Source organism: Podarcis cretensis (genome assembly GCF_951804945.1).
Source record: "Podarcis cretensis genome assembly, chromosome: 8".
In the NCBI taxonomy this organism is placed as follows: Eukaryota; Metazoa; Chordata; class Lepidosauria; order Squamata; family Lacertidae; genus Podarcis; species Podarcis cretensis.
Genome location: NC_137177.1, coordinates 7,390,518 through 7,451,321, shown reverse-complemented (window position 1 = coordinate 7,451,321; position 60,804 = coordinate 7,390,518). Strand labels below are relative to the sequence as shown.

Genomic DNA, 60,804 nt, shown 5'->3' with positions numbered 1-60,804 from the left:
GATAAGAAGTTATGTTAAATGACTGTTGGAAATGATGTTAAAAAATTAATAAAAATGTGTGTGTGTGTGTGTGTGTGTGTGTGTGTACTTGAGGCAGGTTTTGAAACCATTCCCAGATTCGAAACTTGTTGTTTAGTCGTTTAGTCATGTCCGACTCTTCATGACCTCGTGGACCAGAGCACGCCAGGCACTCCTGTCTTCCACGGCCTCCCGCAGTTTGGTCAAACTCATGTTCGTAGCTTCGAGAACACTGTCCCACCATCTCATCCTCTGTCGTCCCCTTCTCCTTGTGCCCTCCATCTTTCCCAACATCAGGGTCTTGTCCAGGGAGTCTTCTCTTCTCGTGAGGTGGCCAAAGTATTGGAGCCTCAGCTTTAGGATCTGTCCTTCCAGTGAGCACTCAGGGCTGATTTCCTACAGAATGGAGAGGTTGGATCTTCCTGCAGTCCATGGGACTCTCAAGAGTCTCCTCCAGCACCATAATTCAAAAGAATTCGAAACTTAGTGTGTCGCTAAAATATATTTTGAAATATATATGAACCTGAGTGAATACCAGCATTGTCGCAATTGCGGGGGGAGAAATTGAGAAGGCTTTTAACCAGAATTTCTCAAGACGGGCATCTCAAGATTTACTGGTGAGGTCACCTCACCTCGAGGAAAAGGATGTCGTAGAGCTGGAAAAGGTACAAAAAAGGGCAACCAAAATGGTCAATACTTTTTTGAGGCTCTCCTGTGAGGAAAGATCACAGCATTTGGGACTTTTTCACTGAGAGAAAAGGTGCATAAGAGGTGATACGGTAATAAATTTGTGAGATTGTGCCAGGCATGGGAAAATTGAACAGAGAAAACGTTTTCTCCCTCTTTCGTAAGACCAGAACTCGTGAGCAACCCAGCGAAGCTGAATGTCGGAAGATTCGGGGCAGATAAAAGAAAGCACATCTTCCTGTAGTTAAACTGCGGAATTCCCTCCCACAGGAAACTGTGGTCGCTACCAACTTCGACAAAGAATCAGACTGATCCATGGAGGATGGATGTCAACAATGGAGGAAAAGCCCATCCATATCAATGTTCCCCTGGCACTTGAAAGGTTTCCTCGCCTCTGGTCTGGCAGGCAAGTGCCAAAATATTTAGTCGTGCACTTGGGGCACAGCTGGGGAGGGCGGGATAATTATTATTATTATTATTATTATTATTATTTTTATTTTTATTATTATTTTATTAAGAAGCACAGATGAAGGAATGGGTTTCTGTGCAGTCAGTTTGAAACTGACTCAAAAAACCCCTTTCTTCTTTCTCCAAGAGAGCATTTCTAAAATGCATTAACTTGAGCTGTTGATGTTTAGTCGTTTAGTCATGTCCGACTCTTCATGACAAAGCTTCATTAAACAAAGCTCTCTCCTTTATCAGTCACGGCAGTGGATGGCCTTGGCTGTTCCAGGGGAGTAGGGATGACACGTCTAGGTCTTATCTTACATCCTGACCACACTCTGACGCACAGACCTAGTCCGGGAACAGCACCAGAGTGTGTTCTTGGAGTTGGTGACCTCTTGCTCCAAGATAAGAGTATAGGAAGGAAAACCCTTTTATAGTCAGGAGTACAGGACGGAAAACCCTTTTATGGTTAAGAGTGCCGGAGCAGGAACATATGTGATGTCAACCTGCGTGTATAAGCTGACGTGGCTGGATTCCTGGGGGAGGGGGGAGAGGGTGCCTGGAGAATATATATACTGCATGAAATCCCTCATTTCTTTTGACTTGCTGTGGACACACCACGCAAGTGCCTTTCTGCTGCTCCGGAAAGCAGAAATATGTTACGATATGGATGCAATGCAGCTGCAAAGTGCTAGCTTGAAAAGTAAACATGATGGGAATGTTGGGACTGCCCGTGGGAAACAGAGGGGCAGTCTATTCACAGTGCAAAGCACTGGAATTAGCTCAGAGTGTAATATGAGCACTTCCGTTTGTTCCTGTCCAGGAAGTGTTTGTTGCTAGACTGCTGGAGTTTGAAGAGAGCAGTCATGTTTTTTGTAATGCTGCAAAGACAGAAATAAAGGCATGTAGATACGTTTCTGTCTATCTCTTTCCCCTGCCAGGGGGCAGGAAAGAGGGGTGTGTTCTTCTCACGCTGAGAAGGATCGCCTATTGCGACCTAGCCTGGATCTTGCTGGGGAATGCAGCCAGGGAGGTCAACAGGGAATCATGCCGGGTGCCTGGGAGAGTTGCCAGTTTCTCCTGATAAAGGCTTGATTTCCGACAAAATACAGAACTCTTTCTCTGAATCAACCCTCAGTGTCACTTGACTTCCTTCCTCCCGTCCGGGAGCAACGCAGACCCCACCAATCAGTAAAGTCTAATAAGGCTACGCAGAGACCATCAGTCCTTCTCCTCCCCTGCCTCTGAAGGTACCCAAAAGGCAGGTCCCTGTAGGATGTTATATTTATTTGTCAAAAATAAACCCTCAGGTCTCCTATGACATCACGGGCATCGTCACAAGGCAAGATGGAGGGGCATTGGGTGCTGAGGGCAACAGGCACCAGCTTAGTGAGGAACTGCCAAGACCAGCCCAGATTGCGGCTGCAGGTTGAGAGGAGAAAAACTGGGTCGTCTGATGGGACCGTGGTATCCTTTGCCCTTTGCTCACGGTGCTTTCTGCATGTAGCTGCCCACCATGGCGGAGCGAGGAAGAAGGCTTCTCTTACTGGAACAGAGGAATCAGAACCTGGTGAGCATCCTTCGGAGTCGGAATAATAATAATAATAATAATAATAATAATAATAATAATAATAATGTATTATTTGTACCCCGCTCATTTGGCTGGGTTTCTCCAGCCACTCTGGGAGGCTCCCAACAAAGTATTAAAATACAGTGGTCTGTTAAACATTAAAAGCTTCCCTAAACAGGGCTGCTTTCAGATGTCTTATAAAAGTCTGGCAGCTGTTCTTCTCTTTGACATCTGGTGGGAGGGCGTTCCACAGGGCGGGTGCCACCACCGAGAAGGCCCTCTGCCTGGTTCCCTGTTTGCTTCTCGTAGTGAGGGAACTGCCAGAAGGCCCTCGGCGCTGCACCTCAGCGTCCGGGCAGAACGATGGGGGTGGAGACGCTCCTTCAGGCTTCTAAGGCCTCATTGGATGTCATTTTTAATGTGCAATTGGGGTGATTTGTGATGACCACAAGAACATAACATTGCACACCACCCCAGTCTCTGAGTGGTGAGATATCTCCAGGGGTTTCAACGCTCGCCCAGAGTCCAGTTTCCTTGGAAGGAAGGTCAGCGGAAACTGTGGCGTCCTGAGGCTACAAGTTTTTAGTTATTTACATTTTATTTTTATTCCTTTATATACAACCTAAGCATGAGAGGAAATATGATAGCCATCTTCTATTATTATTATTATTATTATTATTATTATTATTATTAGTTTGTTTGTTGTTTTTGTTGCCCTATACCCACAGGCCTCAGGGCAGTTCACAGGATAAAATCACAATATAAGAACACAAAATACATAACCAAAATAAAAACAAGAACAACCGAATAGCAACGCGCCCCCCTCAATTTTATGGAAGCAAAGACTGCTGCATATATGTTATTCAGCATCATCCATCAAATCCAGGCAAATGCCACGTGTCAAGGGATGCCAATAGCCACATACTGTCATATATAAAATGACACTAAATATAGACATCAGGCTTCAGCAAAAGCTTGAGCATTCAAGGAATAATTGAGGGTATTCAACGTCACCCCTTCATGGATCACTGCCTTGTCGTGGCGAAGGGGCTTGAAGAACTCAGAGAAGCTATGAACTATGCCGTGCAGGGTCACCCAAGATGGACAGGTCATAGTGGAGAGTTTTGACCAAACGTGATCCACCTGGAGGAGGAACCGGCAAGCCACTCCAGTATCCCTGCCAAGAAAACTCCATGGACAAAGACAACAGGCATATAAAAGTTATGACGCTGGAAGATGAGCCCCTCAGGTCAGAAGGCGTCCAACATGCTACTGGGGAAGAGCGGAGGGCAAGTACAAGTAGATCCAGAGCTGATGAAGCGGCTGGGCCAAAGCCGAAAGGAAGCTCAGTTGCGGATATGCCTGGAAGCGGAAGCGAAAGGAAAGTCCAATGCTGTAAAGAAAAATATTGCATAGGAACCTGGAATGTAAGAACCATGAACATGGGTAAGTTGGAGGTGGTCAAAAATGAGATGGCAAGAATAAATATTGACATCCTGGGTATCAGTGAACTAAAATGGACGGGAATGGGTGAATTCAGTTCGGATGACCATCATATCTACTACTGTGGGCAAGAAACCCGTAAAAGAAATGGAGTGGCCCTCATAGTCAACAAAAGAGTGGCAAAAGCTGTACTGGGATGCAATCTCAAAAATGATAGAATGATCTTGATACGAATCCAAGGCAGACCTTTTAACATCACAGTAATCCAAGTTTATGCACCAACTACTGGTGCTGAAGAAACTGAAATTGACCAATTCTATGAAGACTTGCAACACCTTATAGAAGTGACACCAAAGAAGGATGTTCTTCTCATTATAGGGGATTGGAATGCTAAAGTAGGGAGTCAAGAGATAAAAGGAACAACTGGCAAGTTTGGCCTTGGAGATCAAAATGAAGCAGGGCAAAGGCTAATAGAGTTCTGTCAAGAGAACAAGCTGGTCATCACAAACACGCTTTTCCAACAACACAAGAGATGACTCTACACATGGACATCACCAGATGGGCAGGATTGAAATCAGATTGATTATATTCTCTGCAGCCAAAGATGGAGAAGCTCTATACAGTCAGCAAAAACAAGACCTGGAGCTGACTGTGGCTCAGATCATCAGCTTCTTATAGCAAAATTCAAGCTTAAACTGAAGAAAGTAGGAAAAACCACTGGGCCGGTAAGATACAATCTAAGTCAAATCCCTTATGAATACACAGTGGAAGTGAGGAACAGGTTTAAGGATTTAGATTTGGTGGACAGAGTGCCTGAAGAACTATGGATGGAGGCTCGTAACATTATACAGGAGGCAGCAACGAAAACCATCCCAATGAAAAGGAAATGCAAGAAAGCAAAGTGGCTGTCCAGCGAGGCCTTACAAATAGCGGGGGAGAGAAGGCAAGCAAAATGCAAGGGAGATCGTGAAAGATACAGGAAATTGAATGCAGATTTCCAAAGAATAGCAAGGAGAGACAAGAAGACCTTCTTAAACAAGCAATGCAAAGAAATAGAGGAAAGCAATAGAATGGGAAGAACCAGAGATCTGTTCAAGAAAATTGGAGATATGAAAGGAACATTTCGTACAAAGATTTCCATAATAAAGGACAAAAGTGGAAAGGACCTAACAGAAGCAGAAGACATCAAGAAGAGGTGGCAAGAATACACAGAGGAATTATACCAGAAAGAAACGGATGTCTCATATACCCCAGGTAGTGTGGTTGCTGACCTTGAGCCAGACATCCTGGAGAGTGAAGTCAAATGGGCCTTAGAAAGCACTGCAAATAACAAGGCCAGTGGAAGTGATGGTATTCCAGCTGAACTATTTAAAATTTTAAAAGATGATGCTGTTAAGGTGCTACACTCAATATGCCAGCAAGTTTGGAAAACTCAGCAGTGGCCAGAAGATTGGAGAAGATCAGTCTACATCCCAATCCCAAAGAAGGGCAGTGCCAAAGAATGCTCCAACTATCGCACAATTGCACTAATTTCTCATGCTAGCAAGGTTATGCTTAAAATTCTACAAGGAAGGCTCAAGCAGTATGTGGACCGAGAACTCCCAGAAGTGCAAGCTGGATTTAGAAGAGGCAGAGGAACCAGAGACCAAATTGCAAACATGCGCTGGATTATGGAGAAAGCTAGAGAGTTCCAGAAAGACATTTACTTCTGCTTCATTGACTATGCAAAAGCCTTTGACTGTGTCGACCATGGCAAACTATGGCAAGTTCTTAAAGAAATGGGAGTGCCTGATCACCTCATCTGTCTCCTGAGAAATCTCTATGTGGGACAAGAAGCTACAGTTAGAACTGGATATGGAACAACTGACTGGTTCAAAATTGGGAAAGGAGTACGACAAGGCTGCATTTTGTCTCCCTGCTTATTTAACTTATATGCAGAATTCATCATGCGAAAGGCTGGGCTGGATGAATCCCTAGCGGGAATTAAGATTGCCGGAAGAAATATCAACAACCTCAGATATGCAGATGACACAACCTTGATGGCAGAAAGTGAGGAGGAATTAAAGAACCTTTTATTGAGGGTGAAAGAGGAGAGTGCAAAATATGGTCTGAAGCTCAACATCAAAAAAACGAAGATCATGGCTACTGGTCCCATCACCTCCTGGCAAATAGAAGGGGAAGAAATGGAGGCAGTGAGAGATTTTACTTTCTTGGGCTCCATGATCACTGCAGATGGTGACAGCAGCCACGAAATTAAAAGACGCCTGCTTCTTGGGAGAAGGGCAATGACAGGCCTAGACAGCATCTTGAGAAGTAGAGACATCACCTTGCCAACAAAGGTCCGTATAGTTAAAGCTATGGTTTTCCCAGTAGTGATGTATGGAAGTGAGAGCTGGACCATAAAGAAGGCTGATCGCCGAAGAATTGATGCTTTTGAATTATGGTGCTGGAGGAGACTCTTGAGAGTCCCATGGACTGCAAGAAGATCAAACCTCTCCATTCTGAAGGAAATCAGCCCTGAGTGCTCACTGGAAGGACAGATTGTGAAGCTGAGGCTCCAGTACTTTGGCCACCTCATGAGAAGAGAAGACTCCCTGGAGAAGACCCTGATGTTGGGAAAGATGGAGGGCACAAGGAGAAGGGGGCGACAGAGGACGAGATGGTTGGATAGTGTTTTCGAGGTTACCAGCATGAGTCTGACCAAGCTGCGGGGGGCAGTGGAAGACAGGAGTGCCTGGCGTTCTCTGGTCCATGGGGTCACGAAGAGTCGGACACGACTAAACGACTAAACAACAACAAATTCAATGTCAGCTTTAGCAGCTGAACGTTTTGAAGGGAAATCTGGAAACAAATTTATTATATCAAAGAATCTATATATTTTTGAGAAGGGTGTTACGGGATCTCATGTTTCCTCTCCTGTTTATTGTAATTTTTTTCTTCAATTTTCCTACAGATGGAAAAGATCAGATCCCTTCAGAAGGCCAACGCAAACTTGCGGCAAATGGTGAGCACCGTAAAACAGCTCAGAGGGACAAGGGGAGAGATAAGGGGCCTTTAGGGACGCAGATGGCGCTGTGGGTTAAACCACAGAACCTAGGACTTGCCGATCATAAGGTCGGCGGTTCGAATCCCCGCAACGGGGTGAGCTCCTGTTGCTCGGTCCCTGCTCCTGCCAACCTAGCAGTTCGAAAGCATGTTAAAGTGCAAGTAGATAAATAGGTACCACTCTGGCGAGAAGGTAAACGGCATTTCCATGCGCTGCTCTGGTTCGCTAGAAGCAGCTTAGTCATGCTGGCCACATGAGCCGGAAGCTGTACGCCGGCTCCCTTGGCCGATAAAGCGAGATGAGCGCCGCCACCCCAGAGTTGGTCACGACTGGACCTAATGGTCAGGGGTCCCTTTACCTTTACCTTTAAGGGGCCTCTTGGCATACCATGAGTGACAGGTCTATAGCTCAGCGGTGGAACATTTGCTTTGCAAGCAGATGGTCACAGGTCTCATCCTGGCAGCATCTCTAGGCAAAGCTGGGAGACAAGCCAGACTGTAACCCCAGAGATCTGTAGAGACAATACTTAGCCAGGTGGAGCAACAGTCAGACTTGGTACAAGTCAGCTTATGGCAGACATTGCTTCCTGTCACTTTCTGTCACTGGGGCACATAGGAGCCATGTCCAAGGGGCCATAGGGACTTAAACCCCCACAATAAAATACCGTATTTTTCACTCTATGAGACGCACTTTTCCCTCCTAAAAAGTAAGGGGAAATGTGTGTGCGTCTTATGAAGCGAATGCAGACTGTGCAACTATCACAGAAGCCAGAACAGCAAGAGGGATCGCTGCTTTCGCTGCACAGCGATCCCTCTTGCTATTCTGACCACTTCGCTGTAAAGGAGCTGTGCAGAGAGGGAGAGAATTTTTTTTTCTTGTTCTCCTCCTCTAAAATTAGGTGCATCTTATGGCCGGGTGCGTCTTATAAAGTGAAAAATATGGTATTTGAGGGGCCCAGGGGCCTGCAAAGTGGATGGGCAGCCCCATTAAAATGGTGTGTGTGCACTGTATCATGTGACCGATTACGCGTTGCGGAGCTTACCTGGGCCCCCACAATATTTCATTCAAGTTGGCCGCCCTGCTGGGGCAGCACCTCTTTGGTTGTTCCTGGTAGGAGCGGCCAGCAAGACCACATAACGCCATCCTGAAAGACCTACATTGGCTCCCAGTACGTTTTCGAGCACAATTCAAAGTGTTGGTGCTGAGCTTTAAAGCCTTAAATGGCCTTGGCCCAGTATACCTGAAGGAGCATCTCCACCCCCATCGTTCTGCCCGGACACTGAGGTCCGAGGGCTTTCTGGTGGTTCCCTCCCTGCGAGAAGTGAGGTTACAGGGAATCAGGCAGAAGGCCTTCTCGGTGATGGCGCCTGTCCTTTGGAACGCCCTCCCATCAGATGTCAAGGAAATAAACTATCTGACTTTTAGAAGACACCTGAAGACAGCAGTGTTTAAGGAAGTTTTTAATGTTTGATGTTTTATCACATTATTATTATTATTATTATAATTATTATTATTATTATTATTATTATTATTATTATTATGAGGAGACTCTTGAGAGTCCCATGGACTGCAAGAAGATCAAACCTCTCCATTCTGAAGGAAATCAGCCCTGAGTGCTCACTGGAAGGACAGATTGTGAAGCTGAGGCTCCAGTACTTTGGCCACCTCATGAGAAGAGAAGACTCCCTGGAGAAGACCCTGATGTTGGGAAAGATGGAGGGTACAAGGAGAAGGGGGCGACAGAGGACGAGATGGTTGGATAGTGTTTTCGAGGTTACCAGCATGAGTCTGACCAAGCTGCGGGGGGCAGTGGAGGACAGGAGTGCCTGGCGTTCTCTGGTCCATGGGGTCACGAAGAGTCGGACACGACTAAACGACTAAACAACAACAACAACAACTCATTTGGGAGCCACCCAGAGAGGCTGAGATGGACAGAGTATAAATGATAAATTATTATTATTATTATTATTATTATTATTATTATTATTATTATTATTATTCCTGGGTCACTGTGTCCAGGGGAGGCTGGTCCATCGCGATGAAGAGGAAACTCCAACCAACATGCTTTCTTGCTTACACCTCCATTCACTCGGGGTGGTTTTGTCCATCATTGGCTCTCTGGCTCCACCTAGTGTTGACCTCCCTGCCTTCCACCCTATCTGCCCCAGGGGGTGCCAGCTACCACTGCTAGCACCCCTCAGCTCAAAGCCCAGTGACTGTAGCATCAGCCATTATAAACTGGACAGCTGGTTCAAGTTATTTGGCTGCCTGAAGCAAAAGACAAGATGGCAGCCGCTGCCCATGCCACCAGCCAGATGGGCCATTGAATCCGGGTTGGACTTTGGCTGCAGGTTGGCATCTTTTACTGCATCTGAGGTGGGAAGGGTCTCCATCGCCACCACGGGCTCCACGTCAATACCTGCTGCCAGAGGCAGACTCCTCACACTTTCTTACAACAGGGCTGGCCCTCATCAGCAGAGGATTTATCTGCGGGAATGTTGTTGTTTAGTCGTTTCCGGCTCTTCGTGACTCTCTGGACCAGAGCACGCCAGGCCCTCCTGTCTTCCACTGCCTCCCGCAGTTTGGTCAAACTCATGCTGGTAGCTTCGAGAACACTGTCCAACCATCTTGTCCTCTGTCGTCCCCTTCTCCTTATGCCCTCCATCTTTCCCAGCAGCAGGGTCTTTTCCAGGGAGTTTTCTCTTCTCATGAGGTGGCCAAAGTCCTGGAGCCTCAGCTTCAGGATCTGTCCTTCCAGTGAGCACTCAGGGCTGATTTCCTTCAGAATGGAGAGGTTTGATCTTCTTGCAGTCCACGGGACTCTCAAGAGTCTCCTCCAGCACCATAATTCAAAAGCATCAATTCTTTGGCAATCAGCCTTCTTTATGGTCCAGCTCTCACTTCCACACATCACTACTGGGAAAACCATAGCTTTGTTGTAGCAAAGCAGATTCCCCTCGATATAGCTGGGGGCTAGTTTGCAGATTTGTTTGAATCTCTTAAAGGTAAAGGGACCCCTGACCATTAGGTCCAGTCGTGGCCGACTCTGGGGTTGCGACGCTCATCTCGCTTTACTGGCCGAGGGAGCCGGCGAACAGCTTCCGGGTCATGTGGCCAGCATGACTAAGCCGCTTCTGGCGAACCAGAGCAGTGCACGGAAACGCACAGAATCTCTTAGTTAAGATTAATTTCCCTTTTGAACCCGCTTAAAAGAATAAAGACCCCAGAGTCTTTCTGTGTAAAGAAACAACAAGTTCACTCACATTTCAGTTCACGATATGATCCCTGAAAGGCAGGCTTTTCTTAGTACAGTGGTACCTCGGGTTACATACGCTTCAGGTTACAGACTCCGCTAACCCAGAAATAGTACCTCAAGTTAAGAACTCTGCTTCAGGATGAGAACAGAAATCGTGCTCCGGCGGTACGGCAGCAGCGGGAGGCCCCATTAGCTAAAGTGGTGCTTCAGGTTAAGAACATTTTCAGGTTATGAACGGGCCTCCGGAACGAATTAAGTACTTAACCTGAGGTACCACTGTAGTTACATAAACAAAGTGAGTTCATCTCATGTGGAGACTGAACTCACATGCTGATGGCTGAGAGCCAGCAGACAGCAAAATTATATTTTTGTGCTATCAGTGTGCTAGCAGTGGTAGCTGGCACCCTGTGGGGCAGATAGGGTGGAAGGCAGGGAGGTCAACACTAGGTGGAGCCAGAGAGCCAATGATGGGCAAAACCACCTTGAGGTGTAAATAAGAAAGCAGTAAGTAAGAGCGGCATGGACGCAGGTGGCGCTGTGGGTTAAAGCCTCAGCACCTAGGACTTGCCGATCGAGAGGTCGGCGGTTCGAATCCCTGCGGCGGGGTGCGCTCCCGCTGCTCGGTCCCAGCGCCTGCCAACCTAGCAGTTCGAAAGCACCTCCGGGTGCAAGTAGATAAATAGGGACCGCTTACCAGCGGGAAGGTAAACGGCGTTTCCGTGTGCGGCTCTGGCTCGCCAGAGCAGCGATGTCACGCTGGCCACGTGACCCGGAAGTGTCTCCGGACAGCGCTGGCCCCTGGCCTCTTAAGTGAGATGGGCGCACAACCCCAGAGTCTGTCAAGACTGGCCCGTATGGGCAGGGGTACCTTTACCTTTAAGTAAGAGCGGCATGGCAGCAAGAGAGAGAACAAGACAACAGGAAGTCAAAACTAGATCGCAAGTGAGGAAATGGCTGCATGGCTCCATTCTTTTATGGAGTCAGCCAGAGCCACGCTCATCTCCCAGATGACACGCAGGGCGAGGAAGCTCCAGACCAGTGGAACAGAAAGTTACACTGACTGGATGTTCTCCTGCTTCTTCCCACACTAGGGAAATAAGGAATGTTGCAGTTGACTGTAGCAATGGATTACATCCCACATTATCACTGTCTACGTTTCCGCAGGGCCTGCAAGACAGAGCTGTTCCGCCTGGCCTTTGGTTTGGACTCAGTCTGACCCTTATGTTTCCCTCCCCTTATGGTTTTGATCTATGGGCTACCGTATTTTTTGCTCTATAATACTCACTTTTTCCCTCCTAAAAAGTAAGGGGAAATGTGTGTGCGTCTTACGGAGCGAATGCAGGCTGCGCAGCTATCCCGGAAGCCAGAACAGCAAGAGGGATCGCTGCTTTCACTACGCAGCGATCCCTCTTGCTGTTCTGGCTTCTGAGATTCAGAATATATTTTTTCTTGTTTTCCTCCTCCAAAAACTAGGTGCGTCTTATGGTCTGGTGCATCTTATAGAGTGAAAAATACGGTACTTTTAAAATGAGGCTGCATTTTAAATTGCATTTTAACCTGTATTTTAAATTGGTTTCCCCACCCCCACCCCCATTACTGTATGTCTTTACTGTAATTTTACTGTTGTTAGCCACCCTGACCTGGCTCTGGCCGGAGAGGGCGGGGTATAAATAAATTATTATTATTATTATTATTATTATTATTATTATTATTATTATTATTAACCAAGTTCCTCTTCACCTGAACTTTGCAGAATTCAAGGCTAAGGGAGGAAAATGAAGGTGAGACGTTTTGCTTCCCTGCAGGGCTGCGGTGGGAACAGAACAGGATTGGTAGGGAAGGGACCGACATGTTTTGAGGACCAGGCATGCGAAGACGTATTGGTCCTGCAGTGGCTTCTTTCCCACATGGAGAGGTTGCCAAGCAGGAAACACCATCAGAGCACTCCTGACATATGGTTGTCAAGCCTCTGCTTAAAGACCTCCAAAGAAGGAGACTCCACCACACTCCTTGGCAGCAAATTCCACTGTCAAACAGCTCTTACTGTCAGGAAGTTCTTCCTAATGTTTAGGTGGAATCTTCTTTCTTGTAGTTTGGAACCATTGCTCCGTGTCCGCTTCTCTGGAGCAGCAGAAAACAACCTTTCTCCCTCCTCTATCTGACATCCTTTTATATATTTGAACATGGCCATCATATCACCCCTTAACCTCCTCTTCTCCAGGCTAAACATGCCCAGCTCCCTTAGCCGTTCCTCATAAGGCATCGTTTCCAGGCCTTTGACCATTTTGGTTGCCCTCCTCTGGACACGTTCCAGTTTGTCAGTGTCCTTCTTGAACTGTGGTGCCCATAACTGGACACAGTACTCCAGGTGAGGTCTGACCAGAGCAGAATACAGTGGCACTATTACTTCCCTTGATCTAGATGCAATACTCCTATTGATGCAGCCCAGAATTGCATTGGCTTTTTTAGCTGCCGCGTCACACTGTTGGCTCATGTCAAGTTTGTGGTCAACCAAGACTCCTAGATCCTTTTCACATGTACCAGCTGAGCGTCCTGGCCAGGTCCTCCCCCTTCTCAACAGGTCATCCAGGGCTGGACTTAACTTGAAGCTATTTGCTAGGATTCTCCCAACTCAGTTAATTCCAAGCTAGCTCTGGGTTTAGTGGGAAATGAGAGCATCCCACCCGCTGATGCTGTTGGACTCCAACTCCCATCAGCCCCTGGTCAGTGGTCAAGGGAATGATGGGAGCTGTAGTCCAGCAATATCTGAATTGCCGCTTGCTCCAGACAGATTCTTAGTTAATAGTCACCAATCTTGTCTTAGGAGAATTTGCCTTTTTTACTATCTTTCCTTTCTCTCCTTCAGTTTTCAAGTCAACAGAAGAAATCTTACTTAGGTATTTCTGATTTATGTACTTGCTTGTTTATTGATGTGGGGCATTGTTATGTACTGAGTTGAATAGGATCCAAAATGCAGCAGTCTGATTGGTCCTAGAACAATAGGATTCAGAATGCAGCAGTCTCATTGGTCCTAGAACAATAGGACCCAGAATGCAGCAGTCTGATTGGTCCTAGAACAATAGGACCCAGAATGCAGCAGTCTGATTGGTCCTAGAACAATAGGATTCAGAATGCAGCAGTCTGATTGGTCCTAGAACAATAGGATTCAGAATACAGCAGTCTGATTGGTCCTAGAACAATAGGACCCAGAATGCAGCAGTCTGATTGGTCCTAGAACAACAGGACCCAGAATGCAGCAGTCTGATTGGTCCACAGGAGCCACCCAGTCCAGCTCCAGGTGGAAGTGAATCTGCAACCTGACTGGCCTACAGGAGAATCCCGGAATTAGCCAATCACGTGGGGCCTATTGTGTAAATAATGTATATAAAGCAGACATTCTGGGGGAACTTCCATTCCTCCTCACCGCTATGAGCTGAATAAAGAGCATGAAATCCACTCTCGACTCCCGAGTATATTTCATGCATCAACATAAAAGCCACAATATATATAATCAAAATAAAAACAACAGCCCAATAAAATATGCATATATTTAAAAATTCAAACATATATGCTCTACAAATGCACTTTAAGGGTGGGGAACCATACATATGTTTATTGAAAATATTAATGGGATGAACTTTCAGGCGACAGTGTTAATCCTAAATGTGGCTGTCTGCTGCTCTCTTGCTGTCTGTAAGCAGGTCAAGGAAAACAGCATCCACCTATTAAAAGCCTTGGATAATTTTTTTAAAAGAAGGGGGGTGGAGGAAAGAAGAGGAGAAATTGTGCTTCAGTGGTAGAGCATCTGCTCTTATTCTGAAGGTAAAGGTAAAGGGGACCCCTGACCATTAGGCCCAGTCGTATCCGACTCTGGGGTTGCGGCACTCATCTCGCTTTATTGGCTGAGGGAGCCGGCGTACAGCTACCGGGTCATGTGGCCAGCATGACTAAGCCACTTCTGGCGAACCAGAGCAGCGCACGGAAACGCCGTTTACCTTCCCGCCGGAGTGGTACCTATTTATCTACTTGCACTGGTGTGCTTTCGAACTGCTAGGTTGGCAGGAGCAGGGACCGAGCAACGGGAGCTCACCCCATCACGGGGATTCGAACCGCCAACCTTCTGATTGGCAAGTCCTAGGCTCTGTGGTTTAACCCACAGCCCCACCCGCATCCCTTTATCCTGAAGAGTCCTGCCTAAATCCTTGGAGAGTCGCTGCCAGCCAGTGCAGGCAGTATCAAGCTTGATGGATCAATGATCTGAACTCACACCTCTTTATCCCTGCTGCCAGCCAGTGTAAACAGTGTCTTGCATTTATCCTGATTGGCTTGTGGGATATTTGCATATCTTCCTGTAAATGTGCTTATCAGACTTTTCAGTGCATTGCCCATCAATTTCCAGACCACAAAAAGTCTATTATTAGTATTATTATTATTATTAGTTTGCTGTTTAATAGGCACTTCCAAGCTATCATTTATTTGCAGGAGTAATTCAGTCACACACTAGTTTGCTTAGATTAAGTTAAAGTGCTCTGTTGGCCTAGCACAAGAAATCCACTTCTTTTTTCAATGACGTAAAGAAAGAAAGAAAAAAAGAAAGAAGTCAAGGTAGATGTGGAGCAAATGTTCCTTGCCGTGTAACCGCCCCGTCAACAAATCGTAACAAATGCTCAATAAAAACCAGATAGAATGTACTGTATTTTATATTACCTTGGATTGAGAAATTTGCTTCAGGATGAGAACAGAAATCGTGCAGTGGTGGTGCGGCGGCAGCGGGAGGCCCCATTAGCTAAAGTGGTCTTCAGGTTAAGAACAGTTTCAGGTTAAGAACGGACCTCCGGAACAAATTACCATATTTTTTGCTCTATAAGGCTCACTTTTTCCCTCCTGAAAAGTAAGGGGAAATGTGTGTGCGTCTTATGGAGCGAAGGCAGGCTGAGCAGCTATCCCAGAAGCCAGAACAGCAAGAGGGATTGCTGCTTTCACTGCGCAGCGATCCCTCTTGCTGTTCTGGCTTCTGGCATTCGGAATATTTTTTTTTCTTGTTTTCCTCCTCCAAAAACTAGGTGCGTCTTGTGGTCTGGTGCGTCTTATAGAGCGAAAAATACGGTAACTTCCATGTGAACTTGGTGCAAGCAGACCAGGATGAATGTCTGGCGTAGGAGGTGTCCAGGTCCTTCAGATCTATATGAAAGGTGGAAACCTAAAGTTCTCGTATGACCAGGGAAAATGCTGCCTTTTGCCCATCCACTCATCCGAAACCCCCACCCTTCCTTGACTTTCAGAGACAACGACAAGATCAAGAAGAAAGTTCAACAGCTGAAGGAGCTTCAGGAATCTCTGGTGAGTCGCCCTTGGCACTGCCAGGTTGCAAACACCTCGGGTTACAAACATTTCGGGTTACAGTCTGAGAACAGAAGTCGTGCGCCCGCAGCGGTGGGAGGCCCCATTAGCTAAAGTGGTACCTCAGGTTAAGAACAGTTTCAGATTAAGAATGGACCTCTGGAACGAATCAAGTTCATAACCCGAGGTACCAGTGTAGTTGTATTCTGTCTCACCATGGAATATTTTTTGAGGTCTAAAATCATAAACGCTGGCCCGAAAATCTTGGGTGCGGACCTGCCTCAATACAAACCCTTAAATATTTTACTCCCTAGAGTGACTTGATTTTATACACTTAGCGGCCATTTTTATGATCAACTCTTTCTCTCCTTCTTTCCAGCAAGACGATATTTATGTTCTCGAAGAGCAGCTGTGTACGTAAGTCAATCGAGAGTCCTTGACTTGCTGCGTTTTCAACCCCCTCGTCCCCCTTTCCTTTTAAGCAGCCTGCTCTGAAATGGCTCTTTTACACTTTTTTTCACATATGCTGTGAACTTGGGGCTAGGATGTGGGGAGAGCAGGATTCACTGAGCGACGTTGAGCCAGTTGCTCTCTGTTAACCTAATCTACCTCGCAAAGTTGACATCAGGACAAAATGGGGAGGGGGGACCCGTGTACACCTTGCTGAGCCTTTTGGTGGAAAGGCGGGGTAGAAATTTAATAAATTAATTTAATATAAACAAACATATGCAATAATGAATAAGATAATTTGGGGTTTCATTCGAAATGTTTGCTCAAGCCTTTTGGGTGGGCTGGGTTTTAAATTGCAAACGGTTTATTAAATACAGAGGTACCTCGGGTTACATACGCTTCAGGTTACAGACTCCGCTAACCCAGAAATAGTGCTTCAGGTTAAGATGTTTGCTTCAGGATGAGAACAGAGATCGTGCTCTGGTGGCATGGCAGCAGCAGGAGGCCCCATTAGCTAAAGTGGTGCTTCAGGTTAAGAACAGTTTCAGGTTAAGAATGGACCTCCGGAATGAATTAAGTACTTAACCCAAGTTAGCACTGTAAAGGACTCAAAGCAAAATCTGTGTGATAGGCCACGATCCATGCCTGAAGCGCATGCACATCATCGTTCCCCTTCATTTTGGCGGGTGAGCATTTGTGTGTTTGCACGGGAGAATGTTCCGGAACTGGAAGCACGCAAAGGAAATGTTTCATTTTCTTTTCTTCTTTTTTTACCTGCAACATTTCGAAAATCGTTTTGGCACCCCAGACCTTCAAATCCCCCGTCTGTGTGTGTGTGTGTGTGTGTGTGCGCGCGCGCGCACGTACACAACACACACATACACACACACATGGGACAGGGGGAAACAGACTTGATTTTGAGATCTAATGCAACCTGGCATCTTCTCCTCAAATACAACTCGCATTTCCAAGGAGAAGGAAGCGAAGAGGCGCCCACGGTTCAGTGATCTTCCTTATGCACTCCTTGGGTTAGCAGATGCTGAGTGGAAGGAGAAAGAGAGAGAGAAAAAGAAAGAAAATGTCCCTGGAGTGAGAGGCAGTTGCCTAGTGACTATCAAAACAAAATGGAACTTATTTATAGCTTAGGTTCCAGGGATGGAGAGGGCGTTTCTGCATCAGGAGTAGATTTAGTTTTCCATTTAAAATAAGGCTACCATATGTCTGGAAAAAGGGACGCGGGTGGCGCTGTGGGTTAAACCACAGGGCTTGCCGATCAGAAGGTCGGCGGTTCGAATCCCCGCGACGGGGTGCGCTCCCGTTCCTCGGTCCCTGCTCCTGCCAACCTAGCAGTTCAAAAGCACGTCAAAGTGCAAGTAGATAAACAGGTACCGCTCCAGCGGGAAGGTAAATGGCGTTTCCGTGCGTTGCTCTGGTTCGCCAGAAGCGGCTTAGTCATGCTGGCCACATGACCCGGAAGCTGTACGCCGGCTCCCTCGGCCAGTAAAGCGAGATGAGCGCTGCAACCCCAGAGTCGGTCATGACTGGACCTAATGGTCAGGGGTCCCTTTACCCTTTACTATGTCTGGAATATCCCGGACATTCGCCCGTCGAAAATGATGTCCAGGAAAACCCACGAACATGGCAGCCCATATCGGAAGTGTTGGGTTTTTGGGTGGTTTTTTTTTTTGCAATTTCCTTTAAAAATAGCTCAAAAACTTCATTTTTTGCGGTGGGAGGGGAGGGGGTAAAGATTTTGCAAAAGAAAGCTCCACAACTTTTTCACTTTTTGAAATATGGCAGCCCTGTTCAAAACATTTGTTATCCACTCTCCACCATATAAGGGCCCAGGACAGGTTATAACAATATAACGTTTCAAAACAGATAAAACTGTTGCAATTATTATTATTATTTTTAAGAAAAGGAAATCCGTTCCTGCCAGAACAGAACAGTATACATTTAGTGAAAGCAGCAAAGTGTGTGTGCTTTTGTGTGTCCCACACCCCACCCCGCAGAAAACAAAATACCTTACCTGACAAAGACCGGGATCAAGAAGTGTACATTCACAGAAGCAGCAGAGCCGCACAGGGTGCTGCTGAAATTTTAAAAGCCCAAAGTCTGTCGCTGCAGACAGCAAAAGCTGCGTGACAAAGCTATTAGACTCACCTCTGTGGGGAAGGATTTTCATAATTTGGGATCCAACACTCAGACCGACAAGAAAAGATGCGCACGAGATGCTGTTGAAGGACCCATTTAAAGTGTTACCATACACAGAAGCCAAACTTAGATTCATAAAATATTTAGGGGTTATGTGTACGCCTGCGTCCCCCCAGAAAAAAAGCACCAGTGTAATGCAATCAATTATGTGGGCCGTGGCTTATCTTTTGTTGTTGTTTAGTCGTTTAGTCGTGTCCTTCCCCCCCCCCCCCAGGTTCCTGTACTTGCCAAGGGGAAAGCAAAAGGTAAGGCTGTTTCATGTCTTCTGGTGTGACTTTATCGATTACACAAATAACAAGGCATATGGTGAAACAGCACCCACAGTCTGGAGTGCGTGAAGCACATTTTATTTTTCCTTTCCCCTTTCCTATAAATTCTAATCACTGCTGATCCAAAATACCAGCCACCAGTCTAAGGAACACACAGTAATAGACATCATTTCATATCAGTAGCACCCGTAATAATTTTGGTATACGCACCTTGACGCAATGTTGTTAACACATTCAGAAACGTTTATTGTTTAATTTCTGTTCTGTTTCTGTTGAATTTCTATTTTTATTTCTAATTGTTGTTTAATTTCTGTTTTCATGTAAACTGTCGTTATGTTGTACGCTCCAGTGCAAAGATATATCTCAGTGCCACCGCGCTTAAAGTTGAAAACAGTTTAAAGATGAAAATAAATAAAACCTACATTACCAAAAAAAAAAAGAGAGAAAAAAGTAAGGCACTTCCTGTTGTAACTGGACTTCCCCTATTCTCAACTCTCTTCTTCCTGTCCCAAACCAGAGTTTTTCCCTTTCCTGGATCAGCCTGCACATTATCCTAGCACATTTGTGGCAACGCATTCCTTGGTGACTGTAACAGTGTGAAGGCTAAATTACAGTGCCCAGAATTCTCTGAGGGAAATAATGTGCTCCGAATGTGCTTTAAATTCAAATTTAGCACAATTCAAAGTGTTGGTGTTGACCTTTAAAGCCCTAAACGGCCTCGGTCCAGTATACCTGAAGGAGCGTCTCCACCCCCATCATTCAGCCCGGACACTGAGGTCCAGCGCCGAGGGCCTTCTGGTGGTTCCCTCCCTGCAAGAAGCCAAGTTACAGGGAACCAGGCAGAGGACCTTCTTGGTGGTGGCGCCCGCCCTGTGGAACGCCCTCCCACCAGATGTCAAAGAGAAAAACAACTACCTGACATTCAGAAGACATCTTAAGGCAGCCCGGTTCAGGGAAGTTTTTAATGTGTGACATTTTAGTGTATTTTTTGTCTCTGTGGAAGCTGCCCAGAGTGGCTGGGGAAACCCAGCCAGATGGGTGGGGTACAAATAAATTATTATTATTATTATTATTATTATTATTATTATTATTATTATTAGTCTGACTTTGAGAACAGCTTTGCCTGGGACACAGATTCTGCTTCCCAAAAGAGTTCCCTTGCTTGCAGGGTGGTGTAGTGGTTAAGAGCGGTGGACTCGTAATCTGGTGAACCGGGTTCGCTTCCCCGCTCCTCCACTTACAGCTGCTGGGTGACCTTGGGCTAGTCACACTTCTCTGAAGTCTCTCAGCCCCTCTCACCTCACAGAGTGTTTGTTGTGGGGGAGGAAGGGAAAGGAGAATGTTAGCCGCTTTGAGGCTCCTTCGGGTAGTGATAAAGCGGGATATCAAATCAAAACTCTTCTTCTTCTTCAATTGACTGGAATGTGTATATTTGCATTCATTTCCCCACCACCACCTCAATAAAGTCACCAGGCACAATTTGGGTTGACAAGAGTTCTGGATTTTGCATGGCGAATTTTTGGAAGCAGGGTTTCCCGCTCTCGCAACCTTTGTGTGTTCTTGGAAGATGAAGATGTTAAGCGCTAGGAGCCATCCTTCTCCTCCTCCTGGAAACGCCTAGTTCAATTAATGTCACGTTTCGACCTCAGATGTCCCCACTTCCAAAAGCCTTGCGCGCTGCTCCTGAAACATCCAAGACTGTTGAACCGAAAGGAGAGTGGTTGGGGTCACGAAAGACCCTGCTTTCTGTCCTACCCCATCCATTTTTCTAACTTCACAGCCGCACCATATAAAGCACATTTAAGGCACGTACCTTTCCCCAAATAATACTGGGAACGGTAAGGTAAAGGGACCCCTGACCATTAGGTCCAGTTGTGGACGACCCTGGGGTTGCGGCGCTCATCTTGCTTTATTGGCCGAGGGAGCCGGCGTACAGCTTCCGGGTCATGTGGCCAGCACATGACGAACCAGAGCAGAGCACGGAAACGCCGTTTACCTTCCCGCCGGAGTGGTACCTATTTATCTACTTGCACTTCGACGTGCTTTTGAACTGCTAGGTGGGCAGGAGCAGGGACCGAGCAACGGGAGCTAACCCCGTTGTGGGGATTCGAACCGCCGACCTTCTGATCGGCAAGCCCTAGGCTCTGTGGTTTAACCCACAGCGCCACCCGCGTCCCTACTGGGAACAGTAGTTTACCACTAACAGATTTATAATTCCCGGCAATCTTAGCAAACTACAGTTCCCAGCATTCTTTGGGAGGACCCATGCGCTTTAAATGCTCTTTCTACACCTCACATTTAAGGCGCATGATTTCCTCCGAAGAATCCTGGGAACTGTAAAGGTAAAGGTAAAGGACCACTGGACAGTTAAGTCCTGTCAAAGGCAACTATGGGGTTGCGGTGCTCATCTCACTTCAGGCCGAGGGAGCAGGCGTTTGTCCGCAGACAGCTTTCCAGGTCACGTGGCCAGCAGGACTAAACTGTTTCTGGTGCAAAGGAATAACATGACAGAAGCCGGAGCGCAAGGAAATGCCGTTTACCTTCCCGTCGCAGTGATGCCTATTTATCTACTTGCACTGGCATGCTTTCAAACCACTAGGTTGGCAGGAGATGGGACAGAGCAACAGGAGCTTGCCCCATCGCAGGGATTTGAACCGCCAACCTTCTGATTGGCAAGCCCAACACTATTATACTTATTTTATGATTATTAAATTTGTATGCCACCCTTCATCCAAAGATCCCAGGGCATGCCAAACCCTCGGTGGGTTAGGAACTTCCCTGCATGCAAAGCCAGACTCTGGCGGATTGAGCGGTCAAGACAAAGAGTAGGTCCAGTGGTCAAGAAGGCAGTTTTTGCATGTGCTATAGAGGGGAGTGAGGGGCAGGGGGGGCTCGTCCACCCGGGAAGAGAGCCCATCTCCGATCCTAAACCTCTGCTGCCTTGCGGGATAATAATAATATAATAATTTATTATTTGTACCCCGCTCATTTGGCTGGGTTTCCCCAGCCACTCTGGGAGGCTCCCAACAAAGTATTAAAATACAGTGGTCTGTTAAACATTAAAAGCTTCCCTAAACAGGGCTGCTTTCAGATGTCTTATAAAAGTCTGGCAGCTGTTCTTCTCTTTGACATCTGGTGGGAGGGTGTTCCACAGGGCGGGTGCCACTACCGAGAAGGCCCTCTTCCTGGTTCCCTGTAACTTGGCTTCTTACAGTGAGGGAACCGCCAGAAGACACTCAGCGCTGGGCCTCAGTGTCCGGGCTGAACGATGGGGGTGGAGACGCTCCTTCAGATATACTGGGCCGAGGCCATTTAGGGCTTTAAAGGTCAGCACCAACACTTTGAATTGTGCTCGGAAACACACTAGGAGCCAATGTAGATCTTTCAAGACCAGTGTTATGTGGTCTCAGCGGCCGCTCCCAGTCACCAGTCTACCTGCCGCATTCTGGATTAGTTGTAGTTTGTGGGTCACCTTCAAAGGTAGCCCCACGTAGAGCGCATTGCAGTAGTCCAAGCGGGAGATAACTAGAGCATGCACCACTCTGAGGAGACAGTCTGTGGGCAGGTAGGGTCTCATCCTGCGTACCAGATGGATCTGGTCAACAGCTACCCTGGACACAGAATTGACCTGCGCCTCCATGGAGTTCAAAATGACTCCCAGGCTGCGCACCTGGTCCTTCAGGGGCACAGTTACCCCATTCAGGACCAGAGAGTCCTCCACACCCGCCCGCCTGCTGTCCCCCCAAAACAGTACTTCTGTCTTGTCAGGATTCAACCTTAATCTGTTAGCGGCCATCCATCCTTTGGGAGGAGAAAAGGCTCAGGAGTAGACCCTACACAAATCCGGAGTCCCTAAGGCGGTTGGATGGCGCATTGTATGCCTCTTCCCAGCAATTCCTTCATCCCAGCTGGTGCCAAATGTCTTGGTCTGCTATCTTTTGGACCACATCAGCAAGGCCCAGAGGCAGGGATCCTGCAGTCTGGCCTTTGCAGATTAGACCGTGGGGAATTGAGAGCGGTTGCTGCATCTTAATTAGCACAGATGGGGGCTAATCACTCCTTCCCTTTTCATTTCTCCTCAGACGAGAAAACACCGAGCCACTGAGCCTGTGACGAGGTCAGAGCCAGCGGAGAGATCAACCCCAGTTCTTTGCCACTGTGGGATGCAAACAGCAGCTTCTGGAATAAACTCGTCTTCTGTTTGCGATTTTTGGATTAGGAAGGGTGACACTGAAGTTCTGACGTATAAGGCTAGCCTTCTGAAGGAGGTGTGGGCAGTTTGCCCCACTGGAAGCGGAGCTTGCTGCCCCCGCCCCGCCGATCCCTGTCCAGTTTGAATCCTCTGCCAACGCGCATGCTAACACCACACCCCCAGTGGTAAGGACAACTGCTTGGCAGGCAGAAGGGCTGAAATATACTCGGAGTCGAGAGTGGATTTCATGCTCTTTATTCAGCTCATAGTGGTGCGGAGGAAATGGAAGTTCCCCCAGAATGTCTGCTTTATATACATTATTTACATGTGACTGGCTAATTCTGGGATTCTCCTGTAGGCCAATCAGGTTGCGGATTCACTTCCACCTGGAGCTGGATTGGGTGGCTCCTGCGGACCAATCATACTGCTGCATTGTTCTAGGACCAATCAGACTGATGCATTCTGGATCCTATTGTTCTAGGAGCAATCAGACTGCTGCATTCTGAATCCTATTGTTCTAGGACCAATCAGACTGCTGCATTCTGAATCCTATTGTTCTAGGACCAATCAGACTGCTGCCTTTTGGATCCTATTCAACTCGGTACATAACAAGGGCCCAACTCCCCTGCCTGAAAGTCAGATAAGCTGCTGCCAGTCTGTGTAGGCAGTACTAAGGTAGTTGGACCAATGGTCTGACTAGGCTCACAGAAGGCTCACAGAATCATGAAAGGCTGTTGGGTTGTTGTTTTTATTTTGATTATATATTTTGTGGTTTTATATTCTGATTTTGTTCTGTGAACCGCCCTGAGACCTTCGGGTATAGGGCAGCATATAAATTCATTCATTCAATCCATCCATCCATCCATCCATCAATCAAGGAAGGGACCCTGGGCGTCATCTAGCTCAACCCCCTGTAATGCAGGAATATGAAACTGTCCCCTTACGGGGATCGAACCTGCAACCTTGGCGGTGTTAGCACCACGCCCTATCCAACTGAGTTGTCTAATATTTATCTAGCTCCTGTGTTCGTTGTTACGAAGGCGCTAAGAACTACAGTTCCAAAAAGTGTCTTTCAGTGGCAAATGCATTTTTATTTTTAAGATTTGAAAATGGCTTAGCTTTGGCATGTAGACATGTCCTAGAGCAAGGGAACCTCAGGTCCAAGGTAAAATGTGGCCCTCTAGGCTTATTTACCTGGCCCTCAATATTCGCTCCAGGTCACACCCTGTTTTCTCCTGGCTAGAACGCAGCCTTGAATTCTGATAATGCCTGGAAGGTTAGAGATCGTCGGGTGTGGGCGGGTGTCAAACAGCTAACTGTACAAAGGCAAAAAAATTATATTCATTGCTCCACCCACCCTTGACTCTGACCCCACCCACTCTTTGTATATGGCCCCTGGAAGGCAGCCCTGAATGGAATCCGGCTCTCAAGCTGATAAATGTTCGCCACGGCTGCCCTGAAGGGACTGTCCTTTTCTTCTTCTCTGCACTGGGCAGTTTCGCCTTCAAGGCGAAGTTGCAGTTCAGGCCTCTCCGGGAGCTGAGCTTGCTGGATCAACACAGCCCCCATTTTCAACTGGCTGCAAAAGGGATTCCAGCTGTGTTTTGCAAACTCCACTGGGATAGCACTGCTAACCAGGGAGCAGCATCTGCACGGCTGTAATCCGTTTAAAAATGCACAAGAGGTAGTTCCTTGTGGCTTGGGGCTGGGCGTCCATCATGCACATTTTGCAATCTGCTGCAAGAAGCAATTAAGGCAACTGGTGTTTTCTGCAGCGGTTGCACCAATATGTGCACGAGAGAGGTGCTTTTTTTGGGGGGGGGGGTCAGCATTGCTGGAGTTCTGCCAAGGCTCACACCCCAGAAGGTGGCCCCACCGCCAGCCTCTGAAACGCCCCCCCCCCCCCCCGATCTTCCTCCTCTCCCTTCTTACCTCTGGGCTCCTGTAGACAACCTACTTACTGACGATTTATCCCAATATGCTTGCAAAAAGCTTACAGGGACGCTATATTATATCCAATCCCTGCTAAGCATCCCTTCTGATTTCTTCAAAGGGAGGGGTTTCCCCACTCAATTTTTTTTTTTTAAATATAAATTTCCAGAAATTCCGCCTATAATTCCAATACTTATTTTTTTAAAAAAAATTCTTTTATATTATCAACTTCCCATCCCATTTCCCATGATGTTTTTCTTATTCACACCCCCCTTGCTGCACCTGGTCTTCCCTTTTTTACATCATAATCATAACAATAGTCCAGGGGTCAGCAAACTTTTTCAGCATGGGGCCAGTCCACTGTCTCTCAGAACTTGGGGGGGGCGGACTATTATTTTTTGGGGGGATGAACAAATTCCTATGCCCCACAAATAACCCAGAGATGCATTTGAAATAAAAGGACACATTCTACTCATGTAAAAACACCAGGTAAGCCCCACAAATAACCCAGAGATGCATTTTAAATAAAAGCACACATTCTACTCATGTAAAAATATGCTGATTCCCGGACCATCTGCAGGCCAGATTGAGAAGGCGATTGGGCCGGATCCGGCCCCTGGGCCTTAGTTTGCCTACCCATGCAATAGTCTCTCATTCTTTCTGTTGCTTGTAGATCAAATCCCACTTGCGGATTCTTCCTATTATATTTCTTAAAATAATCCACAAAAGGTTCAAAAGTCTTCAAAAAAAAAAAACCCAGTCTCCATTACATTCTCTTATTTTAGCTGTTAGCTTTGCTGATTCGACATCGTCCATAACTTTGCTTATCCATCCTTCCTTTTGCTGGCAGGTTCCATCACGACGAGAATTCACCCATCCCTGTTTCCTTGAAGGGTCCTTTAGATGTTTTCCCTTTGGTCCTTTGCCCACACCACACTTTTCAACGTTTCCCTATCTCTTTCCTAGCTGCTGGAAGTCGCTTCTACAGAAGTGCCTTGATTGTGCTAAGAGTGACAAAGGGCTTCAATTCAACGTAACTGTGCAAATCCTAATTCCCAGTTTGTACCTGAATCTCACCTGCCGAACACTAGTGATGTGGAGCCACCTAAAGAATGTAAGATGAGCCCTGGATCATGCCCAAATCCCTTCTAATCTAGCATTCTCCTTTGCTCAAGTTGGCCAAACGGATGCCCACTTCTGTCCACTTTCTAGATGCCCTTTCCTCATCCTCAGGACTTGGGTGAAACACTGCATGCATCCAAGGCGAAGGGCCAAGCCAGCTTGGGTCTGTCTAGGATTTGAGTGTGCATTTGTGCTCCTAGATTGCCTTCCCCTTTTAGAGCCTGGGGTTCCAGCCTTAATTTGGGGGACGACCATTCTCTGAAGGACCTGGTTCCATTTGCTTTCTCCATTTTATCATCAAAAGTGGGCCTGAAAGGCCGGATTGTGGGGGGAGCCCTCTCCATTGACCCTTGTTTCCCATCGCCCATTTCTAGAGATCAGGGCTTTCTGTCGGAGACGGTGCAAACCAGCCGTCTCCACTAAAGATACAAAATTCCTCTTTTCTGCCAGTTGCTCTGAGGGGGGGTAAAAACAGAGTGAATGGCAGCCATAACAAACCTCGCAACAGGCAAAAAAAGGCCTTGTTTATATTCCAGCATGGAGACTCTTGAGAGTCCCATGGACTGCAGGAAGATCAAACCTCTCCATTCTGAAGGAAATCAGCCCTGAGTGCTCACTGGAAGGACAGATCCTGAAGCTGAGGCTCCAAGACTTTGGCCACCTCATGAGAAGAGAAGACTCCCTGGAAAAGACCCTGATGCTGGGAAAGATGGAGGGCAGAAGGAGAAGGGAATGGCAGAGGACGAGATGGTGGGACAGTGTTCTCGAAGCTACCAGCATGAGTTTGACCAAACTGCGGGAGGCAGTGGAAGACAAGAGTGCCTGGCGTGCTCTGGTCCAGGGGGTCACGAAGGGTTGGACACAACTAAACGACTAAACAACAGCAACAACAATATTCCAGCATCCTATCGCTTCTCACATCGATGAGGGGAATGGATGCTTCCGGAACAGTTGTGGGGAAACTTTGGCCCCTTCCAGGTGTTGCTGAAACTACAACGCCCCATCATCCTTGCTCACTGGCCATGCTAAAAAGGTAAAGGTACCCCTGCCCGTACGGGCCAGTCTTGACAGACTCTGGGGTTGTGCGCCCATCTCACTTAAGAGGCCAGGGGCCAGCGCTGTCCGGAGACACTTCCGGGTCACGTGGCCAGCGTGACATCGCTGCTCTGGCGAGCCAGAGCCGCACACGGAAACGCCGTTTACCTTCCCGCTGGTAAGCGGTACCTATTTATCTACTTGCACCCGGAGGTGCTTTCGAACTGCTAGGTTGGCAGGCGCTGGGACCGAGCAGCGGGAGCGCACCCCGCCGCAGGGATTCGAACCGCCGACCTTTCGATCGGCAAGTCCTAGGCGCTGAGGCTTTAACCCACAGCGCCTGGAAGAATTTGGCTGCTGGATCAGGGCCAAAGGGGGACCAGCATTGGTTGCAGTTCAATGTCTGTGGCTCAAAAGTTATCCACTCCTAGAAGCTCAACCCGCCCTGTGTGAACAGAGGAAAAGTCGTGCTGGTTTAGAAGAACATCCTTTCCCCCACAGGGTTGCCAAGTCCAGTGTTTACATCCACATCATTCCGTCCTTGTTTCAGACATCGTGATGTATCGGTATACAGTCATACCTCGGGTTACAGGCGCTTTGAGTTGTGTGATTTCGGGTTGCGAACCACGCCGAACCTGGAAGTACCGGAATGGGTTACTTCTGGGTTTCGGCACATGCGCCGAAGCTCTAAATCGCACTTTGCACATGCGCAGAAGCACCGAATCGCGACCTGCATGTGCACAGACACGGCGCTGCGGGTTGCAAACGCTGCAGGTTGCGAACGTGCTTCCCGCACGGATCACGTTCGCGACCTGAGCGTCCACTGTATCACGATGTTTAGCTAGTGATATATCATGATGCTGAAAACCAGATATGGAGGTGACAGGGAGATTTGATGCAAAAACTGGGATGGGGTGGGCTACCTGCTTCGCAAGGGTTCATCTGTTATGTTCTGGGTTCTGCGTGGTATTCTTTTTAACATGAAAGGGGAGGGTTCCCATTCCTTAATCCTCCAGCTTGAGGCCACACACAGTGTTTTCCTCACTTTGATTAATCATAATCAGGACTTTGTGGATTCTACTATGTGGGGTGGTGGTGGGAAGACATCTACATCCAGGAAAAAAATGCATCTACCCCCTCCCCACAGGGATGCGGGTGGCACTGTGGGTTAAACCACAGAGGCTAGGACTTGCCGATCAGAAGGTCAGAGGTTCGAATCCCCGTGACGGGGTGAGCTCCCGTTGTTTGGTCCCAGCTCCTGCCAACATAGTTCAAAAGCACGTCCAAGTGCAAGTAGATAAATAGGTACCGCTCCGGCGGGAAGGTAAACGGCGTTTCCGTGCGCTGCTCTGGTTCGCCAGAAGCGGCTTAGTCCTGCTGGCCACATGACCCGGAAGTTGTACATCGGCTCCCTCGGCCAATAAAGCGAGATGAGCGCCGCAACCCCAGAGTCGGTCACGACTGGACCTAATGGTCAGGGGTCCCTTTTCCTTTACCTTTACCCCCACCCCACCCCCAAAAGAGGGGGTGAATGTGATTTGTGAATGCCAAGCGCATCTATAATACCAAATCCCTTTCACTTAATTTCAACAGTGTCTGCAGATGCCAGGGTGCAAAATCCAGCCCTATATAGGGAGGTTTGAGAAGGAAAAAAAAATCTGTGAATTTCATGAATTCTGTGAAAGGAAAGGGAGTACACGTTTTTGTTCTCCCCAACCTTAAAAAGAAGAAGTTTCTACTCCCCGTGATGGCTTAAAAATGTACAATTAATGCCTATTGAGATCTGAGAAGACAAAATGTAGACAAAGTAGGAGTTTTCACTGGTTAGTGGATATGAGGCATTGATGCCTTGCACGGTCCACACATGATAAGTGGAAGCATTAATTTTTTTGCAGAGTTAAGGAAATATAGATCCCAGTTTTTGGAATTTACTCGGGTTGCAGAGGTTTCCAAAGCATGTTAGAACATTCAGCTGCAATTATTTAAGGATTCCCCATTTTCAACTGATGATCTTCCCCAAAAGTCTTGCTATCTAACCCAGTTAGATTCCATGTTTGTGCACAGATAATATTTTATTAACAAAATACCTAGAGATTTATGCACAGACCTAGAGATATTTACAAGACAATATGCATCATTGGCGTAAGCAGGACCTACTTCCAAGTACTGTAAACTTTCCAAGTTACGGTCAGGTTGTTGTTGCCTGAACTCCTGGTCAAAGGCCTGGAAACGATGCCTTATGAGGAACGGCTAAGGGAGCTGGGCATGTTTAGCCTGGAGAAGAGGAGGTTAAGGGGTGATATGATAACCATGTTCAAATATATAAAAGGATGTCACATAGAGGAGGGAGAAAGGTTGTTTTCTGCTGCTCCAGAGAAGCGGACACGGAGCAATGGCTCCAAACTACAAGAAAGAAGATTCCACCTAAACATTAGGAAGAACTTCCTGACAGTAAGAGCTGTTCGACAGTGGAATTTGCTGCCAAGGAGTGTGGTGGAGTCTCCTTCTTTGGAGGTCTTTAAGCAGAGGCTTGACAACCATATGTCAGGAGTGCTCTGATGGTGTTTCCTGCTTGGCAGGGGGTTGGACTCGATGGCCCTTGTGGTCTCTTCCAACTCTATGATTCTAGGGAACAGCTTGAAGAAATTTCAACAGTTTGATGCAAGAACAAAACTGAGAAAGGCAATGATTTGATGCAAGAACAATAAAAACTTGTTTATTAAACAGTCTCAAACGTCACCGGAACAAAACATAACAAACGTCTGCAATGCAAACACCACCACCCACAAGAACAAATATAGATATAAATACTTTTCTTTTTAAAATATATATATAAAAATATTTCTTTTCAAAGCATATAAACTTTTCTCACATATACAAAACACACATGATATATGAAACAAAATGGCAACTTTTGGGATTTGTTTTAGGATTCTTTGGGGGGGAAATAGCTGCTTCCATCATGCAACAAGTGGCCCTGAAAAGATTTAAGACAATTGCAGACATTAAAAAAAGCAAGAAACAAAAGTGTTATAAACTCACAGATTTTGGGAAACAAACTAGGCTGATTTCCGTTCTTCAAACTGAAAAGCAGGGTGTATTTTCATGATATCCCGTATGTGTCCCAATGTCTTTTAAAAAAGATCACTTGTTGCAGCATCTGTCATCTTTCTGGCGTAGAAAGCAAATAATACAAAACAAATGTCTTGATTTAAATGTATTTTGAAAGGGGAGGTTGGGTAGGGGCAAACGAAGCTGGCTTTTTGGAGTTGCCGGTATCAAAAATGTTGCCTGGCGATGTGTTCTGTCTTATCTCTGGTTCTTAGTTACAGTAGTTGTGGGTTGGTGGTTCTTCGTTCCTGGGCAGGGAGGTCCCTCGCTTCATCTCTTCACCTTGCGCCCGGCCGAGTTGCGTCCGCACTTGCGATACAGCGACTGCTTCTCCTGGTTGAGTGGGCAATATTTGAGCGTGTGGGCCTTGCCGGCTGTGGCGCCACAGAGCGGGCAGGTGTAGTTGCGAAGGATGGGGCAGGCCACCACCCCGTCGGCCCGTTTCAGCGGGTGGGAAGTGTAGACGTTCTTGGACTCTCCGTTGTGCTTGCAAAAGTTGCAGATCACCCCCTTGGCGGCTTGTTGGGGGGTCTGTGACGCCTCGCCGTTCGCTCCACCCTCTGAGCCGCTGCTCCCACTGCTGATGGCCCACTGAGCCAGGACCCCCAAGGAGTCTTCAAGGGGTCCCAAGGGCACATCACTGCAGTCAAGGGGGTCCCAGACCGGAAAACCAGCCTGCCCCTTCTTCCGGTCCTCGATGATCTCCATGATGACCTTCGACAGGTTGAGATAGTCTTTAAACCTGTCGAAATACTGGCCCCCGGTCAAGGCAGGGGGATAAGACGGAATCGAGAAGGATGAAAGCATGGCCAGCGCTACACATGCACAACTCTCTTAAGTGATGTGGAACTGACACCCAAAATGCTGTTTAGACAATGTTAATATTGGGGAGGTGGAGTTTGCAATTTAAAGGGCCAGGGGTATGAAAATATTCATCCCCACCTCCCCACACGTCCCCGCCATGTCCTGAATTTAACCTTTATACGTCTAGACATGCAAGGTTTTCTGCAAAGAACTCATGACTTGACCAAGCACACACACACACACACACACACAGAGAGAGAGAGATTTGCCCTATCTTTTAGGCACAAAATTCGCCTAAAAACGTCCAGAGCTGGTTCTGCAAGCACAACTGAAAGCTCCTTTTTGTGCCATGGGGCACCCTAGACTCAGCCACATTCCCCTCTCAGATAAAAGACCGGTTTTAGGGAAACCAAGTGGCGTTTCTTGCAGAAAGACACTGGACTTTGGAAACTTCCCTGCAAAACAAGGGAATTGGTAAAGAAAAAGGAAGAAAAAAAGGAGCGTTGAAAGGGAACGCCAAGAGGGTGAAATCTCTCCAGGATGCTTAGGGGGTTATTCAAAACTATAATAATAGAAGCAGAGCTAGGTGTATATACCAGAAGTTTACAAGGGAAAGAAGATGTTGACATGGTTAACTAGCAAGAGTCAAAAAAGCTACAAGAAGCAACAAGGCTTTCTTCAGAAAACGGAAGACTTGCTGAAATTAGGACAAATAGGAACCTAAAAATCCGGCCAAAGAAATGTTAGCAGACCGTAAAGGGCGTGAAAAATTAAAACAATCGAGGGACACATCGTTAAAATGTTAACACCAACATGTTCAAAAGTCTTTAAATGCCTCAGAAGTAGGGAAACAGCTTGATTGTTAGGATGACAGGAGACTTAAAGGTAAAGGTAAAGGTAAAGGTACCCCTGCCCGTACGGGCCAGTCTTGACAGACTCTGGGGTTGTGCGCCCATCTCACTTAAGAGGCCAGGGGCCAGCGCTGTCCGGAGACACTTCCGGGTCACGTGGCCAGCGTGACATCGCTGCTCTGGCGAGCCAGAGCCGCACACGGAAACGCCGTTTACCTTCCTGCTGGTAAGCGGTCCCTATTTATCTACTTGCACCCGGAGGTGCTTTCGAACTGCTAGGTTGGCAGGCGCTGGGACCGAGCAGCGGGAGCGCACCCCGCCGCAGGGATTCGAACCGCCGACCTTTCGATCGGCAAGCCCTAGGCGCTGAGGCTTTAACCCACAGCGCCACCTGCGTCCCCTGACAGGAGACTTAAAGGTGTGCTAAAGTAGAAGGAGATTGCAGAAAAGGAGGGTCCCTTGTCTTTTGTCTTATGGCAGAAAACGTAGACGAGATCCCTGTGCCCAAACTGACTTTTCAAAGAGGGGAGTCTGAAGAATGAGGCAAATGCTGGTGGCAAGAGATGAAATTCTAGGCCGCAATTACAAATTAAAAAGGGAACAAAGCACCAGGTCAAGGCTCTATTCTGCCCCCTCCAATTCGTCAAAGAAATCAAATGCCAAATTGCTGGCGTACAAAAATATGTAAACCTGTCCTAAGACTGACCTCTGCTCCGGAGGACTAGAAAGTGACCATGGGGAGGGAGGGATCCGGGGAGATCCAGTTAGCTAAAGGTGCATTACATTATAAACTGGTGGAAAGCGTTATGAAGAATAAGATCACCAAGCATATGGAAGAAAACGAGGAATTTGCTGGAGAAGAATCAGTGTGGCTTCTGCAAAGGCGAGTTCTGTCTCACCTTTTGAACGCTAGGACACAGGTGGCACTGTGGGTTAAACCACAGAGCCTAGGGCTTGCCGATCAGAAGGTTGGCGGTTCGAATCCCCGCGATGGGGTGAGCTCCCGTTGCTCGGTCCCTGCTCCTGCCAACCTAGCAGTTCAAAAGCACGTCCAAGTGCATGTAGATAAATAGGTGCGCTGGTTTCCGTGCGCTGGTCTCGTTTGCCAGAAGTGGCTTAGTCATGATGGCCACATGACCTGGAAACCGTACGCTGGCTCCTTCGGCCAATAAAGCGAGATGAGCGCCGCAACCCCAGAGTCGGCCACGGCTGGACCTCATGGTCAGGGGTCCCTTTACCTTTACAACCTGAGCATAGGGTGGAGGGGCTGACAGCATTAACACCCCAAGAGGTCCTTTTTCCCTGCCCTGAAACAGACATCAACCATTGCTCCAACTCTCCCGCTTGCCACCCATTTTGCATCTAGCACGGAGGTCCCTGATCCTTTGTTGTCTTAATGGCGCATCACTCCCGGCGACTGCCTCAACACCAGAGGCCAGGCTGGCTTCATTAGCAATTAACACTTTTAATTGGCTTTTAACACTTGCTGAGTACAGAGGTTGGGAATGTCTGCAGCACAGCTTAGCACGCCAAACCTTGATTAAATTCCGACACTTGCAGGATCCAGGTGTCTGGCACCCACAAACTAACAACTCCCATTAAAGTAAGCCCACAATTTGCATGCATTTAACTTGCCTGCATTCGGCGTTAGGTGCTTGGCAATTATTTAAAAATTAAAGGGGAAGAAATACTTTGGCAATCCCACCCACCGTTGAACTTAGTGCATTTTGACTATGTGTGATTTTGGCTTTAGGCACCATCCTTAGACCATGTATGTTTACCTACTGTATAAAAATCAATGGAGTTGCACCCATACTCGAAATATTATGTACACTTCTGGGTTGGCGCATGCCAATAAGAATACTGCAGAACCGGGAAAGGTGTACTGTGGAAGAAAAGTGGCTGGAGGCACTTTCCCCCAAGGAAACGTTGCCGCATTTCGGGCGTTTTGATGAGCTTTGCAGAACTGACCAAATTGACATATACCGTATTTTTTGCTCTATAAGACTCACTTTTTCCCTCCTAATAAGTAAGGGGAAACGGAGCGAATGCAGGCTGCGCAGCTATCCCAGAAGCCAGAACAGCAAGAGGGATTGCTGCTTTCACTGTGCAGCGATCCCTCTTGCTGTTCTGGCTTCTGAGATTCAGAATATTTTTTTTCTTGTTTTCCTCCTCCAAAAACTAGGTGCATATTGTGGTCTGGTGCGTCTTATAGAGCGAAAAATACGGTAAACTGCGGGACAAGGACAACTGTGACTTTAAGGTAAAATGGGAGCTTTTTACAAATTATTTAAAAAGACAACAAAATGAACTGGACTCCTTGGCAGGTTTTGAATAAACATACACAAATTTATTGGTTGATAACATCATAAGCAGATAAGGTAAGGATATATATAATTTTATAACATGCAGGGAATAATATGTACAGAGAAATCAGAGAGAGGAGCTGAGGGAAGTCCTAGGGGGGAGAGGGGATGGAGGAGTGGAAGGGGGGAAACTATGTTTGTGATTATACGGTGAAATATACTCAGAGTCGCAAAGTGATTTCATGCTCTTTATTCAGCTCATAGTGGTGAGGAGGAAATGGAAGTTTCCCCAAAGTATCTGCTTTATATACATAATTTACACAATGGGCTGCACGTGATTGGCTAATTCCGGAATTCTCTTGCAGGCCAATCAGGTTGTGGATTCACTTCCATCTGGAGCTGGATTGGGTGGTTGCTGCAGACCAATCATACTGCTGCATTGTTCTAGGACCAATCAGACTGCTGCATTCTGAATCCTATCGTTCTAGGACCAATCAGACTGCTGCTTTTTGGATCCTATTCAACTCAGGACATAACATACGGTTTGACAATTTGTTATGTTGAAATTGGTTAATAAAAACGTTTTTTGTAATAAAAAAAGAGAAAGCGGCGGGAGGAAGCCCGATAGGAATTTATAAGACAATATACAGCAGGGTGGAAAAGTTTTCCTCCCCTCCTTGTATCACTAGGGGGACATCCAGCAAAGATTCGGGACAGATAAACAAAAGTCCTTCGTCATAGCTAATCTGTGGAACTGCCTCCCACAGGAGGCAGTCATTGCCACCAAGTTGGAAGGCTGTTGAAAGAGGACTGGAGAAATCCGCTATCAAAGGCTACTAGCCACAGGGCTCGGCTCTGCCTCCAGAGTCAGAGGCAGCATCGCTTCTGAGTCCCAATGGCTGGAAGCTGCAAGAGGGGAGAGGGCTCTTGTGCTCGGATCCTGATCATGGGTTTCCTATGGTGGCAGCATACTGTTGTTGTTTAGTCGTGTCCGACTCTTCATGACCCCATGAACCAGAGCATGCCAGGCACTCCTGTCTTCCACTGCCTCCCGCAGTTTGGTCAAACTCATGCTGGTAGCTTCGAGAACACTGTCCAACCATCTCGTCCTCTTTCGTCCCCTTCTCCTTGTGCCCTCCATCTTTCCCAACATCAGGGTCTTTTCCAGGGAGTCTTCTCTTCTCATGAGGTGGCCAAAGTATTGGAGCCTCAGCTTCAGGATCTGTCCTTCCAGTGAGCACTCAGGGCTGATTTCCTTCAGAATGGAGAGATTTGATCTTCTTGCAATTCATGGGACTCTCAAGAGTCTCCTCCAGCACCATAATTCAAAAGCATCAATTCTTTGGCGATCAGCCTTCTTTATGGTCCAGCTCTCACTTCCATACATCACTACTGGCAAAACCAGAGCTTTAACTATACGGACCTTTGTTGGCAAGGTGATGTCTCTGCTTTTTAAGATGCTGCCTAGGTTTGTCATTGCTTTTCTCCCAAGAAGCAGGCGTCTTTTAATTTCATGGCTGCTGTCACCATCTGCAGCGATCATGGAGCCCAAGAAAGTAAAATCTCCCACTGCCTCCATTTTTTCCCCTTCTATTTGCCAGGAGGTGATGGGCCCAGCGGCCATGATCTTCGTTTTTTTGATGTTGAACTTCAGACCATATTTTGCGCTCTCCTCTTTCAACCTCATTAAAAGGTTCTTTAATTCCTCCTCACTTTCTGCCGTCAAGGTTGTGTCATCTGCATATCTGAGGTTGTTGATATTTCTTCTGGCAATCTTAATTCCTGCATGGGAAATACCTGTTGCTTGTGTTTCAGGACCAGAAGCGGGTTATGGGGCTTGCAAACTACCCATGGAGGCAATGCTGGTCCCCCTTTGGCCCTGATCCAGCAGCCAAATTCTTCCAGATGTTCTTCTGTCAAACACTGAGCCTGGCAGAAGAGTGGTTGCCATCTGCACCATCCATTGAAAGCCCCTGGCTTCCCTTCCTAATCCTCTCTCTCTCTTTCTCTTTTGCATTTAATTATATTTCTCGATACTTGTCGAAAGGTATACAAAAGTTCATACCCAATACAAAGTATCATTTTTTTATATAATACACTGAAATAAAAGGGATGTCTAATCTGAAAGGGAATTTGTCTATAATCCTTTTAAAGCCGTCTAGGAGATTGGCGGCCTGATGCACGCCACCCAAATTTCTGAGCGGTCCGAGATTCCAGGGGTGATGGACCTTGAGGCGCTCCAGGTGTTGCTGAACTACAACTCCCATCAGCCCCAGCACTAAAAGGACCATGACTAGGAACAGACTCAGGTGAAATCTACACATACCGTATTGACCCGAATATAAGCCGCACTCCCCCTCCCCCCAATTTGGGCCGTGAAAAGTTAAAGTATGGCTTATATTCGCAGCCTTCCCCAGAAGCAGCGTGGGGCAGAGCTGTGTTGCTTGGCCGCCACTCCCAAGCCTCCCCCAGTTGCCTTAGGAAGGGGGAAGGGGGGAGGCCGCCGGCAAAGCGGCACAGCTCCGCCCCCCCCACCCCGAGAGCAACCAAGCAGCATGGCACCGGCTTGGGGAGGTTGTGCTGGGAATGCCAGCAGGCAATAGTGCCAGGAGGCGGGCCACACCCACAAGCAAGCCTTGAATTTTAAAGGTGCAGCTTATTTGCAGGTGTGTCTTATATTCGGGCCAATGCGGTATAAGCTGTGAAAATCCTTCTTTAAAAAAATGCTTTTTTTTAAAAAAAAAAAATACATTGAATTTGCCATTAGCTCACCAGAGCCATGTAGTGTCACATTTGTATAATGCACTTAAAACGTTGTATTTGCAGCTGTATAGCTGAGTCCATGGATGGCTTTAAATTAGGGTCAAGACCAGCTATGCTCTATCTCAGGGGTCAGCAAACTTTTTCAGCAGGGGGCCGGTCCACTGTCCCTCAGACCTTGTGGGGGGCCAGACTATTGGGGGGGGGGATGAACGAATTCCTATGCCCCAGAAATAACCCAGAGGTGTATTTTAAATAAAAGGACACATTCTACTCATGTAAAAACATGCTGATTCCCGGACCATCCATGGGCCAGATTGAGAAGGCGATTGGCCGGATCCGGCCCCCGATCCTTAGTTTGCCTACCCAAGCTCCACTGTCAGACAGCAACAGACCTCCTAGTGTCCCTATTTTCCATTTACAGAAGCTGCCCTGGTTTCTGATTTGATCCCAGAATGTCCTGCTTTTCCTTGTTGTTGTTTAGTCATTTAGTCACGTCCGACTCTTCATGACCGCATGGACCAGAGCACACCAGGCACTCTTGTCTTCCACTGCCTCCCGCAGTTTGGTCAAACTCATGCTAGTAGCTTCAAGAACACTGTCCAACCATCTCGTCCTCTGTTGTCCCCTTCTCCTTGTGCCCTCCATCTTTCCCAGCAGCAGGGTCTTTTCCAGGGAGTCTTCTCTTCTCATGAGGTGGCCAAAGTATTGGAGCCTCAGCTTCAGGATCTGTCCTTCCAGTGAGCACTCAGGGCTGATTTCCTTCAGAATGGAGAGGTTTGATCTTCTTGCAGTCCATGGGACTCTCAAGAGTCTCCTCCAGCACCAGAATTCAAAGCATCAATTCTTCAGCGATCAGCCTTCTTTATGGTCCAGCTCTCACTTCAGAGAAGCTATGAGCTATGCCGTGCAGGGCCACCCAAGATGGACAAGTCATAGTGGAGAGTTTTGACCAAACGTGATCCACCTGGAGCAGGAACCAGCAAGCCACTCCAGTATCCCTGCCAAGAAAACTCTGTGGACAAAGACAACAGGCTTTTCCTTAGGACATCCCAATTATTATTATTATTATTATTATTATTATTATTATTAATCACCTTTGTTTACTGCCCTAGACCCTCAGGGTAGTTCACAACACTACATTGCAATATACAGTGGTGCCTCGCAAGACGAAAAGAATCCGTTCAGCGAGTCTCTTCGTCTAGCGGTTTTTTCGTCTTGCGAAGCAAGCCGATTAGCGGATTAGCGGATTAGCACTATTAGCGGCTTAGCAAAAGGGGGGGGGGAGCGGAAAAAAATCGCAAGACTCGCAAGACGTTTTCGTCTTGCGAAGCAAGCCCATAGGGAAATTCGTCTTGTGAAGCGCCTCAAAAACGGAAAACCCTTTCGTCTAGCGGGTTTTTCGTCTTGCGAGGCATTCGTCTTGCGGGGCACCACTGTAATTTGTTCGTTCATTTTGGACTTTGCTTCAGGGGAAAAAATCACTTGGCAAAAAAAGATCCTTGGCTGAACGGCTGAATGGGGCTGTTTTGCAGCTGTATATTGGGCCTTCATCTCACGTGTTTAAAATTAACAACTGCACCCGTCTCTTCTTGTATAGAAAATATACCTAGTTTTCAGTCACGTCATGCCTTTTCAAGTCCTTCCTGACTTAGCTATTGCTGTTCGACGCAGCTTTAAAAAATAGTGATTCATTCATTCATTCATGTAATATAAAGCAGACCTGATATAATTTTTTCCGCTGATCACTTTCGGTCTCTATTTTCACCCTACCTGGTTTGACTGTTCTTTCTTGGTTTTACTTTACATCCCTTTCATTAAAAACCCAATAAAAGTTATTGCAAAGAAACAAAAATCGCTTCGGCCCTAATAGGTGCGCGAGGTGCTGCTTTCACTTTCTGTTTCTGTACACGTGCAAGTTCCCTTCCCACCATCTGCTCTCACCTGCCCTGGATCTCTCGCGATCCCAGCTGGAGAGCTTTCCCTCGGACCGGATGGCTCAGCCGCTACAGGAGCAACGCGCTCAACGGCCACTAGAGGGCAATAGAGCAGCGCGTTTCCGCGCCCGCCCAGCCAGAGGAGGACGTTCGGTGCCTTGAGGAGTGACAAGCCGAGGCGCCAGTAGCCGGCGTCGAGAGGCGGGCGCAACTCTGGGCGGGATTCTTCCTCGATGTCCGAGGTCCCTTGGACCAATAAGCGCCGCCGGGTCGAGCTTCCCGTCTCGGATTGGGTGCTCCACGCCCCCTCGCCCGCCCACACACTCGAGGAGAGGGAGGGGCGGGGCTTGTAGCGTTAGGGGAGGAGCCATCGCTCTGACTGACGGCGAGCGTGGCTTCCGAGGGAGCCCGGGGAGGTGACTGACGTCGCCACGAGCCAATAGCGGCGCGGGAGCGGTTGAGCGGGCGGCCAATGGGAGAGCGGCGAGGAGGCGGCTTTCGCTGGAGACGGCAGTTGAGGTGGGGGCGGCGCGCAGGTAAGTTGGCTTTTTTGGGGGGGGGCTCCGTCCCCTATTTAAACCCCCGAAGACACCTCATTCCTGCCTCCCTCAAACCAGTAACCCCTCTCCTAGTCTCCTCATAGCCGCCTCCCCCCATTAATGCTAATTAACCCCAGGCAATTAGCGCTAATTAACGACCCCCCCCCGCAATTAAGACCATAAGAAGACTTCTGCCTCAGAGTCCAAACAGGAGCCCCTCTTAAGCCTAATAACCGTCTCCCCACCCCCCCATTAATGCTAATTAACCATATGCAATTAAGACTAATTAATACTAATTAAAGCCCCTATTAAGGACGTGAGAAGACCATAGCAGTCAACGTTTCCCTTTTTTAAAGGGAAATTCCCTTATTCCGAATAGGATTCCTCGCAAGGAAAGGGAAAAGTTGACAGCTATGCCTCAGACCCCAAACAATAGCCCCTCCCACAATGAATGCTAATTTTTTGCTAATTAGCGCCCATTAAAAGCTTAAGAATCCTGAATCCGACCCCAAACAGTAGCCCTGCCCACAGTTGATGCTAATTAATGCCCTCCCTATTAAGACCATAGGAATATAATAATAATAATAATAATAATAATAATAATAATAATAATAATAATTTATTATTTATACCCCGCCCATCTGGCTGGGCCTCCCCAGCCACTCTGGGCGGCTTCCATAGAAACCAAAAATACAATAAAATATCACAAGTTAAAAACTTCCCTGAACAGGGCTGCCTTAAGATGTCTTCTGAATGTCAGGTAGTTGTTTATCGCTTTGACATCTGGTGGGAGGGCGTTCCACATGGCAGGCACCACCACCAAGAAGGTCCTCTGCCTGGTTCCCTGTAACTTGGCTTCTTGCAGGGAGGGAACCACCAGAAGGCCCTCGGCGCTGGACCTCAGCGTCCGGGCAGAATGATGGGGGTGGAGACGCTCCTTCAGTATACTGGACCGAGGCCGTTTAGGGCTTTAAAGGTCAACACCAACACTTTGAATTGTGCTCAGAAATGTACTGGGAGCCAATGTAGGTCTTTCAAGACCGGTGTTATGTGGTCTCAGCGGCCGCCCCCAGTCACCAGTCTAGCTGCCACAATCTGGATTAGTTGTAGTTTCCAAGTCACCCTCCCTATTAAGACCATAGGAATATAATAATAATAATAATAATAATTTATTATTTGTACCCCGCCCATCTGGCCAGGTTTCCCCAGCCATTCTGCGCGGCTTCCATAGAAACCAAAAACACAATAAAATATCACACGTTAAAAACTTCCCTGAACAGGGCTGCCTTCAGATGTCTTCTGAATGTCAGGTAGTTGTTTTTCTCTTTGACATCTGCTGGGAGGGCGTTCCACAGGGCGGGCGCCACCACCGAGAAGGCCCTCTGCCTGGTTCCCTGTAGCCTCACTTCTCGCAATGAGGGAACCGCCAGAAGGCCCTCGGCGCTGGACCTCAGCATCCGGGCAGAATGATGGGGGTGGAGACGCTCCTTCAGGTATACTGGAAGGCTGCTTTCTCGGACTCCAGTCACTCCCAATATTGCCTCCTGCCATTAATGCCAAGCATCTCCTGCCCTTAAGGATAATTATTCCCCTCCTTGTCACTGCTAAATGCTAATTGAAGTCCCCACCCCCAGTTAAAAATATATGGATAGCCTGGCTGGGTCAGGCAAAAGGCCGGTCAAATCCAGCTTCGTGCTATCAGAGGGGCCACCCAGGCCTCGGACATGGGGAACCTGCAGGGATAAATTGATGCTAATTAATCCACCATTATGCTCATTATCACAGTTTCCCTATCCCTGTTGCAGATCCTCTGGGTGGAGCTTTTCAGTCCCTTGCTGCCATTATTTAGATTTGCATCCCATTTCCCCTCCCACTTGTCTCTCCTTATTTTGCTATGTTTTCCCAATCTCACTGAATCCAGCACTGTCCCTCCATCAGTCTGGTCAGTCGTGGCCACACTGGCCCATGAGACAAATTCAGGAAAATGGCATTAAGTGACTCCTGGACACTATGGGGGAGACAAAAAAATTAACAGTTCTCAGTTACTGGCCATTCTCTCCTGGCAGAAACATTTTTCTTAATTCTGAACCTGTGGGGTGGGAGAAACCATCGTCCAAGGGAAATCTGATGTGTGTGTCTGTGTGTGATTTTGTGATTGCTTCACACCCTGCTGATAAACTTCCCTGCTCTTGTTACAGATAGGTAGCCGTGTTGGTCTGCCATAGTCAAAACAAAATAAAAAAATTCCTTCCAGTAGCACCTTAAAGACCAACTAAGTTAGTTCTTGGTATGAGCTTTCGTGTGCATGCACACTTCTTCAGATACCTATCTGAAGAAATATCTGAAGAAGTGTGCATGCACACGAAAGCTCATACCAAGAACTAACTTAGTTGGTCTTTAAGGTGCTACTGGAAGGAATTTTTTTATTTTGTATGCCCTGCTCTTGTTTCCCCCCACATAGACAATTACGCGTGGAAGGCTGCTGTTCAAGGCTGCCCACTGGTCGCAACATGGCCAAGCTGCACGGGCTGCAAGCGGACTATGTTTTCCGTGGCGTTGAGCACATCGTCCGGATGTCGGTGGACGGGAACCTTCTGGAAGTCGAAGTGGAGGACCGGCTCACCACAGACCAGTGGCGGGGGGAGTTTGATGCTGCTTGTGAGTAATGAATCTGACACTGAGGAAGCTGTGCTGATGTGAACAGCTTGGGAGGGGGAAGAGGTGCAAAATGCATTTTTAAAAAGCCCAGCTACACTGTGCTGCTAATGGGAAACCAAACACCGCCTTTCTCTGCTTTGACTATCTGGCACATGCAGAGATGAGCCAGCTGCCCTCTGCAGTTGCCCTTCTGGCTCTGCTTTGTCCCTGCTGGGCGCTTGAAGCCCCGTGTCTTTAAGAGAGTGCCATCCATGCCAAAATCAGCATCTCTCATGTTTTCCCTTTTCTTCCAGTCATTGAAGACCTCACTCACAAGACTGGGAATTTCAAGCAGTTTGGGATCTTCTGCAGCATGCTAGAGTCGGCCCTTTCTCAGGTGAGGCTCAGTTTGGCTTTGGGGCAGCCACGGAAAAGTCTATGGAAATGTGTCTCGGGCAGAGTTCCTCAGGCTTCTTGAGCATTGCCACTTTCCTAAGCTTCCTCTCCCTTTGGTCCCTTCACCCCTGCCACCAGCCAACCATTCCACAGGTGGGCATCTGGGAGATTTCTTCGTCTATAGTCCTCTCCTGGGTGTGAACACGGCAGATAAAAGCCTCAATCTTTAAAAAACAAACAGAAACACACATTAATATCAGGTCGGTAGCCGTGTTGGTCTGCCGTAGTTGAAACAAAACAAAACAAAAATAAATAAAAAATACCTTCTAGTAGCACGGTAAAGGTAAAGGAACCCCTGACCATTAGGTCCAGTCGTGACCGACTCTGGGGTTGCAGCGCTCATCTCGCTTTATTGGCCGAGGGAGCCGGCGTACAGCTTCTGGATCATGTAGCCAGCATGACTAAGCTGCTTCTGGCGAACCAGAGCAGCGCACAGAAACGCCGTTTACCTTCCCGCCAGAGCGGTACCTATTTATCTACTTGCACTTTGACGTGCTTTCAAACTGCTAGGTTGGCAGGAGCAGGGACTGAGCAACGGGAGCTCACCCCGTCACAGGGATTCGAACCGCCAACCTTCTGATCGGCAAGTCCTAGGCTCTGTGGTTTAACCCACAGTGCCATCCGCGTCCCTTAGTAGCACGTTAGAGACCAACTAAGCTAGTTATTGGTATGAGCTTTCGCGTGCATTCACACTTCTTCGTATGTGAAGAAGCGTACACGAAAGCTCATACCAATAACTAACTTAGTTGGTCTCTAACGTGCTACTGGAAGGTATTTTATTTATTTTGTTTTGTTTCGACACATTAATAAGTAAATAATGGGGGGACGTCAATCTAATGTGGCTGTTGCTGATGGGAGTTGTAGTCTGAAACATATGGCAGGCACCAGGTTTGAGAAGGGACCTCCAGAATGCCAGGCCTCCTTTATATGTTTCATCTCCCCCCCCCCCGCCGCTTTGACGAGTTACAGTGTTTCTACAACAGTGTTTCCCAACCTTGTGCCTCCAGCTGTTTTTGGACTACAATTCCCATCATCCCTTGCCACTGGTCTTGCTAGTCAGGGATGATGGGAGTTGTAGTTCAAAAACAGCTGGAGGCCCAAGGTTGGGAAACACTGTTCTACAACATGCCCTGCCAGTGTCCTGCATCTTAAATCCTGCCACCGTGGTCCCCTTTCTGTCTTGAATTCCTGTCCTTCCCTCGTCTGAGAGTCGCTTCCTCCAGGATAAGGACTGGCTGTGTAAACGGTCCTTGATGTAGTTCTGATTGTGTGGGCTTTTTCCCTACAGAGCAGCGAGTCGGTCACTCTGGACCTCCTCACTTACACAGACCTGGAGTTGTTGAGGAACAGGAAGATTGGAGTGGGTCCCCGCCACACGGCGGCTGCCAAAAACTCCCCACTGAGCTCCAAGCGCTACCTCATCTTGATCTACTCGGTGGAATTTGACAGGTGAAAATAGAATCCCGATTGCATGACCCACAGGGAGCCTTGGGGTGACAAGGGGGCTTGGGGAAACGAAGGGCAGCTCATTTGTAGCTAAATATTCACCCAAAGGCCCCATAGCCTTTGGCTATGGAGGTGCAATGGAGACAGGTAAACCTGGCCTTTCTGGAAGACCCAAGTATCTCGTAAGAGCTGTGGGGCTACCAGAGAGACTGCATAACCTTATAACCTGGAGGGAAGCAGCTAATGAAACCAGTCCTTCCCTTTGCTGTGTGGGAGGAAGGAGGAGGCGGAAGACCAGGGTGCTTTGCATTCCTCCTTTTTGCTTCGAAAACAGCAAACAATGAGCCGGGAGCAAAGGCCCTTCTTATCTCTTAGCCCAGGACTGTCCAGGGAGCTGCCCCCCTTTTCCCAAAGCCAGAAGAGAGGGGAAGATAAAGGACCACAGCCATCTTTGCCAAGCTGGGGCCTTCCAGACGCTTTGGACTACACCCACCTGGGGCTTATGGGAATTGTAGTTCAAAGCGGCTAGAAGGCCTCAGCTTGGCAAAGGCTGAACTGCAGGGATATGCAGAGGAATAAGCATTCAATATTGGTAGCAGTTGGGACACGGGTGGCGCTGTGGGTTAAACCACAGAGCCTAGGACTTGCCGATCAGAAGGTCGGCGGTTCGAATCCCCGCAGTGGTGTGAGCTCCCATTGCTCGGTCCCAGCTCCTGCCAACCTAGCAGTTCGAAAACACGTCAAATTTCTAGTAGATAAATAGGTACCGCTCCGGCGGGAAGGTAAACGGCGTTTCCGTGCGCTGCTCTGGTTCGCCAGAAGCGGCTTAGTCATGCTGGCCACATGACCCGGAAGCTGTACGCCGGCTCCCTCAGCCAATAAAGCGAGGTGAGCGCCGCAACCCCAAAGTCGGTCACGACTGGACCTAGTGGTCAGGGGTCCCTTTACCTTTACCTTATTGGTAGCAGTTACAGGGAACTGCTTTCCCTTTTTGTGAGTTGGTTTTGGCTGTCTCTTCTGGACAGGGAGGCAGGAAGTCCCAGGGGTTGCTAGCTTATCCCCTCTTGGGAGGGGGCCTCTGCCCTCCTAGTCAAACAGAGTGTCTGACTGGCCTGTTAAGCACCAGAAGCAACCCCTTGACATTTGCTCCTGTCTGCGGCGAGGTGCAGTGCAGGGGGTCACGACTTGTGGTTGTGTTTCCTTGTTTCCCGGCAGGATTCATTACCCGCTCCCCCTCCCTTACATGGGCAAGCCGGATCCTGTCGTGCTGCAGAAGGTGATCCGGGAGCTCAAGGAGGAGTTGGCCCTGCTGAAGGCAAAGCCAAGCAAGGATTTCAGAGATGCTGAGATCCGCCGGCTTCGTGACGAGTGAGTGGGGGAGGCGGGGGGGTGTAACTTGAGCTATATCAGGCAGCTGCTCTCTGCAGGAGACATCAATGCGGCCTTCTGAATTTGCTGTTCCGGCATTTAGGAACCAGGATATCTGTGGCACCAGGAAATGGGGGTTTGAAGTGCTTCTTGGAACTGCTGGGTTCTTTCCCAGGTACCAGGGAGAGTTGGAGGTGTTGGGATTTTGTAGGGAGGGAGAGATATTCAAGGCATAGCTGTCAACATTTCCCTTTTTTTAACGGAAATTCCCTTATTCTGAATAGGATTCCTTGCAAGAAAAGAGAAAAGTTGACAGCTATGACTCAAGAACTGCATTTCCCATCTTTGGGAGCTATTTGTGATCACGGGCACGTAAATGCTTCTTTGGAGTCGGTTTTCCTCCTCAAAGTATTGTTCTGACCTGACTGATCCCTACTGATTTAAAATACAACCCTTAAATCTACCACGTTGATCTGTTGCTTCCCTATAAAAACGTTCAAGACAGCTTACAAAGAGCAAACAATCCAAATTAAGTCTAAATTCCTCGGCCCGAAAATCCAAACAAGGTCAAGTATTGAAGTGGCAGTGAAGCAAACTCTGCACCATCTCATGGGTTTGAGAAGGAGGCTCACTGTGCAAGGAAATGGTGCAACAGGTCTGCCCTATTACAGTGGTGCCCCGCAAGACGAATGCCTCGCAAGACGAAAAACCCGCTAGACGAAAGGGTTTTCCGTTTTGGAGGTGCTTCGCAAGACAAATTTCCCTATGGGCTTGCTTCGCAAGACGAAAATGTCTTACACGAGTTTTTCCGACTGCCCCCCCCCTTTTTCTAAGCCGCTTATCCGCTAAAAGCCGCTAATCCGCTAAGACGCTAATGGGCTTGCTTCGCAAGACGAAAAAACTGCTAGACGAAGAGACTCGCGGAACGGATTCTTTTCGTCTTGCGAGGCACCACTGTACCAGGAACCAGCAGGAGTCAGGAGAACTGTGACAGTTGTATTTATTTATGAACAGCAGATCAGCACTTCAGCATAGCAGCTAAGACTTGCTAGACAGGCAAAGCTAAGCTTCTCATTCATCCGTAGAGGGAACCACACCCAGCGAGAGGAGCTTTTATTACAGTTCTGGCGTGTCTCCTTAAAAGACACGCCAGACATTTTACAATATCAGTCAGGAAATGCAGTGCAGCAGGAGTGCAGCTGCTCTTTCCTTGAATTAATGATGATGATTAATTCAGTTTATATGCCGCCCTTTATCGAAAGATCCCAGAGTAGTGTGTACAACATTAAAATCACATTAAAGGTAAAGGTAAAGGTACCCCTGCCCGTACGGGCCAGTCTTGACAGACTCTGGGGTTGTGCGCCCATCTCACTCAAGAGGCCGGGGGCCAGCGCTGTCCGGAGACACTTCCGGGTCACGTGGCCAGCGTGACATCGCTGCTCTGGCGAGCCAGAGCCGCACACGGAAACGCCGTTTACTTTCCCGCTGGTAAGCGGTCCCTATTTATCTACTTGCACCTGGAGGTGCTTTCGAACTGCTAGGTTGGCAGGCGCTGGGACCGAGCAGCGGGAGCGCACCCCGCCGCAGGGATTCGAACCGCCGACCTTTCGATCGGCAAGTCCTAGGCGCTGAGGCTTTAACCCACAGCGCCACCTGCGTCCCTGAAAATCACATTACAGAACATCAATAATAAAAAGTATACTGACACGTAAAATAGTCATCATAATAACAGTCCTCTGCCCCACACTTTAGATTATTTAATAGCCATAGGCCTGGGAAAAGAGGAGTGTTTTTTTGCCAGACGTCTAAAGACAAAAGTGGCTTTGCAAACCCACCTTTTAGCGCTTAAACAACCTTTTGCAAACCTCAGGTGCAGGAAAGCTCAGGTCTCAAGGCTTCCACGGAAGAGATTCTCTCTCGGCTGCCGCTGATCCTTTCCCCGACGCTCCCTTTTTCAGGCTCCAGCACACCTTGGAGGAGAAACAGTCAGTGGAGACAGTCTTGCTGGGCCTTCAGGAGGAGCTGAAGCTCACCAACAAGAGCAGCGCCTTGAAGGAGGTCAAGATCCTCAAGAAGGTCGTGCAGAGCCTCGAGGAGGAGCTGACCAAGGAGAGAGCAAAGCACCAGCGGATCGCTAACAAGCGCCTGCAGGAGAGCCGGCAGCTTGCCGACGAGGTGGGCTGGGCCTTAATAATAATAATAATAATAATAATTTTTATTTATACCCCGCCCTCCCCAGCCAAGGCCGGGCTCAGGGTGGCTAACAAGCAATAATAAAAACAAGTTGAATGATTACAACTTAAAAACAAAATTAAAATACAACATTAAAATATTGAAACATTAAAATATTAAAATGTAGCCTCATCGCAGGAGGAGAAAGGAAAAGAAAAAAGAAAGAGAGGGAGGGAGGGAATCAAATTGGCTCCAAGCCAAAGGCCAGGTGGAACAACTCTGTCTTACAGGCCCTGTGGAAAGAAATCAGATCCTGCAGGGCCCTGGTCTCATGAGGCAGAGCGTTCCACTGGGCCAGAGCCAGAGTTGAAAAGGCCCTGGCACTGGTTGAAGCTAATCTGACTTCCTTAGGGCCCGGGACCACTAGGGTGTTGCTATTTATGGACCTTAAGGCTCTCCGTGGGGCATACTGGGAGAGGCAGTCCTGTAGGTATGAGGGTCCTAGGCCGTGAAGGGCTTTAAAGGTCAAAAGCAGCACCTTAAATCTGACCCTGTACTCCACCGGGAGCCAGTGCAGCTGGAAAAGCACTGGGTGAATATGCACCCATGGCAGTGACCCCGTGAGGAGCCTCGCTGCAGCATTCTGCACCCGCTGGAGTTTCTGGGACAGCTTCAAGGGCAGCCCTGCATAGAGCGAATTACAGTAGTCAAGCCTGGAGATGACCATCGCATGGATCACTGTGGCCAGGTCGGGGCGGGAAAGGTAAGGGACCAACTTACAGGATCCTCGTTCCACTGGGCGGGTTGGGGAGAGGGCTATATCAGGCTGCTGAAAGGAGAGAGACCTCAGTGCGGAAGCGCTTGTCCAAGCTCAGCTCTGCTACTGAAAACAAATCCTTAGGCATGGAATGTGCTCAGAGGCACCTCCTGGTCTTTAATTCCCACTGCGTCCTTTCCACTTCATTTTGGGGGTCCGAGGTAGGAAAACGCCAAAGATTGAATAAGCCTGGAATCTGCCCACCCTTGGTGGAAAGAGCAAGGCTCTTCTCTGCCCTCCGACAAGAGCTGTGGGACTGGTGGGTGAGGAGAGAGGGAGGGATGGCCAGCCTTCCTCCAAGACTAGGAACCCCTAGAACCACCATCTCCTTCATTTCATTCACTTTTAATTTGAATACAGTGGTGCCTCGCAAGACGAAAAGAATCCGTTCCGCGATTCTCTTCGTCTAGCGGTTTTTTCGTCTTGTGAAGCAAGCCCATTGACGGCTTAGCGGCTTTTAGCGGATAAGCGGCTTAGCGGCTTTTAGCGGATAAGCGGCTTAGCGGCTTAGAAAAAGAGGGGGGAAAGGAAGAAAACCCCGCAGGAACTCGCAAGACATTTCCGTCTTGCGAAGCAAGCCCATAGGAAATTCGTTTTGCGAAGCACCTCCAAAACGGAAAACTCTTTCGTCTAGCGAGTTTTCCGTCTTGCGAGGCATTCGTCTTGCGGGGCACCACTGTACTGCCTTTCTATATTACTCTGCAAGGCGGTTTATGACAAAACATGCAACAAAGATCACACACCTTAGAACATGGGTAGGCAAACTAAGGCCCGGGGGCCGGATCCGGCCCAATCTCCTTCTCAATCTGGTCTGCGGACGGTCCAGGAATCAGCGTGTTTTTACATGAGCAGAATGTGTCCTTTTACTTAAAATGTATCTCTGGGTTATTTGTGGAGCATAGGAATTTGTTCATTCCCCCCCCCCAAAAAAAAAAAATATAATTGCTGACCCCTGCCTTAGAATAATCAAATTCAATACAGTGGTACCTCACGTTACAAACTTAATTCATTCCGGAGGTCCATTCTTAACCTGAGGCGTGCTTTCACTAATGGGGCCTCCCATTGCCACTGTGCGCCGGCACACAATTTCTGTTCTCATCCTGGGGCAAAATTCTCAACCCGAGGTACTACTTCCGGGTTAGTGGAGTTTGTAACCCAAAGTGTTTGTAACCGAGCTACCACTATTCAGCAAAGTCATAATAAAAACATAACTTTAAACAACTTGCAGCAAGTAAGGTAACATTCAATAATCCATTGGAACGTAATAGTACATGATAGCATTACTCTCAAATTATCAGTAAATAATAATTAAACAGAAATTCACTCTTAGCAGTTACAGTGGTTTCTCGGTTTTCGAACGCGCCTCAAAAGTCAAACAAGAAAAGTGGCTTCTGTTTTGAGGCTTCCGCTTTCAGTTTTCAGACGTTTTGGAACTCGGAACGGATTTCCGGAACAGATTATATTCGAAAACCGAGGTACCACTGTACAATAAATAATTGCTAAACTATAATCAACAAAAATTGCAAGTCACAATGCATAAAATGTGAAATGATCACATTCTGCAAATATCCACCCTGGACCCCTAGGTACCGATTCTGCTTTAATATCCGCCCCCCCCCCCCCATTATTCAGCCTGAGCCTTAACACAAGGCCCAAAAAGAGATCTTTCTGCCCACTGCAGCTGGCGGAGATGAAAGCGACAGAGAGGAGCCTCCGGATTCGCGTGAAGAACCTGACCAACGAGCTGGCCTTGTACAAGAAAGGGTGAGCACTCCTGACCCCTCGGCCGCTCTGCTTTGCTGTCAAAGGCAGCGGTTTCTATGCCAAACACAAACCCACCCCTCTAGCTGCAGGCGTTCCTTTCTCTCCCCTCCCCAGGCGCTTCACCCCTTCCGGACCATCTCCCCAGAACCACCCCGCGCCCCCTCGCAATTTTGCGCACCCCACCCTGTCCCGAGGCAGCACCAAGAAGAGAGACGTCCGCCGCTCCACCTCGGAGGAGCGCTCGAACTCCCGGGAGCGCAGCGGCGCCTGGGGGCCTAGCCGGCAGAGGTCCACCTCCAGGGAGGGGCGCAGCGGGAGCCAGGGCCGCCTCCCTCGACAATCCCCGTCTCCTACAGGTGAGAGAGGTGGGTCACCCTCACCATGCACCCCCCATTCCCTGGCACCAGGCGTGCCTGGCGCAGTGGCTGCTGGGAAGGAGAAGCCTCCTTTGAAGGGGGTGTGCTGGGCACAGAAAGGAGCAGGCCACATTATGCGCTCCCTGCCTGCCTCTGAGTTACCAACAGATCCAAACTCCTCTTCTTCTTCTTCTCAAGGTGCCAGGCAAGTAAAGCCGCCTTTTTCAGCACATGTTTTGTTTTATCTGCTAGATCTGAGGGGGAGGGCCGGAGTCAAGTATTGCAGCTCGCGAAACTACTCTTCTGACACCGCATCTCTTGCTTCTGAGATACCGCATTTTTCGCTCTATAAGACGCACTTTTCCCCTCCTAAAAAGTAAAGGGAAATGTGTGTGTGTGTCTTATGGAGCGAATGCAGGCTGCGCGGGCTATCCCAGAAGCCAGAACAGCAAGAGGGAGCGCTGTGCAGCTCTCTCTCTCTGGCTGTTCTGGCTTAGCCGCTTGAAGCCTCCGCCGGGGAGCCGGGAGCCTTCATCCCGCTGCCCTGCGGAGGCTTCACGCAGCTATCCCTGGCTTTTGCGGGAGGTGCGGCTCTGTCCCTTCCCCCACCTCCCAGAAAAGCCCCCAAGAGCCGCGCTCCCTTTAAAGAGTGCACGGCTCTTGTGGGAGGTCGGGGGAAACCCGGGAGGTTTGCTTTCTCCGAAGCCAGGAGAGCAAGCGGGATCGGTGCGCACCAATCCCGCTTGGTCTCCTGGCTTCAGGGATAGCCTTGCAAAGCCGCCTGAGCAAAGAGGGAGGAGCGCTCCCTCTTCGTTCAGGAGACTTCTTATTTCTTGTTTTCCTCCCCTAAAAACTAGGTGTGTCGTGGTCGGGTGCGTCTTATAGAGTGAAAAATACGGTACTCTACATGTTAGAAGAGCCTAAGCCCAGGGATAGCTCAGTTGGTAGAGTGTGCGACTCTTGATCTCAAGGTTGTGGGTTTAAGCCCTACCTTGGGCAAAAAAATCCTGCATTGCAAAGCATGGACTAGATGACCCGTGTGGTCCCTTCCAACTCTCTGTGAATTTATGATCAGGTCAAAGACTCGTCTAATCCAGCACTTTGTCCTCATGGTGGCCAGCCCAGGAGCAGAGCAGAGCGCGCTCCCATCAGGGTTCCCCAGTACAGTGGGGCCCGCAAGACGAACGCCTCGCAAGACAGAAAACCCGCTAGACGAAAGGGTTTTCTGTTATGGAGGCACTTTGCAAAACGAATTTCCCTATGGGCTTGCTTCGCAAGACGAAAATGTCTTGCGAGTTCCTGCGGGGTTTCCCCCCCCCCTTTTCCTAAGCCCTAAGCCGCTTATCAGCTGATCCGCTAAAAGCCGCTAAACCGCTAATAGCGCTAAGCCGCTAATGGGCTTGCTTCGCAAGACGAAAAAACCGCTATACGAAGAGCCTCACGGAACGGATTAATTTCGTCTTGCGAGGCACGCACTGGGAACTTCTGCCCTGTAAACAGACCAGGTCCCTTCTGCTCCGCAGGACAGAACGGCCAATAAGGTGCCCTTCCTGCTTGACCACCCTCTTTCCATCTCCTTCCCTGTAGGACCCCGGGCACCACGCTTTGACCCCACTGCCTTTGTGAAGGCCAAGGAGAGGAAGCAGAAGGAAGCGGAGCAGAAAAAGTGAGTCACTCGCCTGCAGGGTCTGCCACTCCCCCAACCCCGGCGGCTGCAGGATCCAGGCAAGGGCGAACGGCGCTGTTTGGGCTAATTTGTCCTGTCTCCCTCCAGAGAGCGATGCCTGCGGCGGGGGATGGGAGACACCCCGCCCAGCGGTTGGTGCCACCGCCTGCAGTCCAGGGGCCCATCGGCTTTCAGCACCAGCGGTCTCGGGAAAAGCCGGGGCAGGAGTTCTTCAGGTGCGTCTCGCTGGGACCTTGCTCCCTGTTTCGTGTGCCGCGCAAATGACGCACGCAGCAGCATGGAGGCTCCAGGCGTCGGGTCCCTGCCTCGAGGAGCTTCCAAAACCTCAGTTGGAGGTGGAGAGGGAAGTGGGCAGGCGTACGTGGGGGGAACAGGCAATCGATTTCGCATATTTTCATACTAGGCTGGGTTACAGGGCAGAATGGGAACTAGGGGGTTGCGGCAAAGGCTTCACTTTAAGGTGGGACATGGGTGAAGTAAGGTTCTCCGGAAGGAGAGAATGTTCCGGGAAGCTGTTTCTATGCTTTGGCACATCTGTGTGATGGTCCGAGAGAGAGGCTGAGAGCTGGGAAGAGGAAGGCAGTTGCAGTCTGTTCCTCAGGCAGCTGGGCACCCAGGAGTGGGGGTGCAGGCCGATCCAAGAGCTCTGGGAAAGCCAAAGTCTCCAAGAGGTGTTTGTGCTCTGAGGCGAAGTCCAACAGCGAAGGGCATTGTTCTGCAGAGGCTCTGGAATGCAAGGTCAGCCACCTGCTAGGAAGGCAGATAAGGGGAGACGCTGGTGGCTTCATACCTTTCCGGTGGCTTTCCCTTGGTTGACCTTGCTGACCTCCTCAGCGTGAACTGCGCCTGATTCACTTGGGCCAGCCACTTGAGCTTTCTGGCATCTTTCCCGTGCTAAAAGCACACGCAGCTTCTTTGCAGCGTCTCTCGGTCAAACGTGAAACCAACTCTCACAGACAAAGACAGACAAAGCCTGTGACTTACGGCCCTGCGTTAGACCCCTCCCAGATACAGGACACCTAGGAGTTTTAACCCTGTAAACTCCAAACTCCACAGAGCAGGTGGGACTGCAAGGGAGAAAACGCCAGGGGTCCTTCGGTTAGAGAGAGCCAGGGGTGCTGCACCAGTGAGAGTGTCAGACCAGGACCTGGGAGAGACCAGGGTTCAAGTCCCCCCCCCCCATATTGAATCTCGCCGGGTGACACTGGCCCAGTCACTGCCTCTCAACCTCATCTGCCTCACAGCGTTGTTGTGGGGATAAAACGGATCTAGGCGGAGAACGATGTACGCCACCTTAAGCTCTTTGTGTGTGGGGGGAGGAAGCTGGGCTATAAACAATGGAGCAGGGGACCTTTGTACAACTTAGGAGTAGATCTGAAGAGGGGGTAGGGACTAGGAACTTGTGCTGGAACTGGGAGCATACAGGAAGCCCGTGGAGCGTACAGGAAGCAGGGTGATCATAGGATTAGAGCAACAGGAGGTTGCCAGCTAGATTGGAGGCAATTAAAGGTGAGACAAGGGAAGGCCAGAGAAGAGGGGATTGCAGGAGTCTACCGGAGAAAGGCAGAGGGCCCAGGCCAGAGTTTTTTGAGCCTTCCAAGTCCTTTCTGCGGCTGCTTCCCGAATTCAGCAAACTGGCTTGTGAGCTCTCCTCTTCGATGCCTGGCTGGTGCTAAAGGAATACAGCTCAAGCAAAAGTGACAGTGTGTGGAGATGCTTGTTTGTTTGGGGAAATTAGCTTTTTACTTGGTTCTGAACATTCCCCGCACCCCTGTACATGCAAACCTGCCTTATTTCCGCCAATGCCATCCATACCTGCCCTGCCCTCTTTCTGCACGTGCTCACAACAGTTTGAAATCGCAATAAATATTTTGAAATATAAAATAGCAGTTGAAAAAAGAATACATGAGTTGGAGCTGACGTGCAGAGATGTTTCCGTCCATTCTCCTCTTGCTTTGTTAGTCCTAACGGGAAATTCACTTTCCTCACCATCGCTTCCCCCCGTCTCTCCTGCCTCCTCTCTGCTCCTTCATTGTCCGCAGTGCACAGCCCGTCCTGCATCAGGTTCTCTTTGCCTCCCATCTTGCCCTTACAACAGCTGTGTTCTCTTGCTGTCTGCTTTGCCCTGAACCTTGGAAATGTCTGTGAACATCCCGTGACATTATAGCAGGCTTCACAGTAGATCAGCAAGGAGAGATTCTCGTAGGTGCTTCAGTTAACGGTATTTATAGTTTGCTTTTTTTCCCCATTACGCCTGGTTTATATGTTCCGAGAGCCACTTTACACAGACACGTTGCAGCGTTTGGGTGACTTTGCCTGTGCAAAACGGTCTTCGCCTGACCTGATCTCACCCTACGCTCTTTTCCTGCAGTGGAAAGCTTCCGCAGCCGGCGCTCATCCGCAAGCTCAGGGAGCGAACTGGACGATTACTCTGAGCCTGCTGCCCCAAGGTAAGGAAGGTGGTGTCCGGCCTGGTTGTTGTCCTCTTCAGATCACCACACAAACGCTTCTTGTTCTTTTATAAAACTTTTTATTGCGAATTAACAAAACAATCTTATAAACGGTTCTTAAATATTATTCCTCAGAGTCACTTCTTTCAGATACCTTTTGAGCTCTGCTTCTCCGTGACCAGCCACTCTCAAAATGTCGAACGGCCCTTCCCTTTGTTTTCCCCGCTCTTTTTTCTAACCTCCTGGCTAGAGCTGGCCTGTATCTCCCCTCCTCCGAATCTGAGCTAGAACTTAACCCTTGCCTTTCCTGGGAACAGCCGGTCCCTCCCTGTTGTTCCTCCTGTTCTCTTCTATTAGATTCATTGCTCTCCTTCCCCCCTTGGGGAATGCTTTCTCCCTCTGAGAAACTGGAAGCTTCTAACTCTTCCCTGACAGGGGGAGGCCCAGCCTGATGCAAAGCAGTCTACCTTGTAGGCTGTGCTGGAATGCCCAGCCGCTTCCTGCCAAAACCCCACACTTAACTTTAAAAAGCAAGTTTCCAGTCCTTATGGGAGCAGAAGCGAATCTGATAAAGCTGCGGCAAAAATTCCCATTGCCAAGCAAGTCACACATCCCGCTTCTCACAAGGAAGGTCAGGACTAGGAACCCAGGGCAGCTGTCTGCCAGCTCCATCTGGTACACAGGCTGAGACCCTACCTACTTGCAGACTGTCTCGCCAGAGTGGTGCATGCTCTGGTTATCTCCCGCTTGGACTACTGCAATGCACTCTACGTGGGGCTACCTTTAAAGGTGACCTGGAAAGTACAATTAATCCAGAATGCGGTAGCTAGACTGGTGACTGGGAGTAGCCACTGGGACCATATAACTCTGGTCCTGGAAGACCTACATTGGCTCCCAGTACGTTTCCAAGCACAATTCAAAGTGTTGGTGCTGACCTTTAAAGCCCTGAACAGCCTCGGTCCAGTATACCCGAAGGTGCATCTCCACCTCCATTGTTCAGCCCAGACACTGAGGTCCAGCTACTAGGGCCTTCTGGCTGTTCCCTCCCTGCAAGAAGTAAGGTTACAGGGAACCAAGCTGTGGGCCTTCTCAGTAGTGGCACCCGCCCTGTGGAACTCCCTCCCACCAGATGTCAAGGAAATAAACAACTACAGTATCTGATGTTTAGAATATATTTTTTTATTGGCTTTGCCTGGCTCGGACACAGAGTTTGGGGTTGGGACATGATTGCAATGGGAGCATTCTTAGCCTGATCTGGCCTGATGGGTTGTGTATGTTTTCCCTTAGGGGGAGGAAGCGAGCAGTGAGGGGCAGGAAGCCTCTGAGTTCCTCGTCCTGGAATGGCAGCACCACGGTAAGCAGCCAGCTGCGTCGAGGTTCCTCTTTGGCAGAAAAGTGCTGGGCAAACTGAGCTCGCCATCTGCCGAGACTCCTGGGCACTGGGGGCGGCTCTTCCATTTCCTTTAGCTATCAGAGGTGAACTGACCAGTGCCACTCGTTCTCCCTGCAGATTCCCCACACGGATGGTGGCCACAGGAAGCACCTGGCCAGCACGCCTAGCACAGGCCTGCGAGCGGACAAAGGTAAATCTCCCGGGGTCTCCAGTGGCCTCTTGAGCTGAGGCGGCACAGAGACTGGCGTGGGTTGACCTCACTGGGTACACAGTGAAGTGTAATCTCCTCTTGAGAGCCAGTGCGACGTAGCAGTTGAGAGTGTCAGGTGACCAGGATCCAACCCTTCTCTCGGCCGTGAAGAGTGACCTTGGGCCAGTCCCTGGCTCTCGTCCTAACTTACCTCACAGGGTGGTTGTGAGAATCAAATAGGAGAACCATGTACAGTGGTACCTCAGGTTACATACGCTTCAGGTTACAGACGCTTCAGGTGACAGACTCCGCTAACCCAGAAATAGTGCTTCAGGTTAAGAACTTTGCTTCAGGAGGAGAACAGAAATCGTGCTCTGGCGGTGCGGCGGCAGCGGGAGGCCCCATTAGCTAAAGTGGTGCTTCAGGTTAAGAACAGTTTCAGGTTAAGAACGGACCTCGGGAATGAATTAAGTACTTAACCCGAAGTACCACTGTACAGTGGTACCTCTGGATGCGAACGGGATCCGTTCCGGAGCCCCGTTCGCATCCTGAAGCGAACGCAAACTGTGTCTGCGCGGGTTGCAATTTGCCGCTTCCGCGCATGCGCGTGACGTTCATTTGGAGTGCGCAAGCGGCAAAACCCGGAAGTAACGCGCTCCGTTACTTCCTGGTCGCCACGGAGCGCAACCCGAAAATGCTCAGCCTGAAGCTACTTTAACTGAGGTATGACTGTACGCTAGTGTTTTCCAACTGGGGGCCCCAGGATATTCCAAGGGGGCCACAGGTGAAAAATGCATAAATGAGAGGCCACAGCATGAGGCTAGGGGGCTACAGAGGGAAGTGAGAAGTGAAGGGGGGGAAATATTTTTTAAAAATACATCTTGATTGGCTATCTGCTTGGCCAATCACAAGCAGCTAAGGGGGCTGCCCACCAGGGCCCAGCGCTCCTTTTTGCCCTGTGCGTTTTCCTGGGTGTTTTTTTCCGACGGGAGAGGGCGATTGCTGAGGCTCCCATTTTGACAAGTAGGGACCGTGATCTAGAAACCCCAGGTCAGGTAAGTTCGGTGGTGGACTGGCAATGGGTAGGGTTGGGTGAGATGGAGGTGCTTGTTGCTGCCACCAGTGCTGGGCCTGTTATTGCTTGCTTGCTTGCTTGTTTATTTATGCCAAGCCAGCCCATTGACTCATCTGCATTGTCCACGCTGGCTGGCAGCAGTGACTGTCCAGGGTTTCAGATAAGGGGCATTCCCAGCCCTCCCTGGAGATTTGACCTCGTTATTAATTGGGCTCTGCCTCCAAGCCATAGTTAGCCCTTCCTCATTAGGCCTTGCCCAGAAAGTTACGCCCCAACTGGAAGAAGTTTAAGGAATATTTGAAAAAAATACGTTCATATTTAAATTTTAGAATAGCTGTGGAAGTGGAGATAGGCTGTGGGGTTAGAAGTAGAAGATAATGTATTTCAAAATACAATTATTCGTAAGTGATAAAATGTGAAGTTTTTTATGGTTAAAGTAAGTGTGATTTTAAAAAATGGTTAAAAATCATGATATATGTAAACTGCTAAAGATGAAGTAAAATGAAAATCAGGTGGGACTTGGGGAAGCCCCCCTAACAATGTTTAGAAAAATTAGGATAAGACAAGAATTTGTTTGTATTGTTTGTTTTTCTGTTTGTGTTCTTTATTTGTGTTATAAAATGAATAAAAAAAATTGGGGGGGGGGGAATAAAGTTGCGCCCCAGTCTCCCAGTCCTCTCGCATGGCAGTAACCCAGTTGTCTTGTCCCACAGAGAACCTATACGACGAGCCATCGGCTGACCTCTCAGAGATTGACGCTCGGCTGCAGGCGCTGCAGGAATACATGAATAAACTTGAGACCAGAACGTAACCCCTGGAGTAGAACAAATTAAGAGGGCCGCTGGGCCAGAATACAGGGAGCCTTCTTCCCCCACCCACCCCGATTTGGAGTCCTCCTTTGGGCTTCTTTAGACAGAGGCATGGGCCTGAAAGAGATGGTGGTGGGAAGCATGGGTTTGTAAACATTCATGTACAGCAAGCACACACAAAAGTGGGTGCCTTGAGGGACTAGAAGCTTCAGAGCTTTTCCCCCCCTTGCTGCTCTGATGCTGGTTGATGTGTAGCTTGCTCGAGATACAGGGCACTGAACCCTTTAGCCTTACTTAGCCCTTTTGTACCCAATCTTGCCTTTAAAAACAGGAAAATGGAGCCCCCCTCGGCCATCAGATCATCCTTCTTTAAGACTCCCCTCCTAATTCCACCTGCTCTCTCGCCCCTTTAGTTCTGAGCCTTTAAAAAACCAGGGTGTGCAGCCTGAGATCAAAACCGGGCCCTCCCTCGCTCCTTGCTCTCAGGCAGGCCTAGACAAAGATAAGGCCTTCCCTCTTACAGAGTCGCTCCCTCTCCCTCCAGTTGCTTCAAGGCCCGTCTCAGGCCTAGAGGTGCTGGCTGCTTTGGGGACACAAATTCAGATCTCTTCCCGGGGGTGGGGAGAAGGGTAGGAATTTTTTGGGCTCAAAGGACTGGCCGAGTTGAGAGATCGCAGGCTTAGCCGGAAAATCTTTGAGCTGCCTGTGAAAGATCCTAGTAGGGAATAGTTCCACTCACCAGTTTTACTTCTCAGCTAGGCACCAAAGGGAAGCTGAACTGTCACAGCCACTGGTTTTAACATTTTCCTTTTAAAGAACTGCTTTTGCCCAGCCTGTTTAGACCTGGTATCTCTTCTGGGTTCAGATGGTGGTGTGTTAAAACAGCATCCTTGTTCCCTTGGCTGTGCAGCGGGGAGCCTGTTCCCAGTTGTGACATATCCTTTTGGCCTGTTTTGACTGCTCGCTTGAGCCAGGCTCCTTTGCAGGGGCAAATGCAGCTGGGTTGTGTCGGTCTACACTCTAGCAGTCTGGTTCGTAAACTTATGTGTGGTCTCTTCTAAACATTCCATGAAGTTCTCTTGACAGCTTTTAATGGATGGTGGTTGTCTGTTTTCCCTGTCTGCCTGTCTCCCAGTGTGTCTCTTGCTGTGTGCAGTGATCCTATTTTGTAAATAAACACTTCTTTTCTAACACACCGGTCTCCATCTGATCCACTGGTATCTTGTCACAGCTGTGTTCCCGTGCTAGTTTAAGAACTTAACAGATTGGACGCTCTGTCCCTGCTCCTGCCAGCCTAGCAGTTCGAAAGCATGTCAAAGTGCACGTAGATAAATAGGTACTGCTCCGGCAGGAAGGTAAACGGCGTTTCCCTGCGCTGCTCTGGGTCGCCAGAAGCGGCTTAGTCATGCTGGCCACATGACCCGGAAGCTGTACACCGGCTCCCTTGGCCAATAAAGCGAGATGAGCGCCACAACCCCAGAGTCGGTCACGACTGGACCTAATGGCCAGGAGTCCCTTTACCTTTAACAGATCGGACAAAACGTCTACCCAGCCCAGCCAGATCACTCTAGGAAATCCAAATCCAAACTCTCCAGTCACAGGCATGTTTGGGAAGCACAGCTCACATCTCCCAGGCATGGGAGAGCAAGCTGGTGGAGGGTGAAATGCACTTTGCACATGTTCAGAGGGAAATGCTCTGAAACTGCTTCCCCCAGGATCAAGCCCCAGCCTTCAAAATAGGTTTGTCCTCTTTCTGTTGCTGCATCAGCTGGCAAAGCGAGGGTTACAGAGCATCCGTTGTTCAAGAAGAGGAGGGGGGAATTGACAGAAAAGGCCAGTCTCTTGAAATTCAGGCTGCGTAATATATCTGAGGGCTGGAAGGAAGTGCAACACGGGAGGAACTTGGAAGTGGAAAGCGCTAGACCAGGACTTCTTCAATTTGAATCTAGCACCCCCGGTGCCTGCAGAAGTTCTCCTAGCCCAGGTAAGCTATATAATGATGACTGGATCCATTATTAAAAAACTTACTGCTGAGCGACTAAATCTGCACATCAACTCTTCGGCAATGCTGCTGTACGGATCCACCATCGCACTGTGCCACTGTGTGATGCCTGCCATTCCAACACGTTTTCTCTGCGTTTCTGTGATGGTGAGAACACTCAATGTCCTTTTCAAGCTCACAGACCTTGTCGTTTTCCTTCTTATTTTTAACAACAGCTCTACAGGGTCGGACAAAGTGGGTCTGCGTCTAGTCTAGCACGTCTGCAGGGCTTCTCAAGGCGGTCAGCTCAGATGCTTCCAGGAAGTCCTTTCCCAGCTGGCACCCCACCATCTGAATGAGTTGCCCCAGCCACTCTGGGCAGCTTTCAACATACATAATAATATAACAATACATTTTAAAACTTCCCTATACAGGGCTGCCTTCAGATGTCTTCTAAAGGTTGTAGTGTTACTTACTGTGGGAATGTTCAGGGATGCAGGAGAGGATATATTGTCTGATAATAGCCTTTCCAAGTTGTGTTAACAAGTTCACAATTTTAGCAGAGTATCATTCCCCTTTTTAAACTTGTAGCGGATGCGTTTGCTCACGCTCGCTAAAGCCTCTATAATAACTGTTCTGGTATTTTCCGCTTATTCCCTCTCAAAAGATAAGACACGACACAGTATTCTATAAAAGTATAAAAAGGTTTACTCACACATCATTCTGTTCACAATAGGATCCCAGATGGCAGACTTTGCTTAGAAAAATAACATATACCTGGACACTATCTCATAAGAAGACAGTCCCTTTGTCCTCTTGGCTGGAGCCAAGAGAGCATCTTTGGCTAAGCAGATGTTGCTTCCTTGATACTCTC

General features: G+C 48.6%; 3 protein-coding genes and 1 long non-coding RNA gene across 9 annotated transcripts; 2 read left to right on the top strand and 2 right to left on the bottom strand.

The window, feature by feature from the left end:
- Positions 1-2,325: 2,325 nt before the first annotated feature.
- On the top strand, positions 2,326-23,647 carry LOC307221349 (uncharacterized protein). Of its 5 annotated transcripts, none has more exons than XM_079985812.1 (8): positions 2,405-2,722; positions 7,119-7,169; positions 12,221-12,248; positions 13,334-13,364; positions 15,750-15,807; positions 16,187-16,224; positions 18,686-18,716; positions 22,823-23,634. In XM_079985812.1, the coding sequence occupies exons 1-8, from the start codon at positions 2,669-2,671 to the stop codon at positions 23,075-23,077; spliced, it is 546 nt and encodes a 181-aa protein (XP_079841938.1). In that variant the 5' UTR covers positions 2,405-2,668; the 3' UTR covers positions 23,078-23,634. The 5 variants fall into 5 exon arrangements, with proteins under 5 accessions (XP_079841939.1, XP_079841938.1, XP_079841942.1 ...); XM_079985814.1 differs by having other exon boundaries at positions 2,465-2,722; positions 16,187-16,220; positions 22,823-22,947; XM_079985813.1 differs by lacking the exon at positions 7,119-7,169 and having other exon boundaries at positions 2,326-2,722; positions 22,823-23,647.
- Positions 23,648-29,654: 6,007 nt separating this feature from the next.
- On the bottom strand, positions 29,655-31,817 carry NANOS2 (nanos C2HC-type zinc finger 2). The gene has a single exon (XM_079988003.1). The coding sequence runs from the start codon at positions 30,937-30,939 to the stop codon at positions 30,403-30,405; it is 537 nt and encodes a 178-aa protein (XP_079844129.1). The 5' UTR covers positions 30,940-31,817; the 3' UTR covers positions 29,655-30,402.
- Positions 31,818-39,284: 7,467 nt separating this feature from the next.
- On the top strand, positions 39,285-59,142 carry CCDC61 (coiled-coil domain containing 61). 2 transcript variants are annotated; one of them, XM_079985600.1, is made up of 13 exons: positions 41,799-41,987; positions 42,281-42,363; positions 43,711-43,871; positions 45,084-45,236; positions 47,195-47,411; positions 49,907-49,989; positions 50,104-50,345; positions 51,933-52,011; positions 52,120-52,247; positions 54,404-54,482; positions 55,770-55,836; positions 55,993-56,065; positions 57,854-59,142. In XM_079985600.1, exons 1-13 carry the CDS (start codon positions 41,840-41,842, stop codon positions 57,949-57,951), a joined length of 1,611 nt encoding a protein of 536 aa, XP_079841726.1. In that variant the 5' UTR covers positions 41,799-41,839; the 3' UTR covers positions 57,952-59,142. The 2 variants fall into 2 exon arrangements, with proteins under 2 accessions (XP_079841725.1, XP_079841726.1); XM_079985599.1 differs by lacking the exons at positions 55,770-55,836; positions 55,993-56,065; positions 57,854-59,142 and adding an exon at positions 39,285-39,326 and having other exon boundaries at positions 41,791-41,987; positions 54,404-54,501.
- LOC307221442 lies at positions 47,434-60,519 on the bottom strand. The gene is made up of 2 exons (XR_013841416.1): positions 59,874-60,519; positions 47,434-47,996 (listed from the first exon to the last, which is right to left on the bottom strand). It is a non-coding gene; the product is annotated as an uncharacterized lncRNA (long non-coding RNA).
- Positions 60,520-60,804: the final 285 nt, after the last annotated feature.

Bases quoted from the DNA above. Each gene is read 5' to 3' on its own strand.
- NANOS2 (XM_079988003.1), bottom strand. From the start codon at position 30,939: ATGCTTTCATCCTTCTCGATTCCGTCTTATCCCCCTGCCTTGACCGGG.
- CCDC61 (XM_079985600.1), top strand. From the start codon at position 41,840: ATGGCCAAGCTGCACGGGCTGCAAGCGGACTATGTTTTCCGTGGCGTT. The intron at 42,364-43,710 runs GTGAGGCTCAGT...TTTTCCCTACAG, and splicing joins TAGAGTCGGCCCTTTCTCAG to AGCAGCGAGTCGGTCACTCT. The intron at 45,237-47,194 runs GTGAGTGGGGGA...TCCCTTTTTCAG, and splicing joins ATCCGCCGGCTTCGTGACGA to GCTCCAGCACACCTTGGAGG.
- LOC307221349 (XM_079985812.1), top strand. From the start codon at position 2,669: ATGGCGGAGCGAGGAAGAAGGCTTCTCTTACTGGAACAGAGGAATCAG. The intron at 2,723-7,118 runs GTGAGCATCCTT...ATTTTCCTACAG, and splicing joins AACAGAGGAATCAGAACCTG to ATGGAAAAGATCAGATCCCT. The intron at 18,717-22,822 runs GTAAGGCTGTTT...ATTTCTCCTCAG, and splicing joins TGCCAAGGGGAAAGCAAAAG to ACGAGAAAACACCGAGCCAC.